General features: G+C 55.3%; 1 protein-coding gene across 2 annotated transcripts; it reads left to right on the top strand.

The window, feature by feature from the left end:
• The first annotated feature begins 20,179 nt into the window (after positions 1-20,179).
• On the top strand, positions 20,180-69,183 carry CD82 (CD82 molecule). 2 transcript variants are annotated; one of them, XM_012655336.1, is made up of 9 exons: positions 20,180-20,285; positions 46,472-46,554; positions 51,205-51,277; positions 55,889-56,013; positions 56,194-56,268; positions 64,934-65,035; positions 67,485-67,688; positions 67,921-68,004; positions 68,304-69,183. In XM_012655336.1, the coding sequence occupies exons 2-9, from the start codon at positions 46,492-46,494 to the stop codon at positions 68,379-68,381; spliced, it is 804 nt and encodes a 267-aa protein (XP_012510790.1). In that variant the 5' UTR covers positions 20,180-20,285; positions 46,472-46,491; the 3' UTR covers positions 68,382-69,183. The 2 variants fall into 2 exon arrangements, with proteins under 2 accessions (XP_012510790.1, XP_012510791.1); XM_012655337.1 differs by lacking the exon at positions 20,180-20,285 and adding an exon at positions 20,842-20,886 and having other exon boundaries at positions 68,304-68,621.
• The last annotated feature ends 492 nt before the right edge of the window (positions 69,184-69,675 follow it).

Raw genomic sequence — 69,675 nt, 5'->3', positions numbered from 1 at the left:
CGTCTTGGTTTGCTCGATGGTGCCCACGCAGACCCCGCCGACAGCAGGAAGTGCTTCCTAAGGCTCAGGCTCCGGAGCTGGCCTGGCTGAGGCTGAAGGCTGGCTCTGCTACGTACCCACTCTGGGACCTCAGACCAACTGCTTAATCGCTCCGTGCCTCAGTTTCCCACGTAAGATGGGGAGGATAACGGTACCCACCTCATAGGGTTAGGTGGGCAGATTAAAAGAGCTAATATTTTTTAACACGCGCCCAGAATAGGGCTTGGATCGTTGTCAGTCCTCTATGAACGTCAGCTTTTACAATGAGTGCTGTGGAACTCACTGTAAGGAACTTGCCACTGTTTCTTTCTTTGGCAAGTGAGCTGGGGAAGGAGTTGGGCTCAGGAGGGACCAGGTGTGGTGGGGAAGGGCAGGGATGCCTCCAGAGGGAGGGGATGGACATCACCTGTGTGCCCAGCCCAGAGCTGGCCACGGTGAACACACACGGCGGTGAGGCGGGGCCCTGCTTGCGGGGGACACTCGGGCAGAGAGACTGTTCCACCGCAGCAGGGACAGCTGGGGGAGGAGGACAGCCAACAGCAAGTGACCCGTGACCCGGGAGGCCTCCTGGAGCAGGTGCGATGGTGGAGCAGGGACGATGGGCAGAGAAGAGGAGGGAGGGAGAGAGCTCCTGTGAATGGAGGTGGAGAGGGGCTCAGGGGCACAGCAGGGAAGAGCTGGGTGTTGACTGGAACAGCTAAGGGGCCGGTACCTAGGAGAGAGGAGTCTGGGGAGGAGGGGGAGGAGTTTAGACAGGGGACTGGGGCTGGACTCAGGAGTCTCAAATGCTGAGAAAAGAAATTTCCATTTCTTCCACTGGGATCCCCTGACAAATTAATAATAAAAGGATTTAACAATACCACATAATGTGCCGGATGTCTGTGAGTATTATCTCATTTAATATTCAGGACAACCTTCTTATTATCAACAACTATTATTATCCCTGCTAGGGATGAAGAGACTGAGGGTCAGAGAGGGGCAGTGATTTTCTCAAGGTCACTGCCTGGGAGGTGGTAGAAGCAGGAGCAGAACCATGGTCCATGTCTGGGTTGCCCTCCATAGGTAGAGAGGGTGGCTGTGCTGGGCTCGGAATCAGGGCGGGTCAACTCTGGGCCCTGCCTCTGCTTTGACTTGTGACCTTGACTCAGAGCTTCTTGCTGATCTTTAGCAGGAATGAAAGGAGAGCCACAGGAGAGGTGTCGGGGGTGGGGGGGTGAGAAGGGGGGTGAGAATGGGCTGGGGAGAAGAGGCAACGGCAGGTAGGCTGGGTCCGGTCGTGACCTCAGGGAGCTGGGCAAGGTCCTAGCTCAGGAGCATCCTGGGAGCCCCGGCAGGCCTAGCCTGGAGTTAATTAGCCACTGGGAGGGGAGTGCAAGGGCGGTGACATTGCAGGGTTGGGCCAGCATCCCGCTGGCCCTGACACCAGGCCCGGCACCCACAAACATCCAGCCCACGCTCACTCGGGCCTGGAAAAGAGTTCTCTGTGAGGGTCAGAGGTGAGGAGCAGATTGGCAGAGAGGCCCTGGCTCTGCCCTGAGAGTCACAGAATCTGGGGCCAGTGTCCCCATCCATCCTGGCGATGGATGAAGCCAATGGCCCCTGCCCTGGGCTCCCTTCCAACCTCACATTCCCTGGGCCTGTGAGCGTGGGGAGAGGTCAAGGAGATGGGATGTCCCCGGGGGCTGGGGCGGGGGTGGCTTGGGCTGTGAGAGGACAGCCGAGGTGAGCCGGGGAGAGGAGGACTGCAGAGTCATCAGGACTTGCACTTGGCCTTATTGGAGGCCCCTTGAGCCACTCAGGGTCCCTGCAGGGGAGGGGTGGTCAGAGGAGTGGGGGTCCTCATGCCACCACCCCAGACTCTGATGGCTTGGTTTTATCTGTTCCCATATCTGACTTGCACACAAGAAGTGGCTGAAGCAGGCTTTTCCTGCTAAAGGTCAGCCTGAAAATACCCAACATGGGCCCACCCCACTTCTCAGAGAGAAAGGCCCAGAGAGGAGAAGGGCCTGAGTCACCCAGCCACGGAGGGTGAGGGGACAGAGGCGAGAGAGGAGCACCAGCTCCACCTCCCTTATCCCCTTAACTCTACTGTGTCTGCCTCTGCAGGAAGAAAGCTCTTCAGTCTACCCAGGATGTGCTCCTGTAGGCGCAGAAGAGTCACCTGGAGGTGTGGTCCACCTGGGCCACAGTCTCTCTTGGCATCTTCTGTAGAAACCTATATAGTTCCAGAATCTGTGATGTGGGGAGGTCTGCAAATTCCCCTGGCCCTCCCCGGCAAATGCAGAGGAAAGAACAACCTAAAAACAGACAAAGAAAGAAAAAAACAAATGGAACCCCTGTCGACTGTCAGATCAGGCCTGGCAACTTGCCTACATCCCACTGTAGCTTTATCACCCCATTTTGCAAGTGCAGAAACTGAGGCTCAGAGAGGAGGATAGACTCTCCTGCTGTCCCCAGATGGGACTAGAACCCAAGCCTGAGACTTGAAGACCTATGTGGCCTGCTATGGAGAGGGTCTCCACACCTCTTCCAGTGCCGCCTCCTGGATGCAGAATAGCCCTGATCCGCTGGGCCCGCGGCATCCCCAGGTGTCATCTGCTCCTTCGTGGGCCGGGACCGCAGTGAGCGGAGCCCCATAGACACGTTTCAGAGACAAGGGCGACACCTGGTGGAGACTGATGAGCATGACATCCTGCTACCTGTTAGCGGGAAGATGCCAGGGCACCTTCACTCCCTTGCTTCCTTCCTCCCTCAGTGCACATTTATTGAAGGCCTACTATGTGCCAGGCAGGGTCTGAGGTGTCAGGGACACAGAATTAAACCTAGTCTTTTCCCTCAATAAACTTCCTGCCTAGGATAGAATGTACGGAACAATAATTACAACGTCCAGTATGAAAACCAACGGTCTTCCCATTTTTTTCCTGTTAATCAGAGGAAATGAATTCCTATGTGAAAACGTAATTTACAATAATAACCAGCACTTAGTGGGCACTTACTGTGTGCTAGGCATAGTCATAAGTGCTTTATCCAAATTAACTGATTTATCCCTCCCAACAACCCTTAAGAGGCAGGTACTATGATTAGCTCCATTTTACAGGTGAGACTAATGATGAGAGAAGGCGAGTAACCTGGCCAGAGTCACACAGCTCAAGAGATGCAGAGTCAGGATTTGAACGCAGGCAGATGGCCCTGGAAGCCTTGCCCTTCATCTCAATGTTATCCTGCCCCTGCGTACAGCTGATGTCGGTGAGGCAGCTCCGTCTAAGGCGGGTGGGGGTGAGACGCCTCTCCTGGATACAGTGACAGGTCTTAAGCAGGGAAGAGGAATATCTAGATTTGTATGTTGTGACGATTACTCCAGGCTGGAGCAAGGGACTCAAACTGGCAGCCGCGACCAGATTTGTGGGGCTGAACTGGGGCAGCAGCCATGGGAGTAGAGGGCAGGATGGCAGAGGGGGAAAGGTGATCTCTCTTCACCGTGGAGATCATGTGGCCACAAGCTTGGCTTTTAATTTACTTAGTGTGGGATATGTTTGTAGTTTGTCTCATGAGCCAACCGATGCACTCACAACTACCTGTGGGACACCTCCTCTGTGCCAGTCATTGCTCTAGATGCTGGGGACATGGGGGGAGACAAGGACGTGAGGTCCTGCTCTTACACAGCTTACCCTCTAGTGTGGCGAGTCCAACAATATTTAATAAGCAAATACGATGAAGATGGTGATGAATATCATGGGGAAGATAAGGCACTGTGCGCAGAGAGGCAATGTTTGTAGTCACTAGGGGAAGAGGCTCCAGAGCCAGCCCAGCTGGTTTGAATCCTTACACGGCCACTGGCTGTGCAGATCTGGGGACGGAGTGTTTCTGGCAAAGGGAACAGCAAATGCAAAGGCCCTGAGGTGGGAAGGTGCTTGGGACACTAGAGAAACAGAAAGTGTGACTGAAGCGTGGGAAGAGAGGAGGTGAGAGAAGCAGGCAGGGGGAGAGCACGTACCTGGTAAAAAGCTGGGATTTTTGTCCAGGACGGTAGGACACTGTGGGAAAGTTTGGGGTGGAAACAGGAGAGGGTCTGATTTGCATGTTTACTGTACCCCTGCAACTGCAGGGCGGAGAATTACTATAGGTAGTGAGAATGGGCACAGGGAGTCCAGATAGGAGGTGATTATCTTCATCTGGGGGAAGATGATGGTGACTCAGAATAGGGTGGACGTGATAGACATCTAAAAAAAAAAAAAACAGAAGGATTCTGATGCATTTGGAGGGAGAGTTGTCTGGGCTCACTGAGGGGCAGGAAACAGGGGTGCAGGGAGAGGGAGGAAATGAAGATGTGCCCTGGAGTTTGGACTGTGGAGGAAGGGAGCTGTGATTTTATGAGATGAGGATGGCAGGAGGAATAGGGATGGGCCAGAGAGAGGGGCTTTGCCAAGGGGAGCAAGAGTTCCAACTGCGGTTATTCAAGAAGAGATGAGACATAAACAAATGGGCATATGAGTCTAGGAACTGTCTAACAGATCAGACCTGGAATTACAAACCTGGGTTTCATCTCATTAAGAAAAAGTGACCCATGAACTGGGAGAGATTATTTACAATTCTATATCCAGACACATGAAGAACTCCCATCAATATCACTATGAACACTAGCAATGTCAATACCATCCTCACGTGACCACTACAGTCATCGCCATCACCATCATCACCAACACAGCCAGCACCATCACCAACGCCACCATCGTAATCATCACCATCACACCACCACCTCCTCCTCGTCGCTACAGCCATCACCATCGTCATCACCATAGCAACAGCCATCACCATCATCACCATAGCAACAGCCGCCACCACCATCATCACCATCGCAACAGCCATCACCATCATCATCACCATCACAACAGCCATCGCCATCATCATCACCATAGCAACAGCCGTCACCATCACCACCACCATAGCAACAGTCATCACCATCATCACCACAGCAACAGCCATCACTATCACCACCACCATAGCAAGTGCCATCACCATCATCACCATAGCAACTGCCATCACCATCATCGCCATCACAACAGCCATCACCATCATCATCACCATAGCAACAGCCATCACCATAATCATCCTATGCCATCAGCAGCAGCTTCATTACCATTGTCATCATCATCCCCACTGCCACGACCAGTGTCACTCGTAACACCACCATTGTCATTCTCATAACCATTACAGCCACCACGTCCTCTTCACCACCAACTCCATCACCATCAGAAACTGCAGAATCTCCACCTCTGTTACTGCTGTCATCATAACCATTACCATGTCCTTCATCTTCATCATCATCTGTTCCTGAATTTCATCCTTCTTGTAAAGCCTAAAGCCCTTGACCTGTGACCTCACTCATCTACACTATTTCTCAGTGACATTGAACTCGCTCTTCCTAATTTACAGATGGGGAGTAGCTCAAAGAGGGGGAACACCTTGCTCAAAACAACCAGGGAGTAGAAGATGGAGGGCTTGGCTCGGGCAATGAGGACCAAAGTCGGGCGTCCCTAGAATTTGAAGATGAGTTTGGGGAAAAGGTCACTCTCAGAATCCATATAAACCAAATTAAACCAAGAGAAGCTGTGAGAATATAGATTAGTCTGCTGTTAACAAAAGACCCTAAATTCAGTGCTTCAGCAAGATGGACATTTCTCTCTCTCTCGGACCAGGCTGACCTGGCTGCTCGACGTTGGCAAGGAGCCAGGCTCTCTACCTTGTTTCTCATCGTCCTCGACACGCGGTTTCCATTCACAGTCCAAGAAAGCTGCCCGGGCGCCCCGGCGTGTCCACGCTGCAGGCAGTGGGAGCGGAGTGGCGGGAGGGAAGGGCACTCTCTGTCTCCCCATCTCTCCGTCTCCTTTAAGGATTGACTTGGAAGCTGAGACATCACTTCTGCTCACACCCACCGGCCAGAGAGAGGGGGCCCTGCCAAGACAAGAGTTTGTCTTCCATTATCCCCAATTATTATATTAATAAAATCTGCTGTTTATTGGATAACTACTAAATAGTAAGTTTTATGCCAAGAACTGCACACATACCATTTCCAATCTTGTGAGACAGATACGACGGCTGTTCCTTTCGTTGCCTTCATTTTACACGGGAGAAAAGATACTGCTCTAAGAGGTTAGGTCCAAGATACCTGCTGAGAGCTGTTTGTCTCCAAGACACCTGCTGAGAGCTGTTCAGCTTTGCTTGCAGACCCTCCCTGGGGGAGGCAGCAGGCTGACAGTCTGACGTCAGCAGCCATGCCTAGTCATTGGTTTATCTAGTCAAGGGTGATAGGACTCTGGACTCGGATTGTCTGGGTTCCAATGCTACTCCTGCCACTTCTCAGCTGTTTGACCTGGGGCAAGTGACTTAGACTCTATACTTCTCCATGCTTCAGTTTTCTCATCTGTAAAATGGAGTCTTTGGGGATGAGATCTCAGCACAATGCCTGGCACACAGTTAAGTGCTGAAAAAATATTGAGCACAGTTGTCCCTCAGGACCCACAAGGAATTGGTTCCAGGACCCCACCACGGGTACCAAAATCCGTGGATGCTCCAGTCCCTTATGCTATATCAATGGCATAGTAGTCACACATAACCCTACGCACATCCTCCCGCATACTTTAAATCATCTCGAGATTACTCATAATTCCTAATACGCTGTCTACAAATCATTCATGTGGATTCAAGGTAGCACTCAGCAAATTAAAATTTTACTTTTTTGGAACTTCGTGGAATTTTTTTCTCCAAATACTTTCAATCAGTGATTAGTTGACTCCATGGATGCAGAACCCACAGATACAGAGAGCTGGCTGTAGTCATGCCAGCAACGATAGCAGCGGAGCAGCAGCAGCAGTAACAGTAGCGGTGGTGGTGGTGGTGGTGACAGTAGCAGGAGCAGCAATGACAGTGTCTCTCAGTGGACATCACTCCACGGCGGGGAATGGTGACGGTGATGGGTTGTTGCTGCTCGTGGTAAGGAAGATGCCGATGGTGATGGTGATGATGATGAAGATGATGCTGATGACGTTGTTAATGGTGATGCTGACCATGTAGACGGTGATGATGGTGATGATGACGATGGTGATGATAGGGGCGATGGAGGTGGTTGTGGTGATTGTGAGGGTGGTGCTGGTGGATCGTAATGGTAATGTGAGAATGATGATAGCGGCGACACTGATGCTGGTGGCTGATAATGATGATGGCAGTGGTGGTGGTGGTGGTGATAGCGATGCTACCGCTGATGCTAATTTCTCTCTTATGTGAATGGTTGGGTTGGGGGCCCCACTGAGTGTACAGGTGAAATCCTCGCCCCTGTCTTCTTTGCTCAGCCTCCTCAATGTGTAGCTGCTGTCTTGAGGCCTAAGATGGCTGCATCAGCTCCAGCCATCACACCTCTATTCTAGCCAGTGGGAATTCAGGGAAGAGGGGGAGCAAAAGGCACCCTCTAGTCCTTTCAAGGGAATAACCTGGACATTTTTGAAGTGGAGCTCCGATAAAACATTTTTTTAAATACTGCTCTCATGAACAAAGTTCATCATACGGCCCAGTGCCCCTATACCTAAAGACCTCCGAGCAAATTCCTCTTAGATTCAGGATAAGGGTGGTCTCTCCTGGTAAACTAGAAGGTTTTTTTCCTTCTAGGTCTTTCTTCACTTCCAGCAAAGTGCCTGGGCTCTAAAGACAGCCTACAGGCTTCCTGGGTGGGCTGGTGTTGGTGGGGCCAGACTTGGATCTGTGACTGACACCACAGACTTGGGGCCCTCATAAGGGACAGGGAGGGGAGGTGTCTAGCACAACGGAAGGGAGAGATCTTGGCAGATACCGCATGTTGCTTCTGCTTCTTGTTCCCGGTGGGCTGATGCTAACATGTGATGCTGCTGTTTGAAATGCTGGTGCGATGATGTGAATGTGTGTCCCCTCGAAAATCCACGTTGAGACTGACTCCCGGCGGAGGTGGCGAGAGGGGGGCCTTGCGGGAAGTGACTCAGTCAAGAGGGCTCCACCCTCGTGGATTAGCGCCTTATAAAAGGGCTGGAGGAGCCGGCTTAGGCCCTGCCCTGCTGTCCATCTCTTCCGCCACGTGAGGACTCTAGACGATGCTGTGTGTGGGCATCAGGCCTTCATCAGACCCGGAACCCGCCGCACCTTGATCTTGGACTTCCCGGCATCTAGCCCTGCTAGAAATGAATTTCTATCATTTACGGACTGCACAGTCGCAGGTATTTTGTGACAGCATCACAAACGGACAAGGCAACTGGTTAAGACAATGGAACAAGGAATCACGAAGAGATTTTCCTAGTTTTGGCTCTAGCACAAACTGCTTTACAGTCTTCGATGATTCTCTGATTCTCACTTTTCTTTTTCTTTTATTTCTGATGACGTTTAGAATGCACACTAGTGTATACGAAAATAGACATGTCCACTCGAAGGACACCATTAAAAACAAATGTCTGTCTAGCCATTACCCAAGCCAAGAAATGTAACCTCTCCGCACCTCCCTCCGTAAACTAGCATTAATTATAAAAAATGTATCTAATGTACAAGCCGGTTTTAAGCACAAATAAATTACAACATCTTAAAGTCTTAGCACGGTGCCTAGGACGCGGGAAGTACTCATAGATATCACTGGGACCAGGTCTTTAATTTTTTATATACAGGTATGCTTCCTTATAAAATCTAATCTATGCCTGAAGTGTTAGACAGTAAATTTTGCATAGTGAGGGACTATAGTCTCCTTTATTGTAAGTGGGAAAAATAATTCATTCCTAATTGTTTTGGTCAGGTCAGGCTGCTATAACTAAACACCACAGAGAGGGTGGCTGAAATAACAGAAACTTATTTCCTCACAGTCCTGGAAGCCAAGAGGTCCAAGATCAGGGTGCGAGCGTTGGTTTCTGGTGAGGCCTCTCCCTGTGGGTTGCAGCTGGCTGCCTTCTCCTGTGTCCTCGCGTAGGGGAGAGAGAGCGCGCATGCGCTCTGGTATCTTTTCCTATAAAGACACAAATCCTATCAGATCAGGGCCACAGCCTCATTTAACTTTGGTTCCTTCTTTAGGAGCCCCAAATCCAAATACGGTCACACTAGGGATCAGAGCTTCAACATACGAATTTTAGAGGGCCATAAGCTTTCAGTAAGTGATACCAACCCATCCAAAAATCCCAATTTCCCCAAATATCACGCAAACATATACAGTATAGCAACCCACTAAGGACTTCCTCATAATAGAAAGCATTTAAAACACCAACTGCCTAATTAGCCAGCCCCGATGGCGTCATTAGCAGGTTGGTGTGTCAGCCGGGCACCGCTGCGTGGACACGGTGCTCAGGGCGCTGGTGGATGGGAGTGTCTGCTCACCGCTCAATCCGTTTCTCTATGGTTTTCGAAAACACCTGTCATGCTCAGGAAATGTAGCGATGCTTTCCAGAACCAACAGCGCTTCTGTCATCATTCTTCACTGTTTTATACATGAGGAAAACCTCGCACAGTAGATGGAGCACACGCAGGGCCAAATGCGGGCTCATCGGTGCATTTCTTGCATTACCCAACTGGTCTACAAGCGATTAGATTTTCCAGGTCTCCTGGCTCATCTGTCAGTACTTTCTCTGCAGCTTTTCCTCTTTCTTAGAAAATGGTTACACCTAATGACGTGGGGAAGCTGCTAGTGGTGGTAAGACATCACGCACGTCCTCGCGGGAGATCCACCCACGGCACAGATGTTCTCACCGCCCTTTTTGTGTCCAGTCACTGGAACAGGCTTTCTGTTCGTTAGTCAGTGCTACGGTCTGAATGTTTGTGCACACACACCCCCGTTCATACGTTGAAACCCAACCCCCAATGCAGTGGTATTAACAGTGGCAGCCTTTGGAGGTGGTTAGATAGGGAGGGCTCCATCCTCATGAATGGTGATATGGTTCGGCTGTTCATTTCCTCCAAATATCATGTTAAAATGTGATTCCCAGTGTTGGAGGTGGGGCCCGGTGGGAGGTGTTTGGGTCACGGGGGCGGATCCTCACGAATGGCTTGGTGCCCTCCCCAGGTAATGAGTGAGTTCTCCCTTTACTAGTTCACGTGAGAGCTGGTTGTTTGAAGGAGGCTGGTACCTCCTCCCCCATCTCCCGCTCCTTCTCTCGACACATGACACGCCTGCTCCCCGTTCGCCTCCCACCTTGACTGAAAGCTCCCTGAAGCCCTCACCAGAAGCAGATGCTGGTGCCATGCTTCTTATGCAGTTCCCAGAACGCTGAGCCAAGTAAACCTCTTTTCTTTGTAAATTGCCCAGCCTCAGGTATTACATTATTGCAAAAGTAATCGCGGTGAATTTTAAATCATCATGACTGGGCTCAAACACATCGTTATTAATCAAAATAGGAACTGTTAACAATCAACACATCGTTGCCAACGAGAAATAAGTTTATTTCTGTAGCATAAAAATCTGTGCTTCGGGATTCCATGAACTCCTGGAAAACATTTTCTGCCTCCTGCTGGTTGTGGAAGCGTTTTCCTGCAAAAAGTTGTCGAGATGCTTGAAGAAGTGGTAGTTGGTTGGTGAGAGGTCAGGTGAATATGGCGGATGAGGCAAAACTTCGTAGCCCAATTCGTTCAACTTTTGAAGTGTTGGTTGTGCGACGTGCGGTCGGGCATTTTCGTGGAGAATTGGGCCCTTTCTGTTGACCAATGCCAGCTGCAGGTGTTGCAGTTTTCGGTGCATCTCACCGATTTGCTGAGCACACTTCTCAGATGGAATGGTTTCGCCAGGATTCAGAAAGCTGTAGTGACAGACCGGCAGCAGACCACCAAACAGTGGCCGTGACTTTTTGTTGGTGCAAGTTTGGCTTTGGGAAGTGCTTTGGAGCTTCTTCTCGGTCCAATCACTGAGCTGGTCATTGCTGGTTGTTGTATAAAATCCACTTTTCGTCGCCTGTCACAATCTGATCAATAAATGGTTCGTTGTTGTTGTACAAGAAGTGAAGATGAGACTTCAAAACGAAGATTTGTTTGACTTTCAGTCAGCTCATGAGACACCCACTTATTGAGCTTTTTCACCCTTCCAATTTGCTTCAAATGTTGAACAACCATAGAATGGTCGATGTTGACTTCTTCGGCATTTTCTCATGTAGTTGTAAGAGGATCAGTGATTCATTGATTGCTGTCAGTTGATCATTGTTAACTTCCGATGGCGGGCCACTGCACTCCTCATCTTCAAGGCTCTCATCTCCTTTGCAAAACTTCTTGAACCACCACTGCATTGTACGTTCGTTAGCAGGTCCTGGGCCAAATGCGTTGTTGATGTTGCGAGTTTCTCCACTGCTTTATGACCCATTTTGGACTTGAATAAGAAAATCGCTCAAATTCGCTTTTTTTCTAACATCATTTCCATAGTCTAAAATAAATATCAAACAAACAGCAAGTAGTAAGACATTAGCAAAAAAGCATAAAGTGAGAAATGTGCATTAAAATGATGTATAACATAACCACATTTATTTAAGAATGTATTCCAATATCAAATGGCAATTATTTTTGCCCCAACCTAATATCTTCTTTATAGCAACACAAAACGGACTAACACAAATGGGATTATAAAAGAGGCTCAAGGGAGTTTGTTGGCCCGTTCAGTTACGTGAGGATGCGGCTGGAAGGTATCACTGAGCTTTAGTTTCCTTCTCCATCAAATGGGGTTGACCTGCTTCAGAAGGTGGGTCAGTGTGCGATAAATGCCGCACACCCTGCATCCGCAGTAGCTGCGGTGACATCTGTCGTATTCATAGCTACCCTGTGCCTTTGGAATCATCTTTCTGTATTTGAGGAAATTCCTGTAGTACAAATTCCATCTCCCCAAAGTAGGCATCAAACTCTATTTCTCAGCGTCCTGCAGGCCAGTGGCTTAGGCTGGGAAGAAACAGCTCTGCAAGGAGCTTCCCCCATTTTGCTGGTGTGGCCAAGGCAACCTCCTGGCGGTGGTTTCCCGGGGGTTGCTAGGTTGACTTCCCGGGGCAGAGGGGTGTCAGATGGAGGACAGTGACAGCAAGGGTTGCCTCATTAGGCCAGTTCTGCAGTGTGGTTTGAAGCCTTATTCCTGGAAACTGATCTTGAGCCTGACTCTCCAGCCGACCCCAACCCCCTGCTTGACAACTCAGGGGGCTTTGCAAGAGGACTTTTAATAAATTTTACTGCATAACAACTAGATTCCACTTGCCTGCTTATAACTAATACATATTGAGGTTAATATTATTCTATAAATGAAGAGTCATCAGGTCCTCTAGACCTCCACCGCCCGAGGGGACTTCAGGCCAGCTAGCTGTGGCTCATGAATCCCACATCTCAAGTGTCCTTGCCTGAGCTGAGTGTCTGCAGTTGGAACCTGGTGTGCAGACCCAATTCCATGCCTGCCCTCACCTGGCCTCCCAGCCTGGGAGTTAACCTGAGACCATGGGGGATGGGAACTCCTGCCCCTCCCTGCAAGTCTGTCATCTCCTTTCTCTACACTCCACTCTTGCTTGGCTGCAGTGAGCACTGTGGACACCAGAGGGCGATAAACACTCATTTTGGAGGGAAGAGTGATAGACTTTCTCTTCCCACACCCCCATTTCTGTGAGTGAAAAAAATGACTTGGACGCAATTAACTAGTCCATCTTATAGCGCTAAAGTAGCAACTATTGTGGGTGCGTTGCCCACAGCTTACAGGTGAGGAAACAAACCCAGAGAGGCAAAGGGCCATGCGCAAGGTCACATGGCCAGAAAGTTAGCAGAGCGGGGACTTGAGCCTAAGCCATGGCTCCCAGAGGAGGGCTGGGCTGACACTGCGGCTTGCATAGGAAGGGTCATGGGGAGAAGGGAAGAAGGGAGTGTGGTGTCCCTGTCTTCTTGCAAAAGTCTGTGTAGCACTGTGGCTACTCAGAATGCTCTCAATATGAATGTGAATTCAGCCAGGATCCATTGATCCCTGGATTGCAAACTCAGTTACCCACAGGAACCAGGCAGCTCAGAGAAGTGAGGGAAACAGGCGAGGCGAGCAATAGGGAGTGGTGGGGACTGTGGCCAGCTGGAGGATGTATGTTGCAAATGGAGGGGGCAGCCACTATGCAGGTCCAGCCAGCTACTGCCCTGTTGGAAGGCACCTCAAGATGTTTGGATGTTCCTATTTTTCAACAGAAGCTATAAATCTAATTGTCAACGTGAAATTTCCCAATTTTCAAATTGTGGCAACAAATTCAAAAGTTTTTCAACTCAATTCTCTGAGCCTTGGCATTCCCAACTGTGCATGGGGAGAATGTCTACACCATTGGCTTCTTGGTCCACAAAAGTGTTCTTTCTAACCCTGGGCCTGATTCAGGGAAGAATCTCCCACTGACTTTGTGCAGCTCCCCCCAATAGCTGGTGTGAGAACTTCCCTCTCTACAGTGCCGCTCAGCCCTCTCAGGGGCTCATGGGTACGGGCATATTGCACTTGATTTCACTTCACTTTATGTAGATACCGTGTTTTTTACAAACCGAAGGTTTGTGGCAACCCTGCGTGGAGCAAGTTCATTGGCGTCATTTTTCCAACAGCACGCACTCACTTCGTGTCTCTGTGTCCGCATTCTTTAGCAATATTTTTTTAAGTAAGTTATGTACATTGTGTATCTTTAGACATAATGCTATTGCACACTTAACAGATTACAGTATACTGCAAACACAACTTTTAAATGCACTGGGAAACCAAAAAAAAAAGTATGTGACCCACTTTATTGCAATATTCACTTTATTGCGGTGGTCTGGAACTGAACCCTCAGCATCTCCCAGGTGAGCCTGTATCTGGAGGCTCTGAAAAAGGGTTGTCCAGAGGATTCGTCTCTGTTTTCTGCTTTGCTGCCCCCACAACTCTTCCCTGTGGGCACAGAAGCCGTGGTAGATGGTCTCCAGCGTGATCTCCTGGGATTCAAGGGCAAGATGGTAGGACTGCTTAATGTTCATTACATAGAGAGATAAAATATTTTTAATAATGACTTTGATCTTATCTTTTTAAATTTTGTTTTTGTGTATGGTTTATAATACGAAAAACTGCAGTTAAAATAATGCATACATAGTATCATTTATAAATAAATAACATATATTGGGGTGTGGGCTCATGACTCTTTGGGGTGTCTAACCCCACAGTGGGGTTCAGCTGATGTCTGAAAAGCAAAAGGAACAGGCGGAGCAGTGAATTGTGGATGGGGGACATCATTTAATAGTTTCAAACGGTTACCAAGCACCACGGTTGTAATCTAAATAAATAAGTTTCATAAAATGTAAAGGACTGCACAAATGCTGGTTATCAAATTAGTTAAGTAAAACTTAAATTAGTCGTTTTAAAAATGCCTGGCCCATGGTAACAGGTTACTTTTAAAATGGTGGCTGCCATTATTATTGTTGTGGTTGCTATGGCAACGTTGCAGTGTACATTCCCCACTGTGCCAAAACCCTCTGAGGCCAGGGCTGGGTGGGATTAACCCCAGGACCTTCAGATGTAGTAGGGGGCAGGGTGGGATCCGGGCAGGGGCCTAACCCATCTTTGTTAAATGACTGTGACAGGCACAAAACAATGGCTCAGCCTCTTGGTGGGAACTTGGGCCCTTGCCCCAGCTACAACCCAGCTATAATGGGCTTAGAGTTCGGATCCCTATTAAGCGCTTTGGAGAAGAAAATAAAGGTCAGTAGCCTGCTGAGCCCATTCAAATGCAGGCAGGCCTTAATGTGCTTAGAACAGAGGAAGAGAGAAAGAGAAAGAGAGAGCTGGAGAAACTATTATTAACCACTTCCCGGCCTGAGACTCAGCAAGAGGATGGAGCGCGGGGCAGTTATGCCAAGTGCTTGCTGGAGCTCAGCTCTCAGGGGCCAGCGCTCTTTCTGCCACCCAAGCAGGAAGCAGGGGCCCTTCAAGGCCCCACGGAAGCTCTTTGACCCAGGGTGAGCCTTTGGGGTACACCGTGCGGTTCAGCGATGGCTGCTCAGAATCTGGGTACCTGGGTACTGTCCAACTTGGGCCTTTTCCTGAGGGCTCAGTTTCTGCAACTGAAAATTGGGTTGGCTATAAACTGTCACTTCTCTTCCCTCCATCGCTTGTCAGTTGTACGGCTTTAGGCGACTTACTTAGCGTCTGAGTGCCTCCATCTCCACATCTTGGAAATCAGCAACAAAATAGTATGCACCTCATCGGGTTGTTGCTGTGAGGATTGAGTGGGAGCTATCGAAGCTTCTGACTTTAAGGAAACAGTGCGGTCGAGGACAGGAAGTGGCTGCCTTTATTCTGAGGACTCTTGAAGAAAGAAGATCTTAATCCAAGCACTCAAGACTAATTGTCCATTGCTGGACTTACTCATTTGTGCACAAGTGCTTGTGCAAGACATATTGTATACCTTTTCCTTTAAATCAGTTGAATTTGGACTCTGAGCTCCCATCAGAGGAAATTCTACTCCAGCCATTCCGAGGGCTCACTTGGGGCAGGTTGCATTTTCCTAAGGTGGCTGCAACAATATCTCCTGTCCCACAAGCTCTTCCAGAACTTTGCCACCCTCTCCCTTGAATCACGTGAGCCTCTGTGACTGCCTCCACTAACAAAATGCAAAGGAAATGATGCTATAGGACTTCCAAGGACACAATGCCACGGCCTTCTAAGTGGGTCGTTGCTCTTAACCCAGCAGCCCAGTTGTGAGGAAGCCCAAGCAACTTGCGGAGCGGCCTCATGGAGAGGAACTGAGGCCTTTGGTTCACAGCTCTGGCTGCGCTCCCAGCTGACAGCTAGCAACGACTTGCCGTGTGAGCGCGCCATCTTGAAAGTAGATCCTCTAAGTGGCTGGCATTGCACAGAGAAGAGATAAGCCTTCACTGCTCTGCCCACCCAAAACTGCAGATTTATGGGCAAAAAAACGAATGGGGTGGTTACATAACAATAAGAAACAGTTATCCCCCTCACTCTCCTTCCTTCCCTCCTTTCCTCCACCAGAGTTGTGCAAAAGTCTTGAGGCCTTACGTAGGCCCAGGTACCAACAAGAAACTGACCCCCATGTTCTTGCGAACAAGGACCTTGAGGTCTCCTTCCCCCTGCCCCTGGGCCACTTTGGGGTGGGAGAATCTTCTGAGAGGCTGGGAAACCCATGGCCATACCCCCTTGAGGTCTTGCCAAACTACCATCTCCCCCACCTCCGAGTTGGCCATTGACATCTTCTCTCAATGCTTGGTGTAGTGGCTCTTCTCGTCCCTTTCCCCACGTCCAGAACTCCTGGCTTCACTTCCGGAATGGACTAAAGAATTTCAAAAAGGTGGAGTCTCCCACTAGAAGCGTCACTCTACTCTCTGCCCAGGGTGAGTCATGACAAAGCCATACTCCTACTGGAAGATAGGGAACGAAGACAGATCTGGGTGAGCCAACCCAGCGAGATATTCCAGTGAATGACTCTGCTACGGTTTGACTGTGTCCCCCAGATTTCATGTGTTGGAAACTTAATCCCCAAACTTATATGTTGATGGTATTTGGAGGCAGGGCCTTTGGGAGGTAATTAGGATTAGATAGGGTCATCAGGGTGGGGTCCTGATGATGGGACTGGTGGCTTTATCAGAGGAAGAGAGACCTGAGTCGACATACTCTTGCTATCTCATCATGTGACGCCCTCTACTGTGTTATGAGGCAGTAAGAAGGCTCTCACCACACACGGCCCCTTGACCTTGGACTTCCCAGGCTCCAGAACTGTAAAAAATGAAATTATTTTCTTTATACATTACCCAGTGATATGGTTTGGATATTTGTCCCCTCCGAATCTCATGTTGAAACTTGATCTCCAAGGTTGGAGGTGGGGCTGAGTGGGAGGTGTTTGGGTCCTGGGGGCAGATCCTTCATGAATGGCTTGGTGCCCTCTGTGCTAATGGGCTCTCCCTCTATTACTCCATGAGAGCTGGGTGTTTAAAAGTGCCCAGTACCTCCTCTCTCTCTTGCTCCTTCTTTCACCATGTGACACGCCTGCTCCCCCTTCCCCTTCTGCCTTGATTGGAGACTCCCTGAAGCCCTCACCAGAAGCAGATGCTGGCACCATGCTTCTCGTACAGCCTGCAGAACCATGAGCCAAATAAACCTCTTTTCTTTATGAATTGCCTACTATCAGATATTACTTTATAGTAATGCAAAATGGACTAAGACACCCAACCTGTGGAATTCTGTTACAGCAACAGAAAATGGACTAAGACAGATTCAGATGCATATCTACTCAACAACTGTCCATTAAACTTCCAGGTGCTATTCTAGGTGCTGGGGATACAAGACCAAATGGCGGTGACACCACAGACCTGGACAAGAACACACCTGTGTCCACCCAGAGCCCACACCCCACCTTAATCATGCTTCAGGTATCTAAGAACCTGGAAACCTCTGTCTAACTGGCCCAGGCCCACTTTTAAGATTCGCAAAGCCTCCTGTCCCGGTCCATCCTCCTGAGGGTGCTTCCTGTCCCTGATGTGTGCACTCATAGAGGGGTAACAAAGACGGGGCTATGGGCAAGGTGTGTGGACAGAGTTTGGGCATGTGGACTGGAGTGCTCACATGCCAAAGTCATAGGTCACTTATGACACAGGACAGAGATGGGGCTAGGAAGAGGAGTGGGTGGGCTGACAGCTGGGGTCAGGTTGACTGCTCCCACACTACCATGTTTTTGCATAAAATCCCAAAGAGTCCAAGAATTCTAAATTTGAACACGATCTTCTTGGTCATTATAAAGAATATTTGTCAAGGTAAGATACATATATTTTATTTTATAGTCAGTTAAATGTTTAAATACAAGGCAGGTGGTCCTTGATTTGCATTCCTAACTTGGGCTGCCCATGCTGGGGTAGGGCTGCTCAACAGGTCCAGTGCTCCAGGCTGAGTCCTGCAGGGAGACCCTATTCTGTGGGGCTCAGAGGATGGTGGGGGGCTATGTCAGAGATTCCAGAAGGCCTACAGACTTGCCCTCCATGCTGCCACAGCTGCCTCCATCTTTAATCTGGAGTGGCAGAGACAGCAAGGGGTAGCAGATGGGACTAACGCGAGGGAATGTCTACATGCGGGGAGAGGACTGACAGGATCCAGCTGTTTTGCAGTTGCCAGTCACCATCAAAACACTCCAGCCTGGAGGGAGAGGGTAGGAAGCAGGGTGGAAGAGGAGGGTATTTTCTGCCCATTTTGCATGGGTTGGGTAGGGTAAGGAGCTAGAACCCAGCTCATGACAGGATAGCACAGTGATTCTCAAAATGTGGACCCTGGACCAGAACCCACATCATTTGGGATTTTATTAGGATCTTGCCCTCTTGCAGGATAGATGGTGTCCCTCTGTGGGAAGGACAACCAAATGGGACGCTACTGAGTTTAAAGCATTCCCCAGCCCCACTCCCCCAGCTTGGTGTGGAGCTTCTGCGCAGGATACATTTTACTGGGAAGAGGACAATTCTTGAGCATGCACACGTGCAAGCAGTGGGCCGTACCCGTCACACTGTCCCCGTCACACTGAATCTTCAACAGCCACCCTCAAGACTGGTATTATCGTTATTGCTGTTACTATTATTCCCTGTTTAAGGGCTCATCCTAGAGAGGTTAAATACCTCGCCTCGCCTTGGGTTAAAAAGCTGGGAGGAGGCTACCTAGGTCAGTGTGATTCTCAGACCACCCTACCTTCTTTACAGTTTGCTCAGCAGTGGTTCAAACTTGAGTGTGATTCAGAATCACCTGGAGGCCTTATTAAAACAAGTTGCCCCACAGTTTCCCCTTCAGTAGGACTGAGATGGGGCCTCAAAATACACAAGTTCCCAGATGACGCTGCTACTGGTCTAAGGACCACGCTTGGAGAACTACTGTGCTGGGCTAGAATCCAGCTCCCTACCCTGCTCCACCCATGCAAAACGGTCATAATCATGCCCTCCCCACAATGCTGCTGTTGTGAGATGCCAGTGAGATAATGGGAAGGAAAGCGCTTTGTCAGCAGCACAGGTGAATTGCCCTGGTCATTAACCAGGTAACCTGCCCAAGGCTGGTCCCCTGGAGCCTGAGAGCGCAGAGGGCTGGGATGCAGGGCGGTGCCCCACAGCCACCTAGAGCTCTTTTGCAGCCCACCTTAATTCTGGGCCACTTCTTCAGGGGAAAAGCCAGCTTTGAGGGTGCAGGCCCACATCCCTTCCTGCCACCTCAACCAACCCACATCCTCTCCCTCATCCCAGTCAGCCTGCTGGGCACTGCCCCAACAGCAGCTGGCCTGGGCCACTTCTCCAGGGGCTGGGCCAGGCAAGCCGGGGCAGCAGCACGCCTGTGATTCAGGACCTGGGGCTGGATCCTGCTCACCACAGCCTCCCCCCGTGAGAATCAGAGCCTGGGACTTGTCTTCTCCAAGCCTTAAACTGGGCATCAGCAAAATGGGCGCAACATGAGTACCCGTGAACTGTGGGAATTCAAGGGCCAGTACTTTTCACAGCGCTTGGCATAGAGCCTGCCTTGGCAAGGGTTCAATCAATGGGAGCTGTTAGCATTTTCAAAAAGTGCCTGGGTCCAGGCTGCCTCCCGATAGAGGCCCCGGCTGGGAACGCAAACTGCTCCCACGCCGTTCCCCGGTTGCACCCGGATACACCCGCCCTGGAAGACCAGCGTAGGGGCCCCCAGGGCTGCCCGCCCGAGTTGGGGTTGGCAGGGCAGCACAGGACTGGGAAGGCGCTGAGGCCAGGCCTGGGCGGGGAGGGGCGTGGCCGGGGCGTGGCCTCCCCTCGGAGGGCCAGGGGCGGGGCGGGGCGGCGCGGGGGCGATGGGAGGGACCAGGGGGCGGCCCGCCGCCGCGAGAAGACCCGGACCGGTGCGGAGGGCCGCAGAGGGGCGGGACCGTTAGGTAGGGCTGGGAGCAGACAGGGCTCCGGCGGGCTGGAGGGCACCAAGTGCGGGAGGGGGCGGGGGCGGGGGCGGGCCTCACCCCTTGTGTGGCCTGGGGGCGGGGCTGCCCGGGCTGGGGTGCGGAGGCCGGGTGGGCGGGGCCTCGTCTGGCCCGACCCTAGCTGCCTTCCCGCAGGGCTTGGGGGCGGGGCCGGCGGGCAGCCGAGGGGCGTGTTCTCTGGAGGGGCGGGGCCTGGCTGCGGCTGCTGCGTTCCCCAACAGCGTCCGCGAGGGGGACAGCGGAGGGACGGAGCCAAGCGCTGCGCAGTCGGACGCTGACTGGGGAGCGAGCGGGCGACGCAGGGTTTGCAGCGCGGAGCTAAAGCAGAGCCAACAGGTAAGAAGAGGGACAGGGGCCGGGGCAGGCCGGCCGAACAACCAGAAACAAAGTTAGTTTTCGCCCCCGCTTCCGCAGCTGGCTCGGACAGCTTTCTCGCAAGCAGTGAGTGACAGGTTGGGGCTGCTGGTGGGGAGAAGGAGTATTAGCCCCCGAGTCCTGAACCCCCAGTTCTCCGGCTCCCCCATGCACCAGCTATGTGACCCCGGGTCCGTCCCCCGACCTGGCTCTAGACCTCCAAGTAGGTTCCAGTAGGAGGAAGTTGAACCAGGTGAACTCCACGCTCCCGTGGCCCTTTCTCGCTAAAACCCCGGAAGGACAGGTCTGGCAGGTGAGAGCAGGCTGCAGCTCAGCCACAGGTGTTCGCGCTGTCCAGTTCCTCTCCCTGCAAAATGGGACTGAGCGAAACCAATTGCTTTAAAGGTCACACTGGTTCCTCGGATGGGGCTCGAACGCACAAGTCCTATGGAAGGGGAGCTCAAAGCAGGGAGATTTCGATTCTCCCCTTACTCCCACCTCTCAACAATTCTGACAGCTCAACTGAGCCAGGCCCTCTAAGACATCAAGTCGCAAACTCAGCGGGTCAGTCAGACTTTTCCAGGTGAGCTGGCCTGAGAGGCTGAGAGGGGGTGAAAACTGGGGCACAGTTCTTATCCTGGTGGGTGGGAAAAAAAGGGAAAACACCAAACCTTGGGCCCAGCGTCAAGCCCTGGGCACCAGGGGCTCTTGCCGCATACCCAGGGTTCATTTCTTAGGCTGAAGGGCTCTTTTTCTGGTGGCAGTGGGTGTCCTGTGCTGGCTACAGTAGCTGGGCAGCCTAGTTCAGTGGTCAAAAGCTTGGGGCTTTGAGACCAAACTGACTTGGATTCTACTGCCCCTCCAAACTTCAGTTTGCTTGTCTGTAAAATGGGGATGATGACAGTATCCAACGGAAGTAGTGAGCACTAAATAGAATAATGGGTACATGGTGCTTAGCAAGCGCCAGGCACCCAGCAAGCCCTCACTACATGACAGCTGCCTTGATGTGGATGGGCAGGTGATGGGCTGGCTTCCTGTTGGGAATGAGCCCTTTTGGGGGGGGGTTTGTGGGGGGAAGGCTGGGGCTGGCTGCAGCCCCTCCTGACCTTGTGAGAGCCAGAAATTGCCACCCGCCAGCAACATCACTCTGTTCATTTGAGAGTTGGGGAGTGTGTCACCTGGAGCTGAGAGTGGCTGGGTTTTCTATAATATTGCATGAGATTAGAGAGTGTTTACTGAGTACCTACTATATGCCAGACAGGGCTAGAGGATTCAGAGGTAAACCAGCCAGACCTGGCTCTGCCCTCATCCTGAGTGGCTGACAATGAGGCCTGCCCCAGGCCCACCATGTCCCTGCAGGAGAGGATCACTCCCACCCAGGGCTCTGGGCCAGATGGGATTTCATGGGTCTGTACTGCCCCGGTGGCTGGAATCCAGCTATACCATTGCATGCTTGGCTTGAGGCAGAGCTGAGAGGCAGTGTGGGCCTCTACTGTCTGTTGGAGCAGGGTTGAGCACTGAAGAACGCTGAGGGTGCTGCATGTTGGCCCCCTGCATCTTCTGGGGGGATAAGCTGTACACCGCGGAACCAGCTGGAAAATACTATGGGACGGAGCCTGATTGGAGGCTGCAGTGTGTGGAGGAGACAGTGCGTTTGTGTATGTAGAGCAGGGGAGGTGTTTGGAAGAGGGGAGACACTTGAGAAACCAGGGTGGGGGTGGGGGAAGGAGATAAGAAGGTTTCCTGGAGTCGGTGAGACTTGAGCAGGACTTTGTGTTTGGATTCCCAAGTCCTGGTTTGGCTTGCATCAACGTGGGGCCGCAGACTCTCCAAGCATTCAAGTGGCGTAAGATCACAGTTTGGTATAGTGTGGATGGAGAGGGCCCAGTAGGTGGTACCCGTGGTAGGGAGGAGGCGATGTTCATTTCAGCAGTGCCCACCTAGTAAGCCTTCACGGAAAGCCCTCCCCAGCACCACCCCTGCCCCACGTGATGAGTGACAAGTGACCATACAAGGTCCGCAGCGTCAGGTTGCTTACCTTCTTAGGCAAGGTTACCAGTGACTCTGACAGAAGATAAATGAAGAAAGGATTAGAGGGTCTTCAGGGCCTTAAGGATCGGGAGGGTTTCGGCAGCTAGGGTGAAGATGGTGTCTTGGGCAGAGGAAAATGCCTAGGCAAAGGCAAGGACAGCCTGTTCAGGGAATTCTTGAGAAACTGCTGGGTTGTTCAGTCTGGCTGAAGTTTGGGATTGCAGAGATGCGTAGTGGGAGCAGTAGGTGGCATCAACTCGTAGAGGGCCTTGAATGCCAAGGTGAAAAGTTCGGAATTAATTTGTAGAAAGTGGGAGCCCCTGAAGGTTTCTGAGCAGGGAAGTGACCCAACAGAGGGGTAGTTCAGGAAAGGCAGCCTGTGCCAGGGGTGCTGGGAGGGGGATCTAGCAGTGGTAATGAGCCCGTGGCTATGGTGACAGGGAGGAAGGGGTCTGGAGGGTTTGGGGGACATCTGCAACTGGGAGTGAAAGAAGGGGCACCAGGTACAGAGATAGCAAAGGCAACATCAGAGGGGTGGGGGGTGTTCCAGCCTGCCTTTCTGGTCCCCTGCCCTGCCTGGCCCCTGGTACACAGCAGGGGCTCAGGAAGGTGGCAGTATTGGGGGGGGGGGCACTGGGGAAGGTCGTGAGCGCTCCAGAGGGGTCGGGAGGTGCCACCTAAGAAGGCCTTGTGTTCGCCCATGAGATGGAGGCATCTGGGCCGATTGGCAGAGGCCTGAGCCAGCTGGTAGGTCTGGGAGTGGGGCGGGTAGGGAGAGGTGCCTCCTGGCCTGTCACCCCTGGGGAGGACAGGGGTGAGAGGTTAGCCTCTTGCTGTATCTGGCAGCAGACAGCCAGTTACGGCACGTTTCCCAAAAGAGGGGGGCGGGATTCTGGTTTCTTTGGGCTCCTCTGAAGTTTCTGCCATGCGGGCAGCCCCTCTGAGGCCTGGAAGCCCCCGCTGGCCATCCCCCTCCACTCTGGGGACCCAACCCCTGTTCCCCTGTGGACTAGACAGTCCCTCCTAGCACACGGCTGAGCAGACCCAAGCCCAGAGTGTTCCTTCGGATTTGGAGCATCTGGGGCCAGCTGGCAGCCCCTGGCTTTAACTTGGCCCCCTGCTCCAAACCGTTATACCCACTTCCTCCGCCCCACGGGAAGCTCAGAGGGGGGCGGTTATGATTTAATCAAGAGCATCAAACGGCCAGGAGTTGGCTCTGTGAGAGGCGGGAAGGGAGGGAAGAGCCAGGGCTGCTTGGCCAGGGCCCCTCCGTGGGACAGGACGGGGCCGGGGGTGGGGGGCCGGTTTAATCTCAGCAGGAACTGCCCTGCCCACCGCTTCCCCTCCTCTAAGCCTGGGGCTGAGGAGCTGGGAGGGAAGCCCAGAGGTAAACATGGTCTGGTGATGTGGGACGTGCTGCTCCCTCCTCCCCTGGCCCCGGAGCTGCCTGTGAAGAGACGGCCAACCACAGGCCCAGGGCCTCTGTAGCAGGCCCAGCCAGTGTCCCCCAGGGCCTGCGTGTTCCTGACTCACTCCCGGGGTTCCCCCTCCACTGTGGGTTTCCTGTCAGCAGCTGATTCACTCTGTGCTGACATGGAGGGGCAGCTGAGGGAGGAAAGAGACCTGTATTCTGGTCCTTGGTGTTAGTTCCAGCTCTGCTCTTTGTGTGCTGTGTGACCTTAGGCAAGTTCCTCCTCCTCTCTGGGCTTCCTTCCCTGATGTGCTAATGGGGAGCTCTCGGGGTTCTGGGACCTGGAAACTATCCTTTGTATAGTAGGGCACGTGTGTGCATGCCCAAACGCACATGCACACACCCACCACAGCCTCGGCACCTCTCCTCAGATGGGTAGTACGTGGTCCCACTTCCCTGCTCTCCCTCCCTGGTTCCCCCACCCACGGCACCCTCACCTACCCTTTGCCCACCCTCAGGTTAGAGAGAGGGTACAGCATGGTGGCGAAGTGCTGGACTTTAGCATTGGAATCTTGGCCTTGCAAATTCCTAGCTATGTGACTCTTTCTGAGCCTTAGTTTTTCAATCTGTAAATGGGGATAATAATGGTAACTGCTTCATAGGGTGGCCTGAGGAGAAACAAAAAAGTACCCATGAAACACTTAGCACTTTTATACCTAGCACATGGTCAGCACTCGACAACTGAGAGCATCTGGCTGCTCTTTCTGCATCTGGCTGCTCTTTCAAGGCTCGTGCCAGGCCCCTAGTGCTGAGTCAGGCTCCCCGAGCTACTTCTCAGGCTCCCAGGGACATTCCCCGAGCACCTCCTTCCTGTCCAGGCCCTCTGGCCTCTCCAACGTATGTGTGTGCATCATTTTCGGCCATGCTCTTCCTGGGGGCGGCTGGCGTTCCCCACCGTGACTCTAAGCTTGCTGAGGGGAAGTAGGTCTGAGCGTCGAGGGCCGAATGGCTTCCCCAGGCCCCTCCTCTCCCTTCGTCCTCTCCTCTGTGCTTGTCTACACAGGGCCAGTACCTTCTGCTTTGGTCCTGCTGTGTTGTCATGTACAAAGTGTCTCCGCGAACCCTGTTGGGCGGGCACTGCCCTGTCCATCTCTGTACGCTTGATTCCTGGCACGTGGCTTGGGAAGTGATGGCTGAATTCTTGGGGGGTGGGCAGGACCCAGCTCGGTGCCAGATACTTGGTGACTCCTTGCCAAGGTGGAGCCAGGAAGCAGGGTCCACATGCTCCTGCCTTGCCCTGCAGGCCCGTCCACCCCACTCCTGGAACCTGGATCCAGGCAGATGGGAATGGGCCATGCGGCCTGGGATTGCTTGAGCTGGGGCTTCTGCTTCCCTTGCGAGGTTTGGCCTTTACCCTCCTGGGAGGGGAACAGCTCAACTTCCTCCAGCCCAGTGAGGGGCCACTCTGGCCTTCAGTGAACTCTGAGCCAGAAAAGGCATCTCCGAGTCAGCAGTTGTCTGTGGAAGGTGCTATGACCCTGTGGGGACTCGGGCTGGGGCCTGGGGAAATGGGGCGAGCTGTTCAGGAAGTCTATCGGGACCTCCTCCATGCAGACCTCCTGGTGGGCAGCTCTGGGGAGCACCACTCTCCTCTCTGACTTCTCGCCCTGCAGTGGAGGCTTCTGCCCCTTCTTTGGGCTCCACCCCTGACCTTCCCTGCTGTGTTGAAGGGTGATTGGCATGTTCAGAATTCTGGGCCTGGGCTCTTAGGGCTGATGCGGAGAAGTGGACAAAGCACTGGAGGCTGGGCGCTAGGAAACCTGGGTTCAAATCCTGGCTCTGCCGTGGAGCTGCAGAGTGATCTTGGCCAGGGAGGTGACCTCTGGCCTGGTTTTCTTACTCTCAGGCAGCAAGCGCTCCAGAAGCCTGCCTGGGGTCCCAGCTGGGCGTGTGCCCAGGGAAGTAGGGAAGAAACCCCACGCAAGGTCACAGACTCTGGAATCAACCTGCCTGAGATGATTCCCGCCTCTGCTACTTACCAGCTGAGTGTGACCTTGTGCAAGTGTCTTAACTCCTCTGTGCCTCAGTTTCGGCATCTGTAAAAGGGACACAATAATAGTACTTACCTCGTAGGGTTGTTTGAGAAGCGTTTCACTTAGGACATTCAGAAAGCGTTTAGGACAGTGCCTGGCATGTAGTAAGTGCCGTGTATATTTCTGCTGGTCTGGGTAGTTTTACTAATAGGAAGCAAATGTACATCTTTGGGAGACAGGAGAGCCTGGGAATAGCTTGAGTATGGGGATCAGGGGACCTGGGCTTTGCTCCCAGCTCATCCTTTATTTGCCATGTGACCTTGGGCAAGTTACAGCCCTTCTTGGGCTACAAAACTATAGCTATTACCCTGCACTTGCTATACTTGGCTTTTGTAAGTCAGGCACATGTGATGCCACAGAGGGCAGCTGCCAGCTCTCATTCAGTGAATGGACTCCTGGGGGCCCAGCCCATTGTCCTACATGGAGACAGCCTGGGGAAGAAGGCCGTAGAGGGGCAGGTCCCAGCGGTTGCAGACACTGAATGAATAGCTGAGCCTACTCAACAAAGCCAAAATGTAGATGAATATATGTAAATACACTGAATATATAATTATGTAGATTAGATTACTGACCTTTATTATCTTTTTATTTTTCCTATTTTCTAAGTCTTCTGCGGTGAGCCCGTTATTTTTATGCTCAAGAAAAAAAGAACACACTCATACCATAAAGCTATAAAAAACTTACACTACATTTTCAAATAAAAATGTATTATATGAACTCGAGATCACATTGAGGTTTTTGTTGTGAATAAATCATATTTTTTTCATATTTTTTCAAAGGAGGGGTGGGGTGTCAGTTTGAAGTGAGTATCAATTTGTCAAGCCCCAAAGACTTCTGGGGAGTGTCTTTGGACACCAGCCTCGCAGCCTGGGAGACTAGAGTCAGATACCGATGGGAGTATAATCTGGCCTCCCATGCGGTGGACACACCCTGAGTGCTCAGTGGTGTTTAGAAAGCTTTTCAACAGTAGTTGAGATCAACTGGCTTAACAGACTTTCTGAGCCTCAGTTTCCTCATCTCTGAGGATTAAATGAGCTAAACTCACGTGGAGGATGGAACGCCAAAAGGAAGCTGACCGGAGAACGCGGCTTTAGATCCGGGGCCCAGAGGGTTTGCTGAATGTCTAACCTGGAACTGGCAGAGTTTATCAGTCCAGCCACAGGCGGTGCTGGACAGAAGCCAGTGTCCCAGCAGGCCCAGGTGGCAGGAGCAAAGAGCAGCCCAGGTGGAACGCTCCCGGCAGGTAACCTGGCTCAGCGAGGGGCGGGGCCCAGCCGAGCATGACCTGCCTATCTCCCAGACGGACTAATCAGATAAGCCACTCTTGAGTCTGGGGCGTGGAGTGAAGCAGAGGGGTGGGGCAAGGCCTGAGGTGTTTCCCCAGTAGAGGTCCCTTGACAGGGAAACAAATGGAGAGGGGAATATGTGTTCCTACTGATACATACAAGGCATTTCCAATGATACCCGGTGTGCAGTAAGCACTCAGTAAATGTTAACTTGTCGGTGATAATAATTACAATTAGTCATCACAATACTACAGTTGGAAAATCATCTCCCACTCACTGTCTTAGGAGATGGAACACTAGAACGCTGTTGCAATGGGACCTATGACATGTCATCCTTCGTAGAGGAAATAGCTACTTGGTGGGGGAGGATTGCTTTACAGGAAGTGGATGTCTAGGCTTTGGGTCACCTTCGGTCACGCAGATACCCCTCCTCCCTGACCCCTCACTTCTCTGAGCACACAGTGGCAGAGTAATTGAGGCAGGGAGGATGTGTCAGCTACTCTGGCACCAGGAATTTACTGTCTATTCCGAAAGCCCCCTTTCTCTCTGCCCCACACTCGCTCCTGGTGGGGTCAAGCAGCAGGCTCCTCTTTTGGAGCCCTACAGGATAGCAGGGTATCACGGTTCTCCAACTGTGTGCATATCAAGAGTCCCTGGGGATTCCTGCAAGTTGCACGTGGGGAACTCCTGGGGTTGTGTCTGCAGCCTGGAGGTTCTACTAGCCCCTCAGGCATTGATGTTGGCCAGACCTAAGTATGGGCCAGCTCTACCCTGCAGCGTCTGCTTGCCTCCAGGCAAGTTTCTCAACCGCTCAGAGCCTTGCTTCTTGTGAGGATTAAATGAGATAATTCTGGTGAAATGCTTAGTGGCAGGCCCAGGGAAGAGTGCACCCTCAATAAAAGCCAGAGGTTAAGAGTGATGATGATGAACAAAGGCTGCCCCTGCCACTCCTTTGGGGGAAATGATGGGGAGTCCTCCTCCCCAAAGGCTGAGGTCCCTGATCTAGATTGAGGGAGCTTTTCAGGGCTGCCTGGAGCTCTGGGGTCAGCAGGGGCCCTAGTCCTCTGTGGTCTTGGTCCCAGGCAGACTCTCTGAGCCCAGCTTAGACCTGGGTGCTCCTGGCGTAGAGTTGAGGGCAAAGGTAGGAGCTTGTGTCTAGTCACAGGATCTTGGTGTTGTGAGCAGCTCTACAGTTCATTGAATCAACCTACCTGCCCAGTCTGATCCCATGGACAACACCCAGCCCTTGCTTGCACACTGCAAGGCTTGGAGAGCTCACTACCTTTCATCTCTAGGCAGATCTGGCTCTTAGAAAAATGTGGCACAGAATTCAAGCAAACCCACACTCCCTTAGCTTCCACTCGTTGGTCCTGGTCATGCTCATTGAGACCACATGGAATGTCAACACTCCCTGGAGGGACCAGATCTTATAGCAGGGGACCCCAGGCCAGCAATTCTACAATGGAAAAGAGACGTTTTTAAAAAGTTTCATCTCCATTTGAACCAAATGGCCACAAAAAGTCCCCCTAAACTTTCTGATTATTGAAGAAAGAGTTTTTGTGGAAAATTTTGGAGGGTAAGGAACAGATGCACAAAAGGAAATAACCACTCAGAGATAACCACAGTGAACAGCGTGGTGTTTTGGCTTTTGAAGACCGCACACACACGAGATTGGGATTATACCACGTGAACCACTTCCCGTACTGCCATTTTTGGCTTAATATCCTATGGGGGGATTTCTCCGTGTGATTGAATGTTCTTCCGCAGCGTTCCCCAGCCCCATGATACAGCACCCACGAATCCACTGTGACCTGGTTGAGCGTTCCCCTGCTGTCGCACATTTAGGCCCCTTGAATTTTTCGTTAGTGTCCACATTGCTATAGTGACCCCTTGTCTGTGTGCATATTTTGTGCTCAAGTCAAATGAGCCCACAGAGTGAATCCCTAGAAGCGGCTTTCCCATCGAGTAGGTTTTAAACCCAAGGTCTGAGGACCAGACCCCCCCACCACGACACGGCCCCCAGTTTGGCTCCGGCCCCATTGCAGGGGAGGGGGACTGTCTGTCCCTTGTGCTAGTTGACAAACCCACAGCAGGAAGGGAGCAGGCTTTCGGGGTGTGCGTGTCTGTAAAAGAGACAAACAGAGATGGACAGAGACAGACAGATGTGGGGGAGGTTTTTCTCTAATTACAGTCTGACTTTTGACCCCCTCCTCTCTCCTCTCTGGGAGCCTGCGGTGTCATTAACTAATCATGGGCTCTCTTTACTATTTAATGACCTCTCCCCACAGCGACTCCTTCTTCCCCAACAGCCTTCTGGAAACCAGGGAGTGGGCAGATGAGTCGGTGAGGGGAAGTTTCCCCGGAGTCGGAGGTGGGTTGTGGGAGTGGTTCTCACGCTGGCACTTGGAGGGTTTGTTAAAGCCCAGGTCGTGGGGTCCCATCCCCAGAGTTTGATTTTGTTGATCCGGGGTGCAGCCTGAGAACGTGCATCTCTAGCATGTTCCTGGGAGATGCTGCTGCAGCTGCTGGCCCCGGGAACCAGCGGAGCGGTGGAATGGGGCGGGGCGGGGCTCTGTGGTGCGTTTTAGCGCCGGGTGCTGCTGACAGGAGGAACCTTGTCCCGTTTGGTAAAGACTCATCCCGTGAGGCCTGAACCCACCTTCTCCCTTCCACCTCCATCCCCCACTCCCCCCCCCACTACCCATCTCTAATATGTGTTTTGCGTGTAGTGGGGACGTCATGTGCAGGAGGACAAAATGATTATCACCATCCCCATTTTGCAGGAAAGGAAACAGGCTCTAACCGGTGGCCTGCTATGTGCAAAGATGCCCTGAAGGCTGGCAGGAGCTCTCGTACGGGATCCCTGGCCCTGTCCCACCCCGACTTCTCCCAGGCACGTCTGGTGCGGAAGCAGCAATGCCTTCCCTGCCCACTGCGGCTGCCGCAGGAGACCCCGGGTGAGGGGCCTGGGGAGGCAGGTCCCCCGCACCGCCTCTGAGCCAGGGTTTTGCTCTGCTCCTTATCCTGCCACTGCTGTTCAGTAACGTGATCTTCTTCCGAGGTCTAGTGTTCTCCAGCCCGTTTAGGTTCCCAGTTATTGTTCTGGGCAGGTTTTCTGGGAAGCCGGAAACTTTCTCCTGCCAAGTCTGGGCTCTGCCTGGCGGGCACAGCAGAGGGAGAGGAGAGAACCCTCACCTGTCGAGCGTCTGATGTGTGTGCCAGGCCCTGCCCTGGGCCCTTTGCAGCCGTGATGTCGGCCTCCCCCGGCAGAGGTCATTATCAGTCCCTCCCTACTTTACAGATGAGGAAACGGAGGGTCCAGGAGCTGAAACAACTCGTCCAGGGTCACAGAGCTGAAAGGGGCGAAGCTGGGCTTTCATTCCCAAACTCCAAGGCCGGGCCAGGCCTGGGGTGGCAGCAGGTCCTGGGCAGGAGGGAGCTGGGATGTGGGGCAGGCAGCCTCTGCCCCACCTGCCATCATGCAAGGACGGTCAGAGCTCTCTTGGGATTCAAGATCTCGCAGTGCGAGAGCCCTGGCCTAGTTATCGCGAGACCCAGTTCAGATCCTGCTCTGCTGCTGTCTGGCTGTGTGGCCTTGGGCAAGTCACTCCCCGCTTGGGGCATCTGAGTCCTCATTTCCCATGATGATCCCTTCTGCTTTATAGTTGCTGGCAGTGGGAACTTTCTCACATACTTATCCCTTGAAGCCCTCCAGCGCCCTGTGAAACAGGCAGGGGAGGGTGTCATTACTGAGCCCATTTTCACAGTTGATGACAGGGCGGTGAGTGAGCTGCCCAGAATCCTGCAGCGAAGGAGGTGCTCGGCCGGGACTTGAAGGTGCGTTGTCTTTGCGCCCCATCCTGCGCCTGGCCCTCAGGGAGGGAGCGCTCTGGGCTCCTCTCTCTTCTCAGCCTTAAGGATCCCAGGGTTCTTAGTCGGGCTAGTGCAAGGGGCCCGGGACCCCAGGAAAGCTGACCAGGGGTCCTCGCTCTGGGCCAAGAACCCATGGGGAGGGGAGATAGGGTGGTCCAGGTTGTCCCTGTCACTGGCTCCTGCCCAGACCTTGCATTCAAGGCCCCTGGTGGTGGGCAGAGGAGGGTCCAGCCCAGCTTCCCCCTGGCTTCTCCTGGGGACTGCACCTATCCTCCAGAGTACACCGTGCAGAACTTTCCAGACTCCCACACCTTGGTGCCTGGGCCCTCGGCTCTGCCTGAATGCCATTACCTCCTCCCATCTCCTGACCTGAATCTTCCTCGTTCTTCCAGGCCCGGCTCCAGCCACCTTCTTCCCTCGGGGATGCCTTGGCTCTCTAGCCAAGCCAACTCAGCCGTCTCAGGTTCTGTCCTGGGTGAGCTGGCTAACCAGTTTGGTTAACTCCCCAGCTCAGCCTGAGAGCAGGGACTGTGGCTGGGTCCAAGCCCCTCCGGGCCTGGCAGGGCTCAGGGTGGCTGAATCCATGTGTGCTGGAGATGGGTCAGCCTCAGACCTGTGGCTCTCAGGCTGTGACCTTGAGCAAGTCATTTCTCTTCTCTGAACCCCGGCTTCCTCCTTCTAAAAATATTCCTCACTGACCACTTGTGACGCTTGCGGGAGACAAAGTGCAGAACACTGAGCACTGACGTCTGGTGGGCTCAGGAAATGCCCATCCCCCCTGCCCCGCGGTGGGCTCAGGCTACGTTCTGCCTCCATCCACCCCGACCCCCCTGAGGCCTGGGTTAAGGCCTGAGCCGTGTCTGCTGTAGGTGGGGCAAGGATTGGGCAGAGGGACGGAATCAGCTCCGAACACAGAGGTCTTCAATCAGGCTCTGTCAGCTCCAAGTTGTGACCCAAGCTGGGCACAGCACCAGCCTCCCTGAGCTCGGTTTCCAGATCTGTAGAAGGCGAATGCTCCTATCTCCTGGGTTGTCCTTGGGATCACACAGAGTCAGCAAATAGGAGACCAGGGGATGGGACCCAGGTGACAGAGGGCTCCCTCCCGGGAGCCTTGAGTCAGGCCAGTGGCTGCTCATTTACATACCCAGTTTCCTCCTGGAAACAAACAGTCCCGTTTTCCTCTGGACACCCGGAGGCCCTCCAGGCCTGTGCGCTCTTGGCTCTGGGCCTGGCTCGCTGGGTCGCCCGGCAGAAGCAGCGCCTCTCTTTGCTCCTTTCTTCTTGTGGGAAGTGAGTCCCGGAGCCAGGCCAGGTGTGAGGCCCTACGTGACCATCCGAAACCACGGTGGCGTCACTGCATGTCCGTGCCTGGCTCCTGGGGACACAGACCCCTTCCTAGAGCGCCTGGAACCTTTCCTTTCCACTTTGCTCTGTCTGTACATCTGGGCACCCTCCTCTTCCCAGCCCCTTGCGGCCCGACCTCCTCACGGTGGCGATGATCATCCCACTTCCCTTTACTGTGCTGTGTGTAGGTCCTCGAACCTCACACCTCGCTCTAAGACAGGAAGGAGCTGTTACCCCCGGGAGGGAAAGGAACTTGCCCACAGCCAGCACTCCCTGCCCTCTCTGCCAGCTCTTGTGATGCTCAAATTCCTGGCTAAACTTTGCCTCTCGTATCAGGAGTAGGAAGTGGGTAGGCCCCTGAGTAGAGGAGAGGGTGGCAGGTACCAGGTCTCCAGGACCCGGGAAGGGTCCTAGGTGTCCAGCCTGCATTAGGAGCTGGCATGGGGACTGTCCCCACTGTACAGACAGGTAAGCTGAGGTTTAGGGAAGGGGAGTGATTGATTACAGGGTAGAGCTGTCTGGGCTTGTTCCCTTTCTTCCTCCCCAGGGCCCCTAGCGCTCAAGTGGAGGGGATTCCATGGGGCTAGTCGGGACCCGGGTGCTCATTTTGACTTAGCTGCCACTGGCAGAGGTCAAGTCCCTTCTCCCTGCTGCAGCTTCCTTAGGGGACTCTGAGTGGCCTGGCTCTGAGCACGCCAGCACCGCTTCTGGAGATAAAGACCCAGCCAGCGCCTTCTTGGGACTCCCAGTGGGGGTGGAGATGGGGTCCTGGAATCAGGGGAAGCCAAGGCTGAGGAGAACGTCTGGGGAGGGGCTGTGTTGATGGCTGGTGGGGGGAGGGAAGGGGCCTGAGAACCAGGGGCAGGCGGGTCCCTCAAGGAGGCCACAGGGGAGGCAGGGCTCTTGGCTACCAGACAGGGGAGAGGAGCACACAGGACAGCCTCTGGGGTGGCCCCGCAGGGGGGCCGGCTGGCTCCGGTTAAGGCCTGAGCTGTGTCTGCTCTAGGTGGGGCAAGGACTGGGCAGAGCGACAGAATCAGCTCCAAACACAGAGGCCTTTAATCAGGCTCTGTCAGCTCCACAACTGGGAACTGATTAAAGGCCACTGGCTCCGGAGTGGGGGCTGCCTGGCCCAGACTTACCTGCAGGGACCAGAGAGGGCCTGCGGGTCTGCAGGCGGGTGCTCTGGATGCAGGGAAGCCTCCCTTCTCGGGGGAGTCTCTCCCTCTCTCACTCTCCCCTCCGCACCTCCTCACCACCCCGGCAGTCAAACCAGAGCATCTCTTGAGGCCCTGGCAGTTTGGCAGCCGTGGCCAACATGGCCGAGCCCACCCGGAGGGGGCTAGACGCTGCCCGGGCCACTCAGCAATCCCAGAGGAGAGGCTGGAGGCCCTGGGGAGGGGGCCCTGACAGGCCGTGCTGGTTCCCTTTTGTTTCCAGCTTTCCTGCCGGAGCTGCCAAGCGTCTGGGCTGCTTGAATAGCCACTGCCCCGCCTGGGAACCAGGGGCCCACCGACTGGGAGGCACAGTCCTTCGTTCTGTGCTCGGAGGGCCCAGAGCCCTGCAGTTGTCCGTGGAAGTGGATTTCCCAGGTCACCGCTCACCAGAGCTGGGCTCCCGGCACGGGCAGGGCTGGGGTCCGAGGCCTGTGCTGGCGACATTGCCCCGGACGCTCTGGGTGTGCTGGGGCTCTCAGGATGTTAAAGGGAGAGACTTAGAAGGATGACAGCAGGAATCGGGAGAGACGAGGCAGAGAGAGGGCCCAGGGGAGGCACAGACAGAGATGGGGACACCTGCAGAACGAAGAGACAGGTGAGGGAGGAGAACTGAAGGAGAGAGAGGTGAGGCTCCAGAGAGCACTGCCTCTCCTCCTCCCCTGGACTGGGCTGTCGCTAGCTGGGTCTCAGCCAGGAGGACCCCCACCCCCACCCCGCCTCTCTGTGGTTTCACCCCAGGATCCGTGGAGAAAGTCCCTGCACCGTGGGCAGCACTTTGCCTTCCCTGTGTCTCGGTCACCCGTCTCTCTGCCCGTCAAAGCCCAGATGGCTCTCAGGCCTAGGAAGGTGCTGAGACTTTACCCTTGGGAGGCAGGAAGCACTAACCCATTTTACAGACTAGGGAACTGAGGCTCAGAAAAGTTAAGTAAGTGACAGGATGAGGTAGACAGAGCCATGATTGCACTCATGTCTGTCTGATGCCCACCTTAAATACTCAAGGTAATTAGGGCTGCCACAGAGTGCTCCCTGAGGGTCTGTGCAGGAGAGTGTTCTGGGAAGGCTGCCTGGAGGAGGTGGCATTACAGCTGCCCTGTCTCTAGCATCCTGAGCTCAGTGCCAGGGGAGGGTATGATGTGACTGAAGGGCCTGCCTGCTGCCATGTGAGGCTCCTGATTAGAGTTCCCAGCCCTCTACCTAATCGCCCTGCTCAGGGCCCACACCCTTTTGTTAGCCACCTGCCTGGCTGGGCTCTTGGATGGGTATGTGAGCCATTGGTGCCTCGCGTGGCCCCAGAGTGTCTCAGTTATTTTTGGAGGCTTGGCTGTAAAACCCAATTAGCATACATTGGGCCTAGGCGGGGTTATTTGAATTACCTGTCATTTATAACTGTTTCTGCAGGCAGCGTGGCGGACAGTAGAGCATGGGCCAGACTGTTGGGGTTCAGCTCCCTGCTCTCCCAGCTGTGTGACTCTGGGCAAGTCCTTTACCACCCCGAGTCTCAATTTCTTCAGCTGTACGACGGGGTTAAAAGCAGCGCTTATCTCATAGGGTTATTGCCAAGGATAAACCGAGCCACGTGAAGCGCTTAGAACAGTCTCTGGCAAGTAGTAACCGTGCAGAAGTGTTAGCTTTTGGTATTGCTAAATACAGGAGGCTGTTCCAAAAAGCCTGTCTCTGCCCTCAGAGGGAGTATTCTGGGGAGGTGGAGTTGCTGTGCGGCCTTGTGATTATTCTGGTGCGTAACTGCTCATGTTCATGTCTGTGCCCCTGCCGGTTGGGTGCTCCCTGAGGGCAGGGATGGGTTGGAGTCATTCATTTCCTGTGTCCAGCCCTGGCCCATCCTGGGGTGGGGATTGACTGAATGCAGTGGGCAGTGGCTCAGGACGGAAGCTCTGAGCAGAGAATGGCCACTCGGGAGCTCCCTGGCAGGGCAGGCCCTCTGGACTCATGAGCCCTCTGTTCTGGGAGCAAGGTGTGCTGTCCCCTCTGAGGTCCCCTCTGAGGGCTAGGCCTGGTTGCATGTCCTGCTGTTTCAGCCTGGCCCTCTGTGTCTGCCTCCCGCGCAGCTGGCTGGTGGAGGGTGAGGATTCTGAAATTCTGTGCGTCTGTTACACCTGCCTGTGCCTGGCCTCACCCCTGCATGCTCCGATTCTATGGGCCTGGGCCCCGGGCATTGCCCCTTTAACACCTGGCTTCAGTGGTGAGAGGCAGCATCACAAATTAGGCAGGACATTGGACTCCAGAGTCAAACGTCAGCTATGCCACTGTCCCCTGTGTGATCAGGGCAAGTGCCAGCACCCGCCTGAGCCCCAGTGATCCTGCTTGGGGCTTGGGGGTTAAACAAGATGAGTGAAGCAACAGTCACGTGGCAGGTGCTTTCAGATACAAACGTGCCTTTTGCTCCTCAGTCTTCCTCTGCCCAACCTCCATTTCCAGTTCTTAGGTGGTGGTGACGTCCTGGGGCACTCTGCAGGGCCCCGTGTCTGCCCATACCTCAAGGGACGACCTCTATGCAACCTGCTTGCTACGAGGCCTAAGAGGACCTCTTCCCAGAGTCCTCTGCCTCCGTGGTGCTCACATCCTCGGGTTGAGCAAGCTGGTTCTGCCTTCCTCCTGGACAAGCCTAGATGGCACAGTCTACAGATGAGAACACCAAGGCTCAGTGTGGGTAGAAACTTGCCAGAAGTCATACCGCACCAAGAAATGGGATTGGAACTTAGGTCTGTCTCAAAGTCCGTACTATGATCTGGTTCGTCATTCTGCCTCTAGCCGTGGGGCTGGGAGAGGATCTGTAAAGGTAGCTGACTCCTAAGAGCCCACCTGGGGATCTGGGTTCTATTACTGGGTCCCCTGGAATCTGGGGCTTCTTGAAGCCTCTTGCACAGTCCCTAAATGTCCCTCTAAATTAGAGCTTCCCAACCAATGAGCCCAAATGGGTTATAGGTGTGTCGAAATAGTTATCTCCTCAAACTTCGGGGACAGAGCTGTGGGCCAGTTACCTCAGGCTCGATGTAGTCCCATCTACCCTTCCCGGTGTGCTGAACAAATAGGTATACTTCTCTACGTGTATCCTGATGCGAAATAGATGGGGAAGCACTGTTTGTCCTGACCAATCCCCTCCCTACCCCCCAACATACACACTGAACACACACATTCCCCAGAAGGGCGGGGGTTCATTGTCTTCTCTGGGCCTCAGTCTCTTCATTTGAGGAATGGGGACTGAACTAGGTGATGTCAAAGGGCTTTCTGGCAGTGTGAATCTGAATGTGTGAGCCTTGGAACCAGCACTGGGAGTGAGTGGGGGCTGCATGGGGCCCAAGTAGCCTGCTAAGAAAAACAGTCAAGAAGGGAGCTATGGAGAGCAAAAGGTCAGGGGCTATGGCTCAGCCTCAACTTGAGTCTTTGGCTGCACGGGGGCCAGGTGGGATAGCTGGAGGGCTCCAGGTGTCTGCTTTTCCCCTACTCTGTACCCTCCCAGCAGAGTGGCCCCATTCTTCATGCAAAGGCCCTCTAATTTCACTGCTTCAGCTTCAAAGCAAAACCACATCTTTTGACCTCATCAGCCAAATTGAAGGAATGTCCTGGCCACAATCGGTGAAGCTGATCTTTTTCTTCCTGACAGGAAGCCGAGAGTCAGGCCTTGGGGAGCTGGGGCAGGCTCGGGGGGCCAGGCAGCAGAGGTGCGGAAGGGTGGGGTGGGTGTGCTTCACCATCCACTTTGTTTACTTAGGCAGCAGGTAAGGACAACAGAGCTCTGGCCTCAGTCAGACCTGAATTTTAATCATGGCTTTCCTTGTGTGGCTTAGGCAAGTCACGGAACCTCTGAGCCTTGGTTTCTTCATCTGTTAAATGGGGATAATAATCTCTCAGTCAGGGGGTTGTAGAGATTAAATGTGAAACAGTGGGTAATGGCATGACACAGACTATAAAGTGCTGTCACTCTTTAGCAGTCTGGCCAGGAGTGGCCTGTGTCGTTCTCGAACTCCTGGCCTCCTTCCCCCAAAGGTCAGGAGTCGGTCCCCGCTCCAAGTGTCAAGGTCCTCAGGAGAGTGGGAACCTGTCACACTGGTTCATGGGATCATATGACAGGGGCTGTTCCCTAATCTCTAGGACAAACAAGGAGGCCTTTGGGCTCTCAAATCCTCTGATTCCTGGGAGGGTCTGATTTGAGAGTGTTTCTTCCAGCACTTGGTGGCGGGATCTGCTCACTTGTGCTGTGAGTGGTGACAGTGCCCCCAAAGCTCTTTCCAGGCCTTATCTTAATCCTCCAACAGTCCTGTGAGCGGGGGGATCCCACCAGTATCTTGGGGTGAGAGGTGAGGGTGCTGGGGCTCAGGTTTAGGAACTTCCTTGCTCAAGGTCGCACAGTGAACAGGAGGCAGAGCTGGGACTCAAAGCGAGGTCTTAAAGGAAACTTGAGACCCTGATCCTGCTTTGTGTTCTCACTAGTCTCCTGTTGCCTGGAGTAACAGCTTTTTTTTCGTTTGGTTTTAACAACAACAACAAGAAAGTAAGACCAGAGATGGAAAAATATGATAGCGGTGGGTCAAAGAGGCAGCTCCCGGAGTTGCTGGAGTTTCAGGAAACACATCACCTGTCAGACATGAAAACAAACACAGCCATCCGTGCCCAGCCTTTCCAGGGGCCATCAGGACAAAGTCCAGAGAGCCAGGAGCCAAGCACCAGCCTGCAGGTGGAGCCTGCGGACGGCGGCGTCCAGAGCAGAACGGCCAGGCCGGCTGTCGCGCTCCGCCTTCTGCCCGGCTGGGCAGGCTGAGCCCCACGGGTCGGTTGCCAGACTCACCAAACTGGCTGGGCCTCTGAGCCCCAAGCAGGCCTGGGGGGCACAGCCCAGGGGCAAGGGGCAGAGGCCTCCTTCCTTAGGTGGCCCGGCCCCTGTCCAGGAGCAGCAGTGGTCGCCCTCTAGCATGGAGGCCTCTAGGCTGGGCGGACAGCTGGAGGCTGGAGCAGGCCCTCAGAGGGCTTGCGAGCGTTGGTCAGGAAATCAACAGCTTCCGGATCATCGCCATCACCATAATTGGAAACATTTATTTGACACTTACCAGGTGCCAGGTGCTTTACAGATAATATTAACTCCTGTAAGCCTCACCATACCCCATTATTAAGTTCATTTTACAGGTGGGAAAGTTGAGGTACAGTGTGGAGTGATGTTCTAAGGCCACACGGCAGGCAAGATGTGGCAGGTGTGGCACCTTCAGGCCGGGAGAGCAGAGGAGAGGGCCAGGCAGCAGTGTGGACGGAGCCCTACTGTGCGCTAGCGACTCACCCGCACGCCTGTGTGCGGTGGGCGGGGTTAGCATCGCCATCCGCTGACCAGGGAGCAGCTCTGCGGTGCTTCCCAAGGTCACGTGGCAGATGCGCGGTGGCCAGGGCGGGAGCCAAGGGCGGCTGTGTGATCGATCGAGGGCTTCTCCTCCCTCTCGAGTGGGAGCCCCAGTGCACGGGGACGGGGCTGCGGGTAGAGACAACTCTGGAGCAGGAATCGCCAAGGCCCCCACTCCGTGCTCAGCCCGAGCTGTGCCCGCTGTGTTGTCTGGCTGTCTCTGGGCTCCTCTGAAAAACGCCATGCTCACGAAGGTCTTCTCCCGCACGGTGCTGCTGCTCCGGGGTAAATGACTTGCGGGGAGCGAACCTGCTGCAGGCAAGGGTGGAACAGGGTGCAGGGAGCTCCACGTGCCACTGTTTTCCAGACACCAGGCGCCGGGCAGAGTCTCCCAGCCAGGTGTTGCCGCACCGCTCGGCACAGAGGGCCTGGGCTGTGCTAGCGACGGACGGCACTGGGTCTCAGCACACCGGAGTCTCCTGGAGAGCGTGACCCCGCCGCCCAGGAGCGCACAGAGCAGCTGTTCAGGATCCGAGTGGTGGGGGCGAGCATCCGCAACTTCTAGAGCTCACGGGAGAATCCTAGCATATAGCTGAGGCAGGGAGTGGGGAGGGGGGAGACGGGGAAAGAGAGAACCTCGGCCCGGGTGGGCTTTCCGAGGTGTGTGACCCCCAAAACTGGATAGAGGCGTGTGCCTGCCCATCCGCGTGTGTCTTTCCAGGGAGAGAAGTCCACAGCTCCTGTCAGCTTTTCTGACCCAAAGAGATTAAAATCCTATCTAGGGGGAAAACAACCTGCCCGTGCCGCAAGCCGGTGATGTTATTCTAGGGATCGGAAACCTCCAGTTGCAGGACCAAAGTTCGTCTGTCTTGTCTCCTCTAAGAAGCTTTTCCTGACCTCTCCAGCCCTCCCTTTCCTCTCCTCCCTCCCACAAATACACGCTGCTTAGGATGTGTGAGTCACCGTTCTAGGCTCTGGGATGCGGATGAGGGAGACAGGCGCGGCCTCTCCCCCTGCAGAGCCTCCGTTCTAGTCGGGGATGCAGGCACACTAGCGGACAAATAGGATAACTGCAGTGAGGACCCGTGTGACAGACCCAGGTGTCAACCCTGGCTGCTGGCCCCACCCTAGAGATTCTGACGACTTGGTCTGGCTGGGGACTGTGCATTGGCACATTGTGATTCTAACGCACAGCTGGGGTTGAGGCCTGCCGTATAGAGGGGGTGTTCAGGGAAGGCCTCCGGGAGGAGGGATCTCAGCCTTCTGAGCCAAGGCCCGCAGGGGGATTTGGGAAAAGGGTGCTTCTGGCAGAGACACGGCAAGTGCAAAGGCCCTGGGGTGGATAAGGGCATGGTGTACCAGGACAATAGGGAAGAGGCCACGAGAGCCTGTGTGAGGGGGAAGGGTGACGAGCAGAGAGGACAGAGGAACAGCCAACCAGGCTGGGCCCCACAGCTATGTAAGGGGTCTGGATTTAGAGCAGATACATCATTGGCCACATCGCCGCTGGAGGGTTGCAGCAGGGAGTGACAAGATCTGGGTTGCATTTTTCAAAGCGCCCTCCCTGCTGTGTGGCCCACGCGTGGGTGATGGCAGGAGTGGGCCGCGAGCAGCCCGGAAGCTGCACTGGTTGCGGTGAGAGGTGAGGCATCGGCCAGGAGGAGGGGCTGTGGGGGCGTGGGAGGGAGACCGGAGCGAGCTGTCACATGTTCCATCTGAGCCACTTGGCGGGTGGAGGGGCTGTTTACTCCCCTTCTCTGGATCCTACAGCACTTAGAGTCCTGGAGTGCTGGCCCCAAAGGGACCTTCAAAAGCCTTGGGTTTGGCGTTTCCTAAGATGTGTTGCACATGGTGTTAAAAGCTGTTAAGTTTGGGAATGACTCAGTCAGCCGTGTTTATTGCCGGGCGTCTCGGGGACGTGGATGGTCTAATGTGCGGTGCCTCTTGGGGAGAAGCCCGGCGCTCCACAGACGCGGTGACTGCAGAGCCTTGGGTTCTACACCATCTCCTCGGACTCGAGTTCTGAGAACCCACTCGGGAAAACGCAGCTGCCTCCCCTACATGCACGAACTCACGGGGACCCAGCACAGAGGAGGGGCTCTCTCGAAGGCACCAGCCTTTCCCCCATCCCACCCCTGCACCCATGGGCTCCGGGGGGAGGTGAGGGAGGCTTGGCAGAGGGTCCTGGCACTCGGAACTGGCTCGGGGTGCTCACCCTACACATCCTGCACCGCACCCCACCCCTTGGGCCAGGACAGGAGGGGCCTGAAAATATGATAGAGCCTCAGCTCACCCGGGGCGGTGGTCTTCGCTCCCTTCAGGTTGCTGAGCTCTTAAAAAGTCCTGGTGTTCTTTGTGGCAGTCCTTCCCCCTCCCTCCCCCTCCATCTGTCCGTCCCTCCCTCCATTCATCCACCCATCTACCCATTCATGCATCTACCCCTCCATCCTGTCTTTCATTTGGCAGCATTTGTTGGGAGCCTGCTTTGCTCTCATAAATAACACATAGTCTTCCCCCTCCAAACATCACAGTCCGCTGGGAAGATGGACAAGTCAGTAGAAAATTACTGCATAACATGATGAGTTACAGTAGCTACCATTTATGGACAGCCCACCTGTGTGCCAGGCATTTTACCCACATTACCTAATTTAATGTCTAGACAAATCTGCAAAATAGGTTTTAGCTTTTCATTTCCTTGGTGAGTAAAGTGAGGCTCAGAGAGGTTAAGTCACTTGTCCAAGGTCACACAGCTAGGAGGCAATATAACTGCTTTCAAACCCAGGCAGTCTGAAGCCAGGGCCACTGCTACTGGCAGGAAGCGGAGAGGAAGTGCCCTTCACCAACATGTGTCTTGGGAATCAGGGCGTGGCAGTGGTGACAAGCTGGCTGGAAGAGGAGGTTTCGTGGAGGAGGTGATGTCTGAGGTTAAGTATTAAAGGATGAGAAAAGAAAGTTGGTAAAATATTAGTATAATAATTTCATTGTACAAATGGATTTGGCATAAAATGATATATTTGGTCAATTTAAATTGTAGTTGCTTAGAAATGGTCAATTTACCTGCTATAAAGTATCACTTTAAATCAGCACCTCTGCCCTACTGTTCCTACGGCTCTCCGTGACTGTTCTGGAATTCTCCCGCAAAATGTACTTGCATACCATTCCCTTGTGGTGTTAGTTTTTTTAACACAGGAAAGCTTGGGCAGACCTTCCAATGTTTACAAAAAGTGTACACAAGAAAGCATAAAGCATAACATTGGGGGACATTCTATTTTTTTTTTTTTTTTGCAAGCACGGACTGAAGTTTATTGAGGAAGGACAAAATAGGTTCACAGAGCAAGATACGTTCAACACAACGGCAAACAGACCCTTCTGTCATAACAAAAGGGTCGGGAACATTCTTTTTGCTTCATTTCATCTGTAAATAACATGCTCACCCCTTGTTGCTTCTGCAAGTCCTGAGCCAATTGCTGACGATGACGGTCAAGACACCGACCCCAGCTCCGGCTCCTTGAGCCCTGACTGTGCTGGGCAGCGACCTCACTATCTCTTCCCGACAGGGGGTGCAGTTAGGAGCCCCACTCCCCAGGGAGGAGAATGAGGCCCAGGGAGCCCCTTCCCAGTGGCCACGCATTGGCAGAGCCAGCGTTTGAAGTCTTGTCCGGGGATCCCATGTCTTCTCTCCGGGTAGCGATCCATCCTGCCACCCGCTCCCTGCTTCTTCTCCCCCGACACCCCACACTAAGGGCGGTCCTGGCCCTGGTGCCTCTCACAGACACACTGGCAGGTAAATCGCACCCTTTGATCCCCTACGCCGGGGACTGGCAAACTTCTATAAAGGGCCAGACGGCGGGTGTTTTAGGCCAGCGCATGGCTGCGTGCCAGTACAACCTTGTGTGCGGACACAGAGATTTAAATTCCACGCAACGTGCATGTGTTGAAGAAGGTTTGAAAAGGTGAAATCTGTTCTCAGCTCACGAGATGTAGTCAGGGGGCAGGATTTGGCCACAGGCTGCAGCTAGCAGACCCCTGCCCCCGCCAAACTCGTTTCTGGCTCACGACTGAGAGGCCGAGGCTCAGCATGGGAGGGCGGAGCCAATCAACCCCAGGCCCTCCGAATCCAGCTTCGGGGTCTCCTTGGGGTTTGGTGGTGGTTGTGGGTTCCCTGAAGTTGGTGCCACACCCTGTCATGGGGCGACCTGGGTGTGTCCCCAGCCTGAGCTGAGCCGACCTCCTGCCCTTCGTGGAACCACTATCTCCTGCCAAGTGTAGAGAATGTTCTTCGCCCCTGCTGTGGCTGTGAGGTGGAGATGCTGTACCTGCAGGGCAGAAAGACTTTGTATTCTGGATCTTGGCCACCACTTTCTTCTCCCCCAGGCAATGCCCAGGTAGCCCCTGGGTCCTTCCTGATTGGCTGAGCTGCCTGCCAGTCAAGGGCTGCCTGGCTCTTGCCTCAGCGTCTAAACCCACCCGGCTGCCTCCTGCGTGAGAGGGAGCAGATGGGTGGACAGGTGGCCTAAGGGGCCAAGTGGCCTGGGCCCTGTCCTTGGTGGTCCACCTACTGGTGACCTTGGCATGTTCCTTCACCCCTCTGTGCCTCCATTTGCTCACAGGGTGCGGAAGGGCTTAGCCCAGTGCCTGATACAATTTATGTGAGTGGCCAAGGGACCAGCCAAGATTGCACAGGGCCTGGGACATCAGGGGGATTCCAGCCCAGCCGCGTCTGCTGTGGGCAGGGGCCCGAGGCTGGGGCCTTGGCAATGCGTTTCCCAGCCACCTTCTTGCCCACCAAGCCAGAGCACCTTTGAGCAGCCACTTTTGTCCTCACACCCATCTGGATAAAGGAATCCAGGCCACCCCAGAGATCCCTTTATAGTCTCGGCCACCACCCGGAAGGGAGCACTTCACAGTGGAAATACCCTGGACTCTGGAACCCACCGCCGTCTATGAGCCGTGTGACTTGGGGAGTCACTTGAGCTGTCTGAGCCTCGGGTGCACCAAGGATGGGAAACCCAGCTCCAGGGCTGGCCGTGCAGCTCACGGGGGCTTCTTCCTCAGCAGCCCCCACAGTTGCTCTTTTCTAAAACCGCCCTTTGCCGAACGCCCCCCGCACCCCCTCCCCAGGCTGACCTTGGAGACCCATCCTGCCCGGAGGACGCATGAGCCGGAAAGTGTAGAAACCCCTTTCCCGAACTTTCTGAAACCGCGCGACGGAGAGGGTCTGACGCAGGGTTGCCAAAGAGCTCTTTCCACATCTCTCCAATTTCACAAGGACACCAACGGCCCCGTCACTCAAGACGCGTGGCGGCTCGACTGCGGTCAGATGAAGGCTTGTCTCTGCCGCCCGGGCGCCAAGCCTGGCTTGGTCCCCTGGGGCCTGCCCCGTGTCGTTTGCTGGGAGGAGACCCAGCCAGGCTGAAGCAAAGCGGGTCTGTGGTAGGAAAGGAAAACATGGCTTGGCTGGCTCTGGGAGAGAATCTCTCTCCTCTTGCTGCTTTGTTCAAGTGCCTGTGGTTCGTCAGGCGCTCTGCTGGGAGGCGGGAGGAGAAACAATAGCCCTCCTTGATGCCCTGCGGCCCCCAGCAGGCCTTCCTCCAGCCAGGCCTGGCTTTGGGATCTCAGATCTCTGATCTCTGGCTCTCCTGACACGGGGCAGTCATGTTTTCTCCCCTCTAGGTCTGGGGCGAGGCCCAATGGGGACGTTGCTGAGACCGGACTTCCCTGCTTCCTGAGTCAGCACTGTCTCTGCAATGCCCAGACCCAGGCCTTGGACCAGGCTAGACCGGAAGAGCCATTTAGTCTAATCTCCCCATGTAGCACTTGAATCCTCCATAAGTCTTTTTTTCAGACTTTGCTTCCGAAAATGCCACATTTGACAGGGAACTCACTACCACTCAGGCAGCCTTTTCCTTCTGTGGGCAGCTTTGCTTCATATTGTGCCCAGATCAGCCCTTTAGGAGTTTGAGGTTGCTGTGAGCTAGGCTGATGCAACAGCACTCTAGCCTGGGCAACAGAGTGAGACTCTGTCTCAAAAAAAAAAAAAAAAAGAGTTAAAGAAAACTCCCTGTATAACAAAGCTGCCAGAAAACTGAACTGGACCCCTTGGGAGGGCATGAGCCCTCCCCATTAACCACCTCCCCCCTCACCGGAGGCATGGTAGAAGCTGAGCTCCTATTTGGCAAGGATGACAGAAGATTGTGGATTGTTGGCGTGTCCAGAAAAGGATGGGGGGGGCGTCTACGTGCTGACTAGGAAATTTGCAAGACTCTGGGACGGCCTTTCACACGGTACGGTACGCAGGAGGAAGGGGTGAAGCCCAGGCCTTCTTTCCTCTCTCTGTGGCCTGCTCCTCCTCCTCCACTGGCAGCGGGAGCACAACCGGGCCTAGTGCCTTCCCTCCAACCCCAGCCGAGCTCCGCCCATGCAGCTGTTCCCAGCCAGCTGTCCTGGTCCCAGCTGCCTGGTGGCGCTGGCTCCCTCGCCCTGCAGGGCCTGAGGGCTGGCAGTTGTTGTTCCTATATTGTTTGGTCTCAGAGGGGGTGAGGGCAGCCACTCCCAGCTCCCCTCTTCCTCCCTGATCTTCCCCTCTCCTGGCATCTTTCGGAGTGGAAGGGGGCCGCGTGCTCAAGCCCTGGTTGTGTCATTTCAGAAGCACAACTTGTGTCACCCAGGGTGACTACGACAACTTGGAAACAACCTGTGTGTCCAACCTTAGAGTATTGGTTAAATGCTTTGTGGTATGGCTGTATCTGGGACTTCAACCTGGGCTTATTGGGGTTTCAGAGTGGGTTTCGTGGAGTCCACGAACCCCCAGAAGTTATTTGCAAAATGTTACCTATACGTGAATTTTCTGGGGGAGTCTGTGACTCCCAAAATGTTAAGCACTGATTAATAGGATGGAATCCTATGCAACATGTAAAATTATGTTGTAGAAGAACATTTTATCAGCATTCAGAGATTATATATTACAGAATGAAAAAAGCAAGCTCTAAACACTCTATACAGGACCAGCCCAATTTTGTTTGAACGTATTTGTTACATATATATACACACACATTGGAATATAACTATGAAAATGACGACCATGTTTACCTCTGGGATGACATAAACATTTTTGTTTGATTTCTATTTTTCTGTGTTTCTTGGGTGTTCTACCATGCACATCCGTTCCCTTTGTAATGAACACTCGGTCCGTTTTCTGAGAAGCCTCCACAGCCTGACCCCCCAGCCCCCAGACCTATGGAACAGGCACAGGTCTCACCTCTAGGTCCCTAACTTCCATCTGGGAGAGTCTCAGAGCCTGGGGTTGTGGAGGTGAGGTTTCCCTGCGTAATTTCCCTCCGTGCAGCCGCAGCCCCTAACTGCCCAGCATCAAGTGGCCAAGACTTCTCACAGGACCACACGTCCTGGCTGCGTGGCTTTTGGCTGGTCATTCCGTAAAGCAGGGACAGCGTTAGTACCTACTTCGTGGGGTTGCTGGGATGGCGACCCGAGATGACCTAGGGCCGGGGTCCTGGGCGCCGCCAGCACTGGCTCCCCTCCTCGCTGACCTGCCTTCTCTCTTCTCCCCAGGGAGCTCCAGGACCGGCGGGATGGGGTCGGCCTGCATCAAAGTCACCAAATACTTTCTCTTCCTCTTCAACTTGCTGTTCTTTGTAAGTACGGCCAGTGCCGCCCCGACCGCCCCCAGTAAACTGTCCTCCAGGGGCATCCAGCCTGAGCCGCTCCAGGGCGGGGGACACGGGTGATGGGTGCGGTTGGTGGGGGCTGAGGACAGACTGTCCAGAGTGGAAGTGGGTGGGGGCAGTGAGATTCCCAGCATTCCCAGTTGGCTCTTTGGAGAAGTACTGGGTTCCTCTTCTGGAGCACCCGGAGCCTGGGCCAGGCAGGGCTGGAGGTGGGTGTGGGGAGAGGAGAGCCCCCAGGCATCCCCCTACTTCTTCGGCGGGGTTTTTGGAGGAGGGTTTTTGGCTTTTCCGTTCTTGCCGGGCTTCCCCCCCCCTTGTGAGGACTTTCCTTTTGCCGTTTCCGGGCCCCACTTGCCCCCGGACCCCCCCCATACCTGTTGTGGGGTGTAGCTCCCTGAGCTCCCATAGGGTGAGCAAGAGGAGGCCAGACTGCGGGTCGTGGAGGGACACATTGCCCGTTCCCCAGACCCACCCGAGCAGGCCTCCCCAGGTCTCCCAGCCACCGGCTGCCCGTACATGAGCTCCGTGGCACATCTGGAGCTGGTTTTCCTGGGACCTCGGTTTTCCCCTCTGGCCTGGCACCGACAAACTCCTGCGCCGAAGCTGGCAGGGTAGCGGGTGTGAGTGTGTGAGCGAGTGTGGCCTTCCCAGCCCCAGAGTGGTGCTGGGGCCTGTGGCTTCTCCACGTTTTCTGTTCACCCTATACTGCTAAAAAGTCCATTTATACAATAGGTATTTGTTAGGATCCGATTTTATTTTTAAAAATGTGTATGTTCATAAAAACATGAATATTTTTGAGAGGAGAAGAAAATCCCTATGAATGTTAATTTTGGGATTCCTGGGAATTTTTATTTTATTCTTTGTGCTTCTCTGTACTTTCCAAATTTTCTACAGCAGGTATGAGTTACTTGTGGTGGGGGAGAGTTTTACATCACAAGTTACATAGGATCATAGGAAGTTTGGAAAATAAAGAACCTTTCTGACTCGATGGTACAATGGACACTATTTAGGTGACGGTCACACGAATAGCCCAGACTTCACTGCTACGCAACATGTTCATGTAACAAAACTGCTCTTGTACTCCTTAAAATCATACAAATAAATTTTTTTAAAATCTAAAAAAAAAAAAGAAAACAATCCTCTAAATCCCCCTTCATAACTTTAACCCAGTGCACAGATATGTACACGTGTGTTCCTGGCACATGCGCACACATGCACACACACACATGACAGCCCTGGTGCTGCCTGCCCTGTCCACCCTGTTTGTCCACCCTGGCTCTGGCCCCAGCTCCTTCCTCGAGAACCATGCTAAGGCCCCACGGTGGCTGCGGCCATCTGCTCATGGCAGCCAGGCCTGGAACCCACTCCGGGCAGGGCCTGGGCTTCCCCAGCGTGGCGGGCAGGTCCCTCCCACCTGGCCCAGGACCTTGGGAAGCAGCTGCTCGTGCAGGCGAAGCTGAGCCTTCCCTGGCAGGCACTTGGCATCTGGAGCGAGACCTACAGTAAAGGGCCAACGGGCCGGGACTGTGGGCAGAGCACTGCGGCTCTGTCCCAGGGGGGTTCGGGGTCTTGAGAGAGGAATCTGGGTGCTGGCCCAGGGGGTAGCGGGCCTTGAGTTTCAGGGGTATGGAAACTTTCCTCCATGCCACGGTGGGCAGGGGGTGGCAGGGTGGGACAGGGAGACCTAGTAGAGAAAGAGGGTGGGGTTGATGGTTTTGGCCACGTGTCCCTTCCGTCCCGCTCCCAGGCTGCCCCACGGAACCAGAGACTGGAAAATCTTCTCTCTGGCCAGAGCTCTGGGAGCTGGTCTGGGGCCATCTAGGCCTTGGCCTCCTTCCCGCTCCTCCTGGGGGCTGGCGGGAGTCACACGTTAACTGTCTGTGTGCCGGGCCCAGGGCAAGCCCTCAGGACGTGGGCTGGGGTCGGGGGCGCAGGAAGAGGGTTGGAGGAGGCAGCGCGTGTTTGTTCATTTACTCATCACTGCGACAAACGTGTCCGACACCTCTGTGTACTCAGATGTTTGCAGGCAGAAGAGCCCTGGTTGTGCACTTACAGGGCTTGTGACCCAGGGGCGGTGGGCTTCAAGCCAGTAACTGCTCGAGTGGATTGTAAATTGCAGTTGTGGGGTGCTAGGAAGGGCCCTAGCAAAGTGGATGATGAGGCACTGGCCTGGCCCGGACGTGACCAGGAGCTTCCTGGGGTTCTGAGTGTGGCCGGGGCGAGAGGGGTCCCGGCAGCAGGGAGAGGCAGCGTGCCCCTCCAGGCCCAGACGGTGCGGCCTGCCTCAGGAGGGTTTTGGCCTGTGTTTCATGCGCATTGGAAAGGGGTTACGTGATCGGATTTGTGGTTTGGAAAAATTGCTCTGTCTGCTGCGTGTGCTGGCGCCTGCCCGCGTGTGCTCGTGTTCTTCCCTGCCCGCGGGCCCTCCCGACCCCACACTCCCTGGTAAATTGCCCCGTCCGCTCTTCTCAGGTTCAAAGACATCCAGAGGCGGCTGGTGCTGTGGCTGTCCAGGGGGAAGGGCACTCGCAGCCTAACCCCAGCCGGGGTCCTGGCGCCTGGCTGAGCCCCCTCCGGAGGTTGCGGCGAGGGGCGGGGGTGGTTAATGTGGGGTGCACCCCAGACCCCAGTCTTGGCTCACAGAGAAAGGGGGTCCGTGGTGCCTCACCCGTGCTGGTAGGCCGTGGCCCAGCGCTGGTCCAGCCACGCTGTGGTCATCAGACCCACAGAGGGACCAAATAGGCAGAGCCAGGGACCTGGTGCTCTGGGTTCCTCTTGGCGAGCTGAAGAGCTAGCTGGGCAGTCTGGGATTTTGATCTACTTGGGATTATGTTTGCCCAGAAGGAATTTTCTGCCCCGCCCCCACTCCCTTTTTGGAGGGGCTGTCCTCCCTCCTGGCCCACTCGTGAATGAGGCAGGGGGCTCTGCCCACATAGTCTGAGGATTGGGGTGGGCAGGGCTGCGGGAGCCTTTGGGAAGCAAACTGCAGGTCCCGGACAGCCCCCTTCCTCCCAGCTGTGCAGACTCGGGGGGCCGCCTCCTCAAGAGGACCCTTCCCCTCCCCAGTGTCTCAGCCGCTTTCCTGTCCCCCGAGACTGGCTCTTTGGGCTAAGGCCCGGACAGACCCCAAACATCCCTACACTCACCTGCCACCATCTGGCTGCCAGTCCCTGAAGCGTGAAATCAGAGCCTCGGTTTCCCCGTGTGTAAAATGGGGACAGTTGCAGGGCCCATTTCACTAGGAGAGAGGACACCTGATGCCTTAATGATGAGTGTCGGGGAAGGTGGAGGACAAATGTGGGGAGGTCACCACGCCTTTATGGCCGTGGTCTGGTCACCAGCTGCGGTGGTCTTTAAGGCAGCTGGGCTGAGGGTGAAGCGGGAGAGGCGGCACCCCACCCAGCCACTCTGGGGCCTGGGATAAAAGGAAAATCCTATCAAAATTTTATTTCAAAGTTTAATAGTTCATCATGGATTTTTTTGCGTTAATTTTATTTTTAAAGTATTACTGCAAAATATTGTTTATCTTGATAACTGGGTTTTTGGTGCCCTCTCACATGTTGTGCCTGAGGCAGGTGCCTCGTGCCTTGCTGTGGTCCTGGCTCTCGTCTTTAATAACAACAGAACAAGGCTGTGAGACCCTGGGGCCATGCTAACCCCAGGCTGAGGGCTAATGGCAGCTGCTAGCCTCGGACCTGGGACTATGGGATGGTGGCTGGTGATAGAGGTGGGACCCTCAAGGTGTGTTATCCACCAGGTGGGCCCAGTCCTGGCCCCAGGTAACATCCAGCCTTGTGGGGTGACACAGGACCACCCCCAAAGGGAACCTGTGGCTTTGCCCAGACCATAGGCACTTTCCCTGCTTAGCCAGCTTTGCCCGGTGGTGGATCTCGGCTGGGACTCCACCTGGGAGGTGAGCTCACGTTGTGGACCCCACCCAGGGGGAGGGAGGAAGGTAGGGAATCCCTGGGCCTGGGGCCCTCATTTGTCACCTTCGTCACCCCTCATTCATTTTCCTTCCTAACCTGCGTCTGCAGAGTTTGGTTCCTGAGCTCCTTCCTTCCCTCAGCTACCCAGCACCTGGTGCTGTCGGACTGCCAGGGGTGCATTCCTGCCCTCTGCCGCTCACAGTTGAGCCAGAGAAACCAACACAGCAGAGAGGCCGGGGGAATGGCTGTTAAGAGGGGTCAGGCAGTGGTTGCTACAGAACGGGGGCGGGCACCTTCATTTGCCCCGGGGAGTCAGGGAAGCCACCTGCCACCGAGACCTGAAGTCAAGCTGGGCTTTGATGTTCAAGTCCATGGAGAGTCTTCCCCAGATCCCAGCTTCTTAGAGAAGCTTCTGGGCCCTGAGCCGGGCCGGAGTGGAGGAGCAGGCACGGGAAAGGTGCCCTGGCAGGAGGGATCCCCTACACAGGGTCCTGTGGCTGGATTGCTGGGGTTTGGGCCCTGAGGACATCTTGACATCGCTGGGCTGGAGCAGAAGGGGGTGTCTCCCTCTGTGTCCCCTAGCCCTTCCCTGCCCGGCCTGGGCCACAGCGGTAGCTGGGGAGGGGAGCTCTCACGCAACCTACTCTTGGGCCCCCCATTAACTGCCCTCTTCTCCTTCTCCTTCCAGATCCTGGGCGCGGTGATCCTGGGCTTTGGGGTGTGGATCCTGGCCGACAGGAGCAGTTTCATCTCTGTCCTGCGTAAGGACCCCTCTGCTTCCCCGAAGCCCCGCCCGCGGTGGGGGGAGGACTGGGGCTGCAGGCAGAGCTGTCCCACGACTACTTCAGCTTCAATGCCTCGCTTTTCCAGCTGACCTCAGGGACGTGGCCAGGTCCTGTTGGTGACCACTGCACCATGGGTCCCAAGGCAGGGGTTTCCAGAAGAAATTTTCTCTTCTTCCCCAAACAAAGCTACTGTTGTCTGGAGAACACTGGGGTATGAGGGGGGTTTTTTTTCCTTTCTTGGGCCTTTCCTTTGGCCTTGACTTTGGGAAGGTTTTTTCCTTTTTTTTTCCTTCCCTTGCGTTCGGCAGAACGTGGGCAGCAGCCCCTCCTTCCCCATTTCAGAGAGATGCAGGAAGGAGCCAGGGAAGACGGGGTGTTACGTTGGGGGTTGCTGAAGCACCTGCCATGAGCCAGGCAGCGCTAGGAAGGTCAGGCGTGTGCCCACGAGGGTGCCAGGCACAGCTGCCTTTTATCACGCTCATCGTGTGCCAGGCACTTGCATGTATCAACCGTCTTAATCCCACAACAGCCCTGTGAGGCAGATAATACTCTACTCCTGCCTCATCCGTGGAGAACCAGAGGCTCAGAGAAGTGAAGTCACGTGAGCCACAGCCTGGAAGCTCCTCTCTCACTCCTTAGGGCAGGAGCCAAGGAGCCACGGCATTCTTGCATGGATAACAGCCCCTCCAGGTCTACTCAGCCTCCTCCGGGAAGCCTTTGGGGCTTGGTGCGGTGCGCCGAGGCCCAGCAGAGGCTCCGGGGAGCACAGCCGTGCCCCCTCACTGAGTGCAGCCTGGCACACTTCCCCGCCCAGCAGCTGCCCAGGGCGACTGGTTTGGACTCTGGCCCATGACAGCTGCTTGATTTGAATAAAACGGAACCTAGCTAGGATGTGGTGATGGAGGGGCCACATCTGTCACTCTGGCCCCCAGGGGCTAGGCCTCCCCTCCATGAGATGGGAAGCAAGGATGGTCCACCCTCTAGCCACATCCGATGTGCCCCAGGGCTATCAATTTCTGCCTCTTCTGGGGTTAGGTTGTGCCCTCCCAGAGTGGGACACACCCTCCTCGGCCCTGATCAGATCTAGGCTCCACCTTCCTGGGCTGTGGCCCACGCCCAGCAGACTCTGCACCCCAGGGCACAGTCTAAGGGCCCAGCCCGCCCACTGGCATTTCTCATTTCTGCCCTCTGCACCCTGCCCCCGGACTGGGGTCGGGGGAGTGTCCTGTTGCAACCCCAGCCTCCTCCCTGTTCGGGTCTGAGAATCTGGAGCTGGCCAGACCTCGAAGGCTTACAGGATGCAGCAGGGGTGCTTTTTACAAATGCCGTGAGCCCCACCCACCCCAGGGATCTGACTCCATGAGTGCAGGTGGGGCCCTGAGCGCTGGCGTTTGTCAGACATTCCCCAGATGATCCCCAGGCAGCCAGGGTTCAGAAACACTGATTTGCGAGCCCAGGCACTATGCACTTGGGTAAACTGAGGCTAGGGGTGGAGAACGACTTGCTAAGAGTCACACAGCCAGCGAGGGCAGAGGCGGGAACCAAGGCTGTGTGACTCAGCGCTTTCCTTACCCAGCGAGTCCTCACCGTGGGTCCACGGGGCTGGGCGTTCCTCTCACCGTGTGTCAGAGGAGGTGAAGCACCTCGTCCAGGGGCACGCAGCTAGCAGGCGGGGGAGCTGGGATGCAGACCAGGTGGCCTGGCACCCGGCCCGTGCCCTGAACCCCTGTACCAACGGCTCTGCTGTCTGCCACTGGTTAGTGCCTGGGTGAAGGGCAGACTCAAGCCAGACTGCCGGGGTCCAGGCATGGCCGTGTTGCCCGCCAGCTCTGTGACCCTGGGCGCATTACTTCACCTCTCTGTGTCTGCTCACCTGTGAAATAGCAATAATCATAGAATGTACCTCGTGAGGTTATCACGGGAAATTCAATCAGCCATTTCTATCTGGAAAGAGTTTAGAACCACTCCTAGTGAGCAGTAGGCCCTGCATAAGTGACTAAGTTTTATAATACAAATTTAATCCTTTTAATATCTTTAAGAAGCAGGACTTAGTCACATTTTGTAGAGAAAGGAATAGAAAACGGCTTGCCCAGTTCGGAGCCTGGTAGCAGCAGAGCTGGGGTGAGAACGCTTCTCTTGGCCCCCAGCCCCTTCCGTGTGGGCCACTTCCTTCCCACCTCCCTAGTCCCCGCCAGGCCCAGGAAGGTTAAAGGGTTGTTCTGTCGTGCGCAGCGGGTGGGCTACCCCAGGATAGGCCCCTGCCCCCTTCCTAAGTCAGGTTGCCCAGATTTGGGGCGGACCTGGGCCCTGCGTAAGGACAGAGACTGGAATCAGTGAGCCGTTCTGAGATACAGACCCCGCGGCTCGGCTGGGCTCCAGGCGAGGGGCTGAGCGGGGGTCTCGCCCAGGCCTCTCCTGCTGGGCACCTCCCGGCCCCACTGCCTCTCTGAGCCTGCAGACAGGTCAGGATGTGAGCGCAGCCTCACTCGCATGAAACTAAGCAGGACAATCGGATAAAGGGCCTTGTTCGGGGCTGGCACACAGTGGCTTTTTGGGCAGTGCCAGTTTCTTTTTTCTGGGAGTAATCACTGGGAGGAATTGTTGGAAGCCAAATCCAGGAAGTTTAGGAAAAATGGAACCGATGGCCTCTCCCTGCCCACGCCGACTGCTGCAGACCAGCGGGGAGGGCCTGGCGGGGAGGGCTGGGCTCAGCTCCAGAGGCCCCCACACTCACCCTGCGGGGCTCCGCCCAGCTTCCTGGGGGTTCTTGTGGGAAGCTGGGCGGGGGCAGCCTGAGAGTGGGGCACTTCCTGAGCTCCAGAACATTCTGTGACCAGGAAGTGGAGCTGGATCTGGAAGCCACCACCCCCCAGCTTGGTAGCTATACCTTAGGGTGCTAACACCCAAAGGGGCCAAGCTCAGCCACTCCGAGGTCCCCAGGGGGTCATGGCCTGCCAGGCCTGCGTTCTCCCTGGGACGGTCAGCGGTCAGCCCTGGCTGTGCCTCAGTCCTTAGGGAGCAGTTTAAAAGTGCAGATTCTCGGCCCTCTGCTGAGGGAGTCTGTCCGGCTGTGGCGCCTGTGGGCATCTGCATCCCTAAGAGCTTCCTCGATCCACACTGCTCTCCAGCCTCCTGGAAACGATGCCCAGCCTCCCAGAGTGCCTGGGGCCGTGGCAGGAACCGTCCGCAGCCACCTGCCTGTGCGGGAGCCTCCACCTGGCCCCCCAGGGGAATCACAACACCCTGGGGGTAGAGCGGACTGACATGGGCTTTTCCCTGTGGATCGGTTGGGCTTCTCAGGAAATGCTGGTCAAGTGCTCTGACCTCCACCCACTGGGTGGGCTCTGTGCACCGGCAGCTCTGAAGAGGGTCCCGGCCATCAGGCCCTCCCCGCGTGCCCACGCACCGTTGCCTGCTGGACCGCTCTGTCACTCGCCCTTGGCGCATTCTTTCTTGCCTTCTTTCCGCTCTTGTACACCAAGCTTACCCTTCCTCAGCCCTTTGCCCCTGCCGTTCCTGCCGCCTGGAGTGCTCTTCCCTCCGTATTCACTTGCTGACTTCTCCATTCACGTCCGGGCCGACAGCGCCTGCCCAGGCCGCCTTCCCGGCCATCCCACCCTCTCCCTGCCCCGTCGCGCTCTGCGCTGTCGGCAGCCTCAGTACCTTCGTGGCCCCGACACAACCAGAAATCCCGTACCGTGTACGCGTTCCCCCACCCCCTTGTCAGCCTCGCTTCTGCGTCCCCAGCCAGCGGCACGGTGCCCGGCATGAGCTGGGCACCCGGTGAGTATCTGCCAGCTGAATGAGTGGGTGGGCACCACGCCTGTACCAGGGTGTGGGCCCCACGCATCAGAGGACAGAGCGTGGCATTGGAGGGTTGTGATTTCCAAATCCCAGCTCTGGCTCCCCCACCCCCCGTGCACCTCTTTGAGCCTCAGTTTCCTCTTCTGGGAAATGGCCACGCTGGTGCCTGCCAGGCAGGGTTACGTCAGGGTTGGGGACGGCATGTGTGAAGCCCCTCAGGCACAGTGAGTAGCAGGAAAGGCTGCTGTTTGTTATCTTACGGACGAGAGGGCAGGCAGAACAGAAATCAGCCTGGAACCTTGACGGGCCCATCGTAGGTCAGTTCCGCAGCTACTCGGCGTGTGCGGCGCCTCACTGCGCCAGGCACGGTTCTGCGAGCTCCGGGTTCTGCAGGAATGAACCAAAGCCCCGGCCCCTGTGCAGGTCACCTTCCTGGAGAGGGCAGGGGTGGGCAGACAGTGAGCAAGAAAAATCAGTAAAATGTAGAGTCTCTTCAGCCTTGATCAGGGCTAAGGAGAAAAAGCAAAGCAGGGATGGGGGTTGGGCTGGATTGGGGTGGGGGCTGCAATTTGACCTGGAGGAGGGGCTCATCCAGCTAAGGAGCCTTCCAAAGGGGGCGAGGGGCCAGCAGGGGAACGAGGCTGACCCCAGCACCCCAGCTCCACAGAGGGTGTCAAAGGGCAGACCGGAAGGTTAGGCCAGGTGTTTGTACCTGCCGGGCCCTCTGATTTTGGGCTTAACGATTCTGTACTTTGTGAGTGGATGCCTTCTCCTTCCCCCTAGAAACCTCCTCCAGCTCACTCAGCACGGGGGCCTACATCTTCATTGGTGTCGGGGCAGTCACCATGCTCATGGGCTTCCTGGGCTGCATCGGCGCCGTCAACGAGGTCCGCTGCCTGCTAGGGCTGGTGAGTGCAGCCCTCCTGCCCCCCAAGCCCAGGCACTGCCCTCCTGGCCCCTCACCTCGCCACGCGGGGCCTGAGCACTGCGCTTGCCTGAACTTTGGGTGGAGAACATCTCCCGAGGCAAGTGGGATGGGTGAGGCTGGTGGGGCCACAGCTGACTCTGGGCCTGCTCTGTGTCCCCAGTACTTTGCCTTCCTCCTCGTCATCCTCATCGTCCAGGTGGCTGCTGGGGTCCTCTTCTACCTCAACATGGGCAAGGTAAGCTCCCTCCCTCTCCCCGCCCCTCACTGGGCTGGACTGGCCACACAGGGGGATGGACCCTGGATGTGGGGGATGGACAAGAAGCCTCTCCGTTGTCACAGACAGTCCCAACAGGTGCCAGGGACGGTCCCCTTGACCACCGGTTCCTTGGGCCAGAACATAACAGGAGGCGGCGGCAGGCATGGGCAGGCGTGGGCAGGCTCACTGCTGGGCCTGAATCTCAGCCTGATGCCACCACTTTCCAGCTGTGTGGCCCTGGGCAGGTTGCTTGCCTCTGTGTGCCCGTTGCACCATCTGTAAAATGGGATAACAGTAACACTTCATTCTTGGGGTGGTTGCAAGGATTCTGCGAGATCTTCTTCATAAAACACTTAGCACGGTGCGAGCACCATAAACACTCAATAAACGTTCATCATCCTTGTTATTATTAAGACATCTTAGCAAGTGTTAAATCCATGCCACTCATCGCAGATGAGGCCCAGAAGGAGACTATTAATAAAAAGCATCAGTCCTGTGTCAGAGGGAGGTGTTCAGCTTTCGGAAGTAGAAAATCAGACTTACTGTGGCTTTAACTCTAAGAGCGTTTGTTGTGGACTTAGCCAGAGTCTGGTTTGGAAGCACAGAGACCCTGGTCCTAGTTATCTGTCCAGCACCCTCACTGTGATGGCTTTTCTGCATCATGTACCCTCACCTCATGGCTACATGATGGCTGCCACAGCACCAGGCATGACATCTCCACTCCCGTGGCCAGAAGGGAAGTGGGCAATGCCAGCCATGACCATCTTTTTTATCAGAAAAGCAAGCTCTCCAACAGACCTCCCCAGACTAGGGTACAAAGGCCCCTCTGGCTGCAAGGGAGGCTGAGAAAGTGAGCGTCCTGCTCTCAGACCCTGAAGACAGTGGCATGAAAGAGGAAGGAGCCAGTACTGGCTGCTGGGTAAGCCACTCAATCGTGACCGTCACAGTTAGTACGCATGGAGCACCTACTGTGTGTACATGGTATCTTCCAGAAGCTTTATGTACATTATCTTGTCCTCGTATCAGCTCTGCGGGTTAAGTTTTATGTTGACAGATGGAGAAGCAGGTGCTCAGAGGTGAATCGCAAGAACAACATCAGGAACGGTGACGGTGAGCCCCACTGTCCCTACAGTTGATGTGGCGCACACCAGATACCAAGCACAGTGTTGGCTACTTCCCGTTCATTCTCTCACTGACCCTCACTGGGCCCTCGCGAGGTCGAGAGAGAATCTCTATCCTGCAGGCAAAGTGAGGGCAGCCTGGGCTCTCTGGCTCTGAGCTCAGCATTTACCCTTCCCCAGACCCCGCTGCATGTGGCCCATGGCCCAGCTGAGCCCTGGGGCCCTGCTGCTCTCCAGCGCTACCAGCTCCTGTCCGGTGGTGGAGGTGCCAGAGCCAGCAGCCAGGTGGACTTCTGCATTTTACCACTTGGAGGTCAAGTTGCCGCACTTGACCTGGAAGGAAGCTAAGAAAACGTTACACCAACATCAAAAGCTAACACTTAATAGAACTTAGAACAAGCCTAGTGCTAAATGCTCTGCACATACTGCATTTAATTATTCCTCCCAATAATCCTATGGGATTATGGATATTGCTACCCTCATTTTCAGATGTGGAAGCTGAGGCACAGAGAGATCAAGCAACTTTCCCAAGCTCCCACAGCTACAAGGGGCAGAGCCAGGATTCGAACCCACACAACCTGGCTTCGGAGTTCATGCCAGGGAAATTTCCACTGTGGTAGTTTCTACCTGGAACTGATTTATTTATTTATAATCCACAACCAGCTTGTTTCCTAGGAGAATTGCAGCTGACTCCAATCATAGGCACGGGGTAGCTAAAACCAAAATGAGAGAGAGAGAGAGAGACAGCGACAGCAGGAGCAGAACCTACACTGAGAGAGGAAGACCATTGTTCCTGAAACCAGAGGCTGAGATACTCTTGGCAGCTGAGGGCTAACTTGAGTGGTGCTGAGCTTCCTGGCAGTCAAGGCAAAAGGGGAAATAGTGGATTCAGTAGATGAAAAAAAGCTCATTTGGCTATGAGACAGGAAGCCAGTGGTTAGGGGAGGGAAAGTCCTTTCCTAGCAAAAGGGTTGTAGGGTCAGGTCTTATTTCTGCCCCATGGCAGCTGGGGCTGGATCAGGGGGATCAGAACCAGGCCCCAGTGAGCTGGTTCCTATGACTCAGAAGCTGGTTGCCTCTGTAGGGTTCTCAGGCAGTCTACCCTCTCACCCCATGCGATTTACCATCTCACGGTAATAAAGATGGCAGCGACCACATGCCAGGAGCTGAGCTAGTGATGTGAGCTGAAGCACACATTTCAATTGTACAAACGTTTTCCATTTTACGAAACTGAGGCCCAGAAAAGCAGAGTGACTTTTGGCCATGGTCACACACAGCTCTGATGCATCAGAATGGGATGTCCTTCCAGATCCCTCTGACCCAAGGCCAGCGCCTCCCTCCACACCACACTGCCTCCCCAGGGGCTGGTAAAATCTCTGCTTGGCCGACAATGGCGAGCTGAGCCTCAGAGCGTCCCGCCAGCCCCAGAACAGGGCTTGCTTGGAGAATCGGGCCTCCTGGCTCCAGTCCAGACTCTGGGCGTTGTACCCTACCGTCCCCTCCCCTCCCCTGTCACTCCCATCCCCCTCCCCAGGCTCCACACCTCGCCCCCCACCCCACCCCGTCCCAGCCTGCCTGGAAATTTCCCGGCTTTCCTGGGGAAGTTCTGGTGCCGCCATATCGTCCGAGTTGGAATGAATGATTTATTTTTTTCTTTCCTAGCACATTGTAAATTTCAGTGGAAGACTAAACATGCCCTTGATGGTGTTTATTCCTGCAGATGGGCCCAGCTGGGGAGGTGGGACTTGTCTGAGCCTGGAGGATAAAGGCCTTTTGAAAGGAGATGGGCCCCATCTTTTCCCCATGGGCCTCCTGGCAGGTGGGTGGGAGTGGACCTCGGGGCTGCCCCTGCAGTGGTCTCCGGGGCTGCAGTCTGTCCTTCCTGCCCCTGATCCCGGAAGCCACTGTTCCCAGGGCAGCGATGGGGAGGCTGGAGGCCTCGGGCAGGGCATGTAGCCTCTAGAGCCTCGGGTTCCACCTCTATAAATTGGGGAAAATGGACCTGCCCTGACCCCCCATCCCTGCCCAGGGTTGAAGGGGAAACACAGACTGGGACACATTTATAACATATAGAGTGGTGGCCAAGGGCTTCGACTCCAGAACCACTGCTCTGAGATCCTGGCCAAGTTACGCGGCCTCCCTGTGCCTCAGTTTCCTCATTTGTCAGATGGTAGTAATGACACAGGCCCACTGCCCCTTATCGGCAATTCTGAAATCCAAAAAATGCTTTGAAAACCAAAAGTAGAATTTGCAACTCATTTGGTGGCACAACAGAACCTGAACGGAAGCGAGGCTATTTCTGGTCTGTGCTTACCCGCTTCAGGTGTCCCTCGGGAAATACGAATGGAGCGATTGCAGCGTGCGGCCCCAGACCCCGCTCGGGGTGTGACTTGTCCACCCCCTTTCTAAGATCTGAACATTTCTCAGCTCTGGAGCCCCAGGGGCTGCCTCGCAGCTGTGGCAGAGATGAAGTGCTGGCATGGGAAGGGCCTAGCACAGCCCCTGGCCCAGAGCAGATGTCGCCGCTGGCATCCTTGCGAGTGTTTATTAGTATTGCCACCACCGTCAGCTTCGTCAGAGCCTGGTGAGGGCTCAGTAAATGGCAGCTGTTCCTGTTGACGTCAGTGTTGAGAGCAAGGGCTGTGGGAACCAGGGCTTGGATGTGAAGCTAAGAGCCCTCTGGCTGTTTCTTTATCTGATTGTTTTTCTGGCCTCTGTTTAGTGGGCAGAGCCCAGGTCTGGGATTCAGGGGGTAGGCCCTGCCACTGATTGCTGTGTGGCTTTGGATGAGTTCACTTGCCTCTCTGAGCCACGTGTGACCTCTTTGTTGGGCCATTCCCAGCTCTGGCATTCTGGGATTCTGACTTGTTTGCTCCAGACAGGGGAGGGTTGAAGGGGGTCACAAGGAAGGAAGCGGAGGTCAACTGTTTCCTATGGCATGCTGGGTGCTGGGCTCAGTGTGCTCAGGTGGGCCATACCGCTAACGCAATGACCTGTGCAGAGCAGGCCGCTGGGGCTCCAAGAGCTTATATCGGTGGCTGGAGCAGAAGGCCTGGGGGCTGAGAGCTTGGAGAGGAAGGGGCTCGCTTGGCCTGGCCGGAGGTGGGGGCAGTGACAGTGGCTGGGCCGGCCTGCTCCCCGGAGAGGTGGGTCAGAGAACAGTGATTCCCTTTCTCCTCCTGCCCTCTCCCCCAGGAAGCCCCAAATCACCAGTGCACACGTGCCCTCCTGGCACGGGTGGTAAGACGGGTTCCTAGTGGCCAACGCGGTTCTGTGTGAGGGTCTGCCTGCTGGATCGGAACTCTCTAGTCCTCTGGCCTGGGTTTCTATGGTCAAGCAGGCTATGGGGGCACAGGGAGAGGTGACATTTCTCTTCTCTGTTAGGAAAGGAAAAGGGGGTGTCCAGGGTGCCCCGCCTGAAGGGATTACGGAGAGAAACTTGAACAGAGTCTCCCTCGCACGGGCCGGTGCTGGCTCTGAACTCCGGGGTGGCTGATGATGTGGGGTGCGGCTGGGCCTTCAGGAAAGACCCAGTGGTCATGGAGAGCACACACCTCCTCCCTCGCCGTGGCAAAGCGCCCTGGTTCCCTGCCGGGAAGAAGCCTCAGAGCTGGCATATCTGCGTCCCAGCAAAGCATCTCCCGTGGGAAACCAGGAGAGAGGATGGGAGAATGGGGGTCCTTTACGTTGCATTCGGGGTGCCTCATTGTAAGGGGCGACTGGACCCATTAGAGTAAGGAGCATGGGAGAGGCCTGCGCACCATCCCCAGGAACGGGCACAGGAGCCTGGAAAGTTCCCCGGAAAGAGGGGGTAAAGTTACCCTAGAGACTGGTCTCCAATATCTGAATGATATTTGTCCTGGGAGAGAGAGATTGGATTTGTTCTATGTTGTCCCAGTTGGGACTTAGGGGGTTGGGGGAAGATACAAACTAATACAAGTGTGTAGGAATCATTTGGGCACAATGACAAAAAATGAGTCCTCTGCCTTGTGCTGTTGTGTGAGGTGCTGAGTTCCCCATCACAGGGAGCATCGAAGTAGATCCTGGAACAGTATGGGAGGACTCTCACCTTTGAATGATAGGCTGGACTCAAAGTTCTCTTCTGACTCTCTGTGAGAAGTCACACTACAAGGTGACATGAAAGCACAGCGTCACCATGGGAAGAGAGTAGAGGCACCAGAGGGCAGTGGGATCTCTGGCCCGGCGGTGATGGCTCGCCGTGGTTGGATCTCAGGGCCCCGGAGCTGCGTGGATCAGGGTCACGGTCGTGTCTCTGCTGCTTGCTAGCTGTGCGATCTTGGACTTCGTGCCAACTCTCTGAGCCACGGTTTTCTCTCCTGGGAAATGGGGAAGAGGGTGGAGGGCAGGGCACGGGCTGGCTCTCCAGGCATGCGACCTATGGGACCACACAGTGTCCCACGCTTCAAAGGACTCTGTGCTCTCTTTCATGCTCTGCTGTTGCCGTCTTGAAATTCTTAATCATTTTTAAACGAGGGGCCCGCGTTTTCATTTTGCACTGGGTGTGACATACCCAGCCGGTCCCGGGCAGGACTCCTCATTGCATGTGCCCAAGTGGCCAGAGCTGGCTGCGGGCTCAGCAGGGTCCAGGTTTCCAAAGGCTGCTGCCAGGACTCTGACCCTCTCTGTCCTTCAGCCCAGCCCTCCTCCGTTGGCTCCCTTCTCGGGCACGGCTGTCCCCAGTGGAGCCTGAGGTGAGCTAGGTCCTCGTCCCACCGCAGCAGCAGAAGGGCCGTGTGTGTGACCTTGGGTCTCAAGCCCATCCCTGGACCACTCACTATGCCCAGGGTGTAGACAGCCCATGACGGCAGGGCCTCCCAGCCATGGAGTGATGGAGGGGTGATCACCCCTCAGTCTTCGGGAAGAAGGGAGAATGGGCGCAGGGTGGGCAGAAGCAGCAGAGCGGTCCCCGCAGGGATGTAGTGAGACCATGAACATCTGCTCACGCCACCTCTGGGCTCTTACTATCTCAGTAGCTACCTGGTTGCCAGGGTGACCTCCCTGGGCTCCCGGCACAGGACTCCTGGGCACTGGGGTCCCAAGGCATCCGTTCCGAGCTGAATCATCCCCTGTGGCCCAGCCGTGTCCCTCAGCCACATGCCGGACTGGCAAATGATGTGGTGTTTCCACGGAAACCACCCAGTCTCGGTGGAAACCACCCAGCTTCCGTCACCTTCTCGTTTCAGGGGAGGAAGACAGGGAAGTCCAGGCTGCAGTGACAACCACACTGGGGTATAAATAGAGCCCGGGGGCGGCGTGTCGTGCGGGAGCTCAGTGGGTTGGGGAGGATGTGGGGGAGGTGGCTCTCTGCACAGATGCTTCTGGGGACCCCCTCCCTCCATGCTGCGGGGCTCGTTTGCCTGCTGGGGACTAGCAGTGGAGCCGAGGTGTTGGGGCAGAAAGACCTGTGATCTGCAGGCAGACGGCCCCGGCTGTGTGACGCGACCAAACCACTTAGCTTCTCTGAGCCCCAGTTAAAACTGCTCTGACCTACTTCAGCCATGACCATGCGGCTTGAAGACTGATAAAGCTCAATGGGTAAAAACTTGGGCTCTGGAATCAGACAAGGCTGGATCCAAACCTCAGTTCTTCCACGTGTTGGCTGTGTGACCTTGGACAAGTTAATTAACCTTTCTGGGCTTGTTTTCTGCATGTCCATAATGAGGGAACAGGGTCAATACCTAGGCCATAGATCTGCTGTGACGATTAAATTGAGATACCACATTAAAAGTGCTTACCACAACGCCTGGTACGTAACCAGCATTTGATAAAAGCTCAGCCACTATTAGCGTTATGATTAATTACTGACAGGAAAGCTTTGTCAATTGTAGAACTCCGTATGAGGTATTTGTGGGGTTTTTTTGTTTGTTTGTGTGTTTTGTTATTAAAAAGTATCCTGCCAAGAGCGTCACCGCGTGGCAGAAGTGCAGGGAGCAGCAGCCCGGGGGCTGGTTTCCCGGTGTCACTGAGGGTGGCGCAGGGAGCCAGGGCCCCAGGTCCAGGCTGCCCCACTCCCAGCATTCCCTCGGAGCCGGGCTCTGGGGTCCCCCCTGGAAGCACCTGTCCCCGTTCCTCTTTCTCAGGAACCGAAGGTGACAGGTATGTGGCCTTCCCTGCCCTCTCCGGTCCCTCACCCTGGGGCTCCCTGCGGCAACCACGGGTGACTGTACCAGCCCGTCCGTGCTGCGTGCCTGGGAAGGCCTCTGGGCAGGGTCCACGGGAGAGGCCAGGCGTCCTGCCCGAGGGAGGCCCATCCTCGGCCCGAGAGGCTGGTTTCGGGTTCGCCTCCCTTCGCGCAGCTGACCTGGTCCTGAAAAGCTGTCGTAGCGAGATCGGGTTCTCCGATGAGAGGACTTTGGGGCTGAATCCTTTTCCCTGAACCCTCGTCGGTCTTCTTTGTACATCAGTGTTCTCTCTGCGGGGTTAGACAGGTGCCCCTGAATTCCTGAGCAGGTGGGGGAGCAGCACAGTGCGGAGCCCTGGGGCCAGCGGCCGGTCACAGAGAGGCAGGGCCTGCACTCCAGGTGTTGCCGCGGGCTGAGGGGGGGGTGGGGGAGGGAGGGCTGTTCCATCAACCGGGGTGCTGAGGGGCCAGGCCCATCGGCCCCCACTCTGCGCGAGGCGTACCTGGAAGAGCGCGTGAGCGTGGCTTTGGTGCCATGCACGCGTGCATCTCTCTGTGCTCCGCACACCTTCTCTGTGCCGGGCTTCCCACTAGCCCCTGGGGACTTGGCGTATCTGTCTCGCTCTGTAGCAAGCAAGCCAGATACAGTCCGTGCCCCCACGGAGCTGACATGCTAGTGGAGGAGACATGACAAACCCTGAAAACCTGCACGCATGTAACATCAGTGCTGTGAGGAAATACACAGCATGCTCGCCCTTGCAGGGTGAGGACATCCTGGGAAGGAGTGGTTGAGGGGTGGTCAGGGAGGGGATAGAGAGGGCTCATATTTTGTGGAGGGGTCCAGGAAGGCCTTTCTGAGGAGGTGGCAGTTAAGCAGAGCCCTGAGGGAAGCAGAAGAGTGAGCCATGTTGACGTCTAGGGGAAGAGCATTCCAGGCAGAGGGAACAGCAAGTGCAAAGGCTCTGGGGCAGGAACATGCCTAGCATAGAGACGGCAAGGAGACCTGTGCAACTGAAGCAGAGGGAGCCAGAACAGAGGAAACGAGGCCTGGGAAGGGCAGGGACAAAAGGTGTAGGGCCTCGCAGGCCATTGAGAGGACGTTGACATTTTTCCTGAGAGTGGTGGAGGGCCACTAGAAGGTCTTTAGCAGTGGAAAAATTGGTATTTATGGGGCCAGGCGGCTGCTGAGTGCAGAATAGACTGGTGGCAGAGGGGTTGGCACTGACTGCATCGGCACCGAGGGAGCTCCAGGAAAGAGGCTGAAGCCGTAAGCACGTCCTCAAGGATGTTGGAAGGGAACAGGGTAGGCAATCAAAGTGGAGTGACCAGAGGTGGGGCACGGGTTTCAGGAAGTCTGACCTGATCCTGGCCTCCCCCGCAGCTGAAGCAGGAGATGGGCAGCATCGTGACCGAGCTCATCCGGAACTACAACAGCAGCCACCCGGACAGCCTGCAGGAGGCCTGGGACTACGTGCAGGCCCAGGTGAGGCCGTGCGGGACAGCGTGGGGCTCTCTGGGCTGGGTGTCCCGTGTGTCTGGGACTGGTGTCTGTGGTCCCTGAGTGTGTCTGACGGAGAGAGCGTATCTGCTGGGGGCAGGGGAGGCCTGAGCAGCCCTCTCTCCCGGAAGCCCAGCCAACACCACAGTTCCTGCTCAGGGGGCCAGAGACTCGGAGGCAGCTCCATGGCTCACAGCGATCCGTTTGTGGCCCAGGGTGGGGGGTGTGGGGGCAGCTGTCAACCCTCTCATTCACCTCAACCCAGCCCTGGGGGTGTTGGGAGCTCCACCCCAGGTGTTCAGAAACAGGGTGCCAAGGCTGATGTGCGGAGAGAAGTCCGAGTAGAGGCTGCCTCTGGGGAGCATGGCTGGGGAGGCCCCAAGGGAACCTTCAGGGGTGAAAGGAATGTTCTATCCAAATCTTGATCTGGATGGTGATTGTGCCAGTATGTGCACATACGTAAAAATTCACCAAGCTGAATCTGTGCACATTAGTGTATGTCTGTTACACCTTGATTAGAAGTGAGATGGACAGATGGACGGACCGACTGACGGGGTTCCCAGCCTGACTCGAGGGTTGAACCAATGGCACACACACAAATGGACTTCAGTGACCAGGTCCTGGCTCCCCTTTCTTATGGTCCCAGATGCTGTGTGTGCCTGTGATCAGGGCCCACCCTCTCTGGGCTGCAGCCTCCTCTCTCCTGTGAGGGCGCCAGACACCGTGGTCACTTAGGGCCTGCTGGCACCTTCGGGGGAGGGCTGTGGGGAGTGAGGGGCAGGGTCGGGGCAGCAGGAGGAAGCCCAGCTCCACAGCACCAGGCGACTGGGGTTTGGAGATAGACACTGTCCAGGCATTCTCCAAGCTGGGAAAGAGCAGCGTGATGTGTTCTGGCCCCGGCAGAGGAGATCAGGCAGCTGGGGAGCTCATTGCACACAGGGAGACGTTTTGGTCACACCTGTATTTTGACCCCAAATTGTTGAGACTTTGCTAAGATTAGAGGGAGCCGGATGTCCCAGGCCAAACCGGTGCCACCCTTCAAGGCTCCTGGGGCAGAGGAGGATCCTTTGGGAGGCGGTCAGTGGCCCACTATGGGAGGCTGGTGGCTGGTTGGGGGTTCCCGTAGCAGGGCTTCTAGATTATTCTGATGCTGCTTGTGATAGTGTTCTGGAAAGCAGGCTGTGAGTCAGGCTCCCGAGGGCTGGAGTATTAACTCTGCCACTTCCTCGCTAGACCTTTGCTGAGCCTCAGTTTCCTTATCTATAAAATGGGACTATTGATCCATGCACACGGGAGATGCGTTGGTAAAGCCTGTGGCACTTGGGCAGCACTTATTACGTGGCACGTTGGTGGCGACATCTTACTCACCATGCACCACCGTTGAGACACAGGCTGGACGTGGTATGGCAGGGGTCAGGGCAAGGGACCCAGGAAAGGAGGGCTCTGCGCGGTGTCGTAGACGGGCCACGGAGAGCTGCCTCATTTTGTTCAGGTGACCCCAGCCCTGCAGACCTGCGTGTCCCCCAGAGGTGCCAGCCTCTTCTGCCAGAGGAGGCAGCCGGGCCGCCAGAAGTGAAACCCGGGTTATAAACTGCCCGGAGCCCGAGTGCTCCTGCGCGTGCCTGGCACGCCCCCTGCTGGCCACTGGTCGCTGGCCTGGGACTAAGGAAGCGGTTCCCGGGACTGACCCCTGCTGGGTGCCACTGCTGTCCCATTTAATCCTCCCAGGGACAGTAGCTGTTAGCACACAGAGCCCAGAAAGGCCTTCTTCCCTCTGGAACTAGAGCATTTTCTCCTTTAAAACAGCAGATTGACCATGTCTCCTCTTTCACTTTGGCAACTTTGGCACTTTGGCAATTTCAGAGCCAAATCTCAACTCCCGCACCCATTAGCACGGAAAAGTAGAAATGATCTTTGCTGAGCTCTCACTGTGCTCTCCCAACCCGCGCTGGACCCTTCACCTGCTTGGCCCACTCTGTCCTCCCGGCAGCCCTGCGAGTTAGGAACCTTTGTTATCCCCATTTTGCAGATGAGGAGACTGAGGCCAGTCCCTTGTCCAAGCTTGCTCAGCTGGTAGGTGGCAGAGCTGGGATTTGAACCCAGTAGCCTGACTTTAAACCCCACATTCTCAACCATATGCCATTTGCTCTACCATGTCCCGACACCTATGTTTTTTCAACTTGAACTTCCCTCCTACTGTTTTGTATTTTTGCTGGTCCTGATATTTGCTGTATTTGTAGTGTATGGTATGTTTCCCGAAAGCAACTCGAAAGCCCTCGTGGCTCGCAGAAGCCAGAATAAAACTTAAACGCTAACCCCTGGCAGTTTGGCTGGGACCGGGGGTGCTGGAGGTGGGGGGCCTGAGCCTCTGCCAGGAGGTGTCCTGCCTGTGGTGGGCAGTGGGCACAAGCCGCCTGTCCCCCGCCCTGCCCAGGTGAAGTGCTGCGGCTGGGGCAGCCTCTACAACTGGACGGACAACGCCGAGCTCATGAATCGCATGGAGGTCACCTACCCCTGCTCCTGCGAAGACAAGGGGCAGGAGGAGGACAGCCTCTCGCTGAGGAAGGGCTTCTGCGAGGCAGCCAGCAACAGCACCCAGAGCGGTAACAGCCCCGAGGACTGGCCTGTGTACGAGGAGGTGTGTGGGGGCTGCGGGGCTGGGAGGGCTACTGCGCCGCCCGCCCTTCATTCGGCTTCTTCCCTTGACGGACTTGCTCGTTTGCACCTTCGTCTACTTACCCGTGAGCGCGTTCGTTCCGGGAGCACGCAAAGCCTCCCTGCCGGCCCTCTGGGCTGGGGGTCCTCTGGGTGGTTCCGCGTGATGGGGGGGTCCCAGTGTGGGGTGACGTGGCCGTGTGCTCCCCTTGCAGGGCTGCATGGAGAAGGTGCAGGCGTGGCTGCAGGAGAACCTGGGCGTCATCCTCGGCGTGTGTGGGGGCGTTGCTGTCATCGAGGTCTGGGTCCCCCCCCCACCCTTCCTCACGCTCTGTCCTCCGGGGTTGTCTCTGCTGATGTCCTCGGGGAGGCGAGGCCCATGGGGAAAGCCCCCCCCCCCAGCTTGCAGAGGCCCTCTGGCCCGAGCACTGTCCAGCTCCGTGACCTCAGACAAGGCGCCGTCCCTCTCTGGGCCTCCCTCTGCTGCCTGCATCACGGGGTGGCTGTGGGGGCTGTCGCTGACAATCTGCTCATTCTGATCTAAAGCCAGGGAGCCGGGCTGGGGCCTCCCTCTCACGCTCCGTCTCTCCCTCGACAGCTCCTGGGGATGCTGCTGTCCATCTGCTTGTGCCGGCACGTCCATTCCGAAGACTACAGCAAGGTCCCCAAGTACTGAGGCGGCTGCTGCCCCACCTCCCCCTGTCCCCCAACCTCAGGGCTCCCAGGGTCTCCCTGGCCCCTGCTCCAGGCCCGCCTCCCACCTCGCTGCCGAGGCCCCTCGCCCGCCTGTGCTGACGGGACGTGGGGGGCGTTCTGGGGCCTGGCCTCCATCCCCGACTTTCTGCTGCCGGCCTCGACTCCTGGCTGCTCTGCGGCCCCTCCGCCCGCTGCTTGCCGGGGTTCTCTCTGCAACTCAGAGAAGATGCTCCTGCGGCGTCCGTGCGCAGGTGGGCTGGACTTGACCTGCCCTCGAGGCCACGTATATCGTATAGGGGAACGTGTATTAAAAATTGGGGGGGGTATCAGGGGACTACCCACTGGGTGGGTCAACTTTTCCCACTATGACACTTATGTCTGTTTTTTCACATTTTTATCGAAGGTAGTGGGACGGGGTGGGCTCCACCTGACATTGGGGGCAGCAGCCCTTCCCTAGGCCGACGCGGCCCCATCCAGGCAGCTCAGATCATCCGGGGCCGAAGGGAGTCTGCCCGGGCGAGGGCACCTGGCCTGGCCCCGGGGGTGTGGCACAGAGCTGGCCCCGCATTCTCCATGATCCCGAGCTCTCCAAGGAAGGGGAGGAGGAGGGTGCCTTCTCCTGGGAGAAACGGGCTGGCCTATCTCAGCAAATTGTCCTCTGCCCCTGGGCGGTGGGTGGGTGAGGCTGTGCCTTGTTGGGGGGAGAGGGAGGGGATCTGTGTGCACAGTTCTGTAAAACATATTCAGGATTCTAAGACTGACAATTAAAGAGGATTTGTAACGATCCGGCCTGAAATGGTGGGGGTGCCACTTCCTGGGGCAGGGGAGGACCAGGCGGAGAAGGGTGTGTGCAGAGTGGCCAGGTCTGCTGGAGGCAGTGGTGGGCACCTCGCTGCTGTGGCCCAGAGGTCTCGGCTCCCTCTTCAGCCTGGTACACGACGAATGTGACGGGCCAGGCTCTGCCGCCTGCCTGGCTGCTGGGGTCGCCGGGTGTGATTTTGTGATAACACACGTGTTAACCTCTCGGTTCCTGCTTCTGAGATGGAGTACAGGTGCCCCCAGTGAAACCACAGTGTAAGTTCGCCTCTTGCCTCTCTTTCTAGAACATCTGTTTTTGCAAAGATTTGGGAAAGGAAACATTTTCATACTAAAGAAATGTGATAGAGTAACGTGCAGAATTCGGGGGACTTTTTAAGATGAAATACGAGACTTCAAAGGAAGCTCTTGTGCATGGCTCCTACGGCTGAGCCACGGCGCACCCCGCGCCCAGAGGG

Source organism: Propithecus coquereli, unplaced genomic scaffold, assembly GCF_000956105.1.
Source record: "Propithecus coquereli isolate 6110/MARCELLA unplaced genomic scaffold, Pcoq_1.0 Scaffold470, whole genome shotgun sequence".
NCBI lineage: Eukaryota > Metazoa > Chordata > Mammalia > Primates > Indriidae > Propithecus > Propithecus coquereli.
This window is presented reverse-complemented; position numbering and strand designations above follow the sequence as displayed.

Bases quoted from the DNA above. Each gene is read 5' to 3' on its own strand.
- CD82 (XM_012655336.1), top strand. From the start codon at position 46,492: ATGGGGTCGGCCTGCATCAAAGTCACCAAATACTTTCTCTTCCTCTTC. The intron at 51,278-55,888 runs GTAAGGACCCCT...CCTTCCCCCTAG, and splicing joins CAGTTTCATCTCTGTCCTGC to AAACCTCCTCCAGCTCACTC. The intron at 56,014-56,193 runs GTGAGTGCAGCC...CTGTGTCCCCAG, and splicing joins TCCGCTGCCTGCTAGGGCTG to TACTTTGCCTTCCTCCTCGT.